At 45.6% G+C, this 72,089-nt stretch overlaps 1 protein-coding gene and 1 pseudogene across 1 annotated transcript; both read right to left on the reverse strand.

Annotated features, from left to right (window-relative positions):
• Positions 1-32,497: 32,497 nt before the first annotated feature.
• Positions 32,498-41,440, reverse strand: LOC147990862 (uncharacterized). The gene is made up of 2 exons (XM_087518656.1): positions 40,980-41,440; positions 32,498-32,734 (listed from the first exon to the last, which is right to left on the reverse strand). The coding sequence occupies exons 1-2, from the start codon at positions 41,391-41,393 to the stop codon at positions 32,498-32,500; spliced, it is 651 nt and encodes a 216-aa protein (XP_087374782.1). The 5' UTR covers positions 41,394-41,440.
• Positions 41,441-42,120: 680 nt separating this feature from the next.
• Positions 42,121-43,341, reverse strand: LOC147990863 (uncharacterized; annotated as a pseudogene).
• Positions 43,342-72,089: the final 28,748 nt, after the last annotated feature.

Below are 72,089 nucleotides of genomic sequence, written 5' to 3' on the forward strand. Positions count from 1 at the left end.
GTGTGGAGTAATAGTAGTAGATGCAGAATCGTTTCGGTCTACTTGTCGCGGATGTGATGCCTATATACATGATCATGCCTAGATATTCTCATAATTATTCGCTTTTCTACCAATTGCTCAGTAATAGTTTGTTCACCCACCGTAGAATTTGCTATCTTGAGAGAAGCCACTAGTGAAACCTATGGCCCCCGGGTCTATTTTCCATCATATTAATCCCCCATCAACTAGCTATTTCTGTCACCGTTTATTTTGTAATCTTTACTTTCCAATCTATATCATAAAAATACCAAAAATATTTATCTTATTGTCTCTATCAGATCTCACTTTTGTAAGTGACCGTGAAGGGATTGACAACCCCTTTATCGCGTTGGTTGTGAGGTTCTTGTTTATTTGTGCAGGTACGAGGGACTTGCGTGTAATCTCCTACTGGATTGATACCTTGGTTCTCAAAAATTGAGGAAAATACTTGCGCTACTTTGCAGCATCACCCTTTCCTCTTCAAGGGAAAACCAACGCATGCTCAAGAGGTAGCAGGGGGAGGGGGTGTTTTACTCGATGCCACTTCCAACTCGACCATTGACTCGTAGCTGGTCTATTTTCTGGCTTTTCTTTTTTGCCATAATTGCCCCAGTTGCAAGTCCACCCATCGACTCGCAACTGTGAGGGCACGAATGCCCCAATTGCAACTCGACCATCGACTCGCAACTCGAGGGGGTGTTTACTCTATGCCACTTGCAACTCGACCTTGGACTCGCAACTGGTTTGTTTTTTGTCTTCTTTTTTGCCATAATTATGCCCCAATTGCAAGCCCACCATCAACTCGCAACTGCGAGACCCTGAATGCCCTAGTTGCAACTCGACCATCGACTCACAACTCAGGGGTTGTTTTCGACCATCGACTCGCAACTCAGGGGGTGTTTACTCAATGCCACTTTGCAACTCGACCTTGGACTTGCAATTGGTCTGTTTTTGTTGTGTGGTGTTGTTGTTGGTTGTTGGTTGTTGTTGGTTGTCGTCGTTGTTGTTGTTGTTGTTGTTGTTTATTGTTCTTTGGTGTTCACAATTAATTTCCTTGTAAATACAAGCAATTTTTTGGTTTCACCGACGAAATACAAGGACCAGTGGGCCCCGCATGCCCTAGTTGCAACTCGACCATGGACTTGCAATTGGGGTGTCTGCTCAGTGCCACTTACAACTCGACCTTGGACTCACAACTGGTATGATTTTTTGTCTTTTATTTTATTGCCATAATTGCCCCAGTTGCAAGTCCACCATCGATTCGCAACTGTAGGGCCCACACGGCACTTGCAACTCGACCATCGACTCGCAACTTGGGGGGTGTTTCCTCGATGCCACTTGCAACTCGACCTTGGACTCGTAACTGGTCTGTTTTTTGTCTTTATTTTTTACCATAATTGCCCCAATTGCAAGTCCACCATCAACTCGCAACTGCAAGGCCCTGAATGCCCCAGTTGCAACTCGACCATCGACTCGCAACTCAGGGGGGTGTTTACTCAATGCGACTTCGCAACTCGACCTTGGACTTGCAACTGGCCTGTTTTTGTTGTGTGTTGTTGTTGGTTGTTGGTTGTTGTTGTTGTTGTTGTTTTTGTTTGTTCACAATTACTTTCCTTGTAAATACAAGCAACTTTTTGGTTTCACCGATGAAATACAAGGAACTGCGGGCCCCGCATGCCCAGTTGCAACTCGACCATCGACTTGCAACTAGGTGGTGTTTACTCGGTGCCACTTTGCAACTCGACCTTGAACTCGCAACTAGTCTATTTTTTTGTCTTTCTTTTTTGCCATAATTGCCCCAGTTGCAAGTCCACCTTCGACTCGCAACTGTGAGGGACCGAATGCCCCAGTTGCAACTCGACCCCGACCCACAACTCCGGGGGGGGGGGGGGGTGTTTACTCGATGCCACTTGCAACTAGACCATCGACTCGCAACTGGTCTATTTTTTGTCTTCTTTTTTACCATGATTGCCCTAATTGCAAGTCCAGCATCGACTCGCAACTGCGAGGGCCTGAATGCCCCAATTGCAACTCGACCATCGACTCGCAACTCGGGGCGGCGTTTACTCGATGCCACTTGCAACTCGACCTTGGAATCGTAACTGGTGTGTTTTTTTGTCATAATTTCCCCAATTGCAAGTCCACCATCGACTTGCAACTATGAAGGACCAAATTTCCTAGTTGCAACTTGACCCCCGACCCGCAACTCGAGGGGGGGTGGTGTTTACTCGGTGCCACTTGCAACTAGACCATCGACTCACAACTAGTCTGTTTTGTCTTCTTTTTTGCCATGATTGCCCAAATTTCAAGTCCACCATCGACTCACAACTGCGAGGGGCCCGAATGCCCCATTTGCAACTCGGCCATTGACTGCAACTCGGGGTGGTGTTTACTTGATGCCAATTTCAAGTCGACCTTGGACTCGCAACTAGGGTCGACAAAGGGCTGTCGGTGCCGATGAAATCGGTTCCTTTTTTATTTTTTTATTATGTTAGGTTTTTTGTTGTTGTAGTTGCAACCGCTCCAACCCGAGTGCAATCGCAACTCAGCACACCCAAGCGCAACCGGCCGTCGGGGAGAGGGTTGTCGGTGCCAATAAAATCAGTTCCATTTTTTGATAGGGTTTATTGTTGTAATTGCAACCGCCCCATCCCGAGCGCAATCGCAACTCAACAAACCCAAGCACAACTGTAAGCCATATAATGTGACCGCAACCAGGGTTGGCGGTTGGATGTTTTTTTAGCATCACATAGATGGGGTTTCTATCATTTCCCCTCACGGTGGGTACATACACGCATTTTTTTATTTTGGCTAATTTTTTGTGTATTATTTTTGGGAATGCATGACCCAACTCCAGCATTTCCCACATGAAAATACATAATGTTCTTGAAAATAACACTCCAAGGTGCACACTACATTGTTTTTTTCCATATATATATGTATATATATACATATATATATATATATATATATATACTTGATCCCAGTTTCGCACTGTTGAACGCTTATAGCTGTATCTTCGTCGGTCATACATAATGTTTCCAAAAAAATATCACTCCAATGCCTTAGCTTTTCATCTTATATCATTTTGTTTTGGCTTACTCTTTGTTTCCATTTTAAAATTTCTTTATGATATATTTTTTTAGCCTTGAATGAAAAATCAACTATAAAGACCTTGGCTTAGTGAACAAAAATATTAAGCAAAACTATTTTAATTTGTGATCTGGGAACTTTAATTATTCAATGTTTCCTCTTTTGTTAGTGACACACACATGCAAAGGTTCATGTTTGTTGATCGAGCATGAAACTCGTCAGCTTGTGGCCAGCCCATTTGTCGTGACGTTGTGTAGCCCGAGTAAATTGACAGGAAGGACAAGTGAAAGGGAAGACAAGGCCAGCCCAAAAAAAAGAATAAAAAAGACAAGCAGGCCGGATAGGGAAACGAACTGGACCTTGGCATGCAGTGTGAAGTCAGGTGACTTAGACATGGCTGGTTTTCCCTCTAGTTAGGGTTTCCATCCTCTCAAGGCGATCCCGATCGCCGTTGTTTAGATCGTTGATGTCTACTACACAACCTTCTTCTTGTAGACGTTGTTGGGCCTCCAAGTGCAGAGGTTTGTAGGACAGTAGCACATTTCCCTCAAGTGGATGACCTATGGTTTATCAATCCATAGGAGGAGTAGGATGAAGATGGTCTCTCTCAAGCAACCCTGCAACCAAATAACAAAGAGTCTCTTGTGTCCCCAAAACACCCAAAACAATGGTAAATTGTATAGGTGCACTAGTTCGGCGAAGAGATGGTGATACAAGTGCAATATGGATAGTAGATAAAGGTTTTTGTAATCTGAAAATATAAAAACAGCAAGGTAACTAATGATAAAAGTGAGCGTAAACGGTATTGCAATGTGTTGAAACAAGGCGTAGGGTTCATACTTTCACTAGTGCAAGTCCTCTCAACAATAATAACATGATTGGATCACATAACTATCCCTAAACATGCAACAAAGAGTCAGTCCAGAATCACTAATAGCAGAGAACAAACGAAGAGATTATGGTAGGGTACGAAACCACCTCAAAATTATTCTTTCCAATCAATCCGTTGGGCTATTCCTATAAGTGTCACAAACAGCCCTAGAGTTCGTACTAGAATAACACTTTAAGACACAAATCAACCAAAACCCTAATGTCACCTAGATACTCCAATGTCACCTCAAGTATCCGTGGGTATGATTATACGATATGCATCACACAATCTCAGATTCATCTATTCAACCAACACATAGAACCTCAAAGAGTGCCCCAAAGTTTCTACTGGAGAATCACAACGAAAACGTGTGCCAACCCCTATGCATAGGTTCATGGGCGGAACCCGCAAGTTGATCACCAAAACATACATCAATTGAATCACGCGATATCCCATTGTCACCACAGATACGCACGGCAAGACATACATCAAGTGTTCTCAAATCTTTAAAGACTCAATCCGATAAGATAACTTCGAAGGGGAAACTCAGTCCATTACAAGAGAGTAGAGGGGGAGAAGAAACATAAGATCCAACTATAATAGCAAAGCTCGCGATACATCAAGATCGTGCCAAATCAAGAACACGAGAGAGAGAGAGAGAGATCAAACACATAGCTACTGGTACATACCCTTAGCCCCAAGGGAGAACTACTCCCTCCTCGTCATGGAGAGCACCGGGATGATGAAGATGGCCATCGGAGAGGGATTCCCCCTCCGGCAGGGTGCCGAAACAGGTCTAGATTGGCTTTCGATGGCTACGGAGGCTTCTGGAGGCGGAACTCCCGATCTATTTTGTTCCCCGATCGTTTTAGGGTATATAGATATATATATGCGGAAGAAATACGTCAGGGGGGCCACGAGGGGCCCATGAGGGTGGAGGGCGTGCCCAGGGGGTGGGCACGCCCCCTGCCTCGTGGCTCCCTCGTTGCTTTCCTGACATGCACTCCAAGTCTCCCGGTTTGCTTTCCTTCCAAAAATAAGTTCCGAGAAGTTTCAGGTCAATTGGACTCCGTTTGATTTTCCTTTTCTGCGATACTCTAAAACAAGGAAAAAATAGAAACTGGCACTGGGCTCTAGGTTAATAGGTTAGTCCCAAAAATCATATAAAATAGCATATAAATGCATATAAAACATCCAAGGTTGATAATATAATAGCATGGAACAATCAAAAATTATAGATACGTTGGAGACGTATCAATCGTCCCCTTCCCTACCTCTGCCATGTCTCCCGGCCTCCTCTCTTCGAGCGGGGATGCCGCGACGCCCCTGGTCCTGGCGGGACTAGGGAGGAGGGGCTCTAGGGGCCCGGTGAGGGAGTCCTAGATTAGGGGGTGTCGGATGGCCGGACTATATCTTCAGCCAGACTCCTGGACTATGAAGATACAAGATTGAAGACTTCGTCCCGTGTCCAGAAGGGACTTTCCTTGGCGTGGAAGGCAAGCTTGGCGATACGGATATGCAGATCTCCTACCATTCTAACCGACTTTGTGTAACCCTAACCCTCTCCGGTGTCTATATAAACCAGAGGGTTTTAGTCCGTAGGACAACATACAGAACAACAATCACACCATAGGCTAGCTTCTAGGGTTTAGCCTCACCGATCTCGTGGTAGCTCTACTCTTGTACTACCCATATCAGCAATATTAATCAAGCAGGACGTAGGGTTTTACCTCCATCAAGAGGGCCCGAACCTGGATAAAACTTCGTGTCCCTTGCCTCCTGTTACCATCCGGCCTAGACGCACAGTTTGGGACCCCCTGCCCGAGATCCGCCGGTTTTGACACCGACATTGGTGCTTTCATTGAGAGTTCCTCTGTGTCGTTGCCGTTAGGCTTGATGGCTCCTACGATCATCAATAGCGATGCAGTCCAGGGTGGGACCTTCCTCCCCGGATAGATCTTCGTTTTCGGCGGCTTCGCACTGCGGGCCAATTCGCTTGGCCATCTGGAGCAGATCGAAAGCTATGCCCCTGGCCGTCAGGTCAGATTTGGAAGTTTAAACTACACGGCTGACATCCGCGGGGACTTGATCCTCGACGGATTCGAGCCACTGCCGAGCGCGCCGCACTGTCACGACGAGCATGATCTAGCTCTGCCGCTGAACAATGCCCTGGAGGCCGCACCCGCATCGGCTTCAACCCTTAATTCGGAGCCAACTGCGCCGATTGAGGATGGGTGGTTGGACGCCGCCTCAGGGGCTGCGATCCCAACGACAATCGAGCCGAACACCAGCCCTGCACTCCGCGAGACTCGTGACTCCAAGGAGCCGGACTCCTCTCCGGACTCCGAACCCTCCGCGCCCCTACCGATCGAATCCAATTGGGCGCTGATCATGGAGTTTACTGCCGCGGACATCTTTCAGCACTCGCCTTTCGGCGATATTCTGAAAACACTAAAGTCTCTCTCTTTATCAGGAGAGCCCTGGCCGGACTACGGTCAGCAAGGTTGGGATACGAACGATGAAGAAATTCAAAGACCACCCACCACCCACTTTGTAGCCACTGTCGATGATTTAACCGACATGCTCGACTTCGACTCCGAAGACATCGACGGTATGGACACCGATGCAGGAGACGATGCAGAACCAGTGCCTATTGGGCCCTGGAAAGCCACCTCGTCGTATGACATATACATGGTGGACACCCCAAAAGAAGGAGATGGCGATGGAACAACGGAGGATGAACCCTCCAAGAAACAGCCTAAGCGCCGGCGTCAGTGGCGCCGCTCAAAATCCCGCCAAAGAAAACACGGCGATTCTGGCACGGGAGATAATAATACTCCGGAGAGTGCCGAAGAAAACCCCCTCCAGCAAGATTCAGCACAGGAGGATGGAGAAGCCAGCCCTCATGAGAGAGCGGCAGACAGAGAGGTCGAGGACGATAATTATACGCCTCCCTCCGAAGACGAGGCAAGCCTCGACGAAGACGAATTCATCGTGCCAGAGGATCCCGTCGAGCAAGAGCGTTTTCAACGCAGGCTTATGGCCACAGCAAGAAGCCTCAAGAAAAAACAGCAACAACTTAGAGCTGATCAAGATTTGCTAGTCGACAGATGGACTGAAGTCCTTGTGGCTGTAGAGCATAAACTCGAACGCCCCTCCAAGAGCTACCCAAAGCGCAGGTTGCTACCCCGATTAGAGGAGGAAGAACTTAAACCTACATCACCAGCACTTGATACGGCCGACCGGCCACCTCATGGCCACGACAGAGAGGCCTCTCGGCCCTCCACTCAAGCCGCACCCCGTACCAAGGCATGGGAAAATGCGCCTGACCTGCGAGATATGCTGGAGGAAAAGGCAAGGCAAACAAGATCGATCTACGGATCGCGTGGGTGCCCCACGACTCGAGACGTTAACCGTCATGCCGGACACAAATCCGGCAGGGTCGAACACAGTAGACAAAGCTCATTGGAGCTACGTCGTGATATAGCCCAGTACAGAGGCGCCGCACACCCACTATGCTTCACAGACGAAGTAATGGATCATCAAATCCCCGAGGGTTTCAAACCCGTAAACATCGAATCATATGATGGCACAACAGATCCTGCGGTATGGATCGAGGATTATCTCCTTCACATCCACATGGCCCGCGGCGATGATCTTCACGCCATCAAATACCCCCCACTCAAGCTTAAAGGACCAGCTCGGCATTGGCTTAACAGCTTGCCAGCAGGATCAATCGGTTGTTGGGAGGACCTGGAAGCCACATTCCTCGACAATTTCCAGGGCACTTATGTGCGACCACCAGACGCCGATGACCTAAGCCACGTAATTCAGCAGCCAGAGGAATCGGCCAGGCAATTCTGGACACGGTTCCTAAGAAAGAAAAATCAAATAGTCGACTGTCCGGACGCAGAGGACCTAGCAGCCTTCAAACACAACATCCGTGACGAGTGGCTTGCCCGGCACCTTGGACAGGAAAAGCCGAAATCTATGGCAGCACTCACGACACTCATGACCCGCTTTTGCGTGGGAGAAGACAACTGGCTTTCTCATAGCAACAACATGACCAAGAACCCTGGTAATTCGGATACCAGGGACAATAGTGGCAGGTCACGTCGCAACAAGCAGAAGCGCCGCATTAACGGCGACAATGCTGAGGATATGGCAGTTAATGCCGGATTCAGAGGATATAAATCCGGTCAGCGGAAAAAGTCATTCAAAAGAAATCCTAGGGGCCCGTCCAGTTTGGACCGAATACTCTACCGCTTGTGCCAGATACACGGCACCCCCGAAAAGCCGGCCAATCACACCAATAGGGATTGTTGGGTGTTCAAGCAGGCAGGCAAGTTAAATGTCGAAAATACTAACAAGGGGCTGCATAGCGACGACGGCGAAGAGCCCCGGCCGCCGAACAACAATGGACAGAAGGGTTTTCCCCCACAAGTGCGGACGGTGAACATGATATACGCAACCCACATCCCCAAGAGGGAGCGGAAGCGCGCGTTAAGGGACGTATACGCGGTAGAGCCAGTCGCCCCAAAGTTCAACCCATGGTCCTCCTGCCCGATCACCTTTGATCGAAGGGACCATCCCACTAGCACCCGTCATGGCGGATTCGCCGCATTGGTTCTAGACCCAATTATTGAAGGATTTCATCTCACTAGAGTTCTTATGGACGGCGGCAGCAGCCCGAACCTGCTTTACCAGGATACAGTGCGCAACATGGGCATAGATCCCTCGAGGATTAAGCCCACCAAAACGACCTTTAAAGGCGTAATACCAGGTGTAGAGGCCAACTGTACAGGCTCAGTCACACTTGAAGTGGTCTTCGAATCTCCGGATAATTTCCGAAGCGAGGAGTTAATCTTCGACATAGTCCCATTCCGCAGTGGCTATCATGCACTGCTCGGGCGAACCGCATTCGCCAAGTTCAATGCGGTACCGCACTACGCATACCTTAAGCTTAAGATGCCAGGCCCTCGAGGAGTAATTACGGTCAATGGAAACACCGAACGCTCCCTCCGAACGGAGGAGCACACGGCGGCACTTGCAGCGGAAGTACAAAGCAGCCTCTCCAGGCAGTTCCCCAGTCCGGCCATTAAACGTCCGGACACCGTCAAGCGCGCGCGGAGTAACCTACAACAAGAATGCCTGGCACGTTCCGAGCAGGCGTAGCAATGCGGCCCCAACCCCAGCCCTTGCAAAAATGCGACACCAATGCTTCGCGTACATAACTATGCTCTAGAAATACCATGGGTGCAGGGGGAGGGGCACCATCACGGCACGCCCGAAACACGGCTTAAACCGCACAAGGGGCTGCCGATTTTTTAATTTTCTCTTACTTTCAGGACTCCATTCTTCGGAAGGCCTGTTCGACAGTTCAATTGCCGCACAAACGATGCAAGAACCAGGGAAGCAGACAAGCCATGCCGCATTACGGAACTCCCAGGTGGTCTCTATCACGAGCAGTATACCTGTTTCGCATACCATTTCGCAGCCTGCCCCTGGAACGGACATGTTAAATAGTCCAACCTTTTGCTTATCGCATTATTTGTATCATTCTGCTTTGATCGCAACCCTTTTTAATAAACAATGCATAGCTTTTGTCTATTTTTGCATTACCTTCTTTTTACAAATATATGTTCCTTAACGACACGTTGCACCCGTACACTTTGGTACGGCCAAAATACGCCAGGGGCTTTAGTACGCCTCAATATGGTGTGAGAAGTCTGAACACTTTAACAAGTGCGGCACCCCGAACTTATAGCATTATATGCATCGGCTCCGAATCATGTCTTGGGTCAATAGTTGGGTTTGCCCGACTCCTATGTTTTGGTGCCTTACGTTCCGCTATATCGGCTAAGGTAGCACTAGGAGAACTACTGCGATTGTGCCCCAGTTGAGCTGGGTCGAGCACCTCAGTAGAGAAAGCTAAAACTGACTGTCATGATGAAGCGAGAGCCGGTCGCTGTTCGAGAGGTTTTTTCGAGTCCTTAAAGACTTATGCCGCTTAGAGCGAGGAGTCGGCTCTGTCCGACCAAGGCGTGGATAGCGCCCCGAACTCGGTCTTCCGAATACCAGGGGCTTCGCCGAAATTTAAAATTATAGAATTCTATGGCTAAGTGAGAGTGTTCACGCATTATAGTCCGATTGCCTTGTTCGTTGTGCTGAGCGCCTCCCTCGAAGGACCCAAACATGGGAAAAAGAGCGCTCAGGTTTATCCCCGAACACCCCAGCACTAGCGGCACGGGGGCAGAAGCCGACGACTCGCCATCTCTCAGAATTGATAAACAGCCACACAGAAGGTAATATTTTAAATTCCAACAGCATCGCTTAGCGCATATGAACAAGTTTTCAGTGCACATGACAAAACGAGCGAGTTTTACTCAAATATGACATCCTTGGAACATTCATCCGCCACAAGGCAGGCACCCTTCAGAACATCCATATAATAATTCTCGGGCTTGCGATGCTCTTTCCCCGGCGGTGGCCCGTCCTTCACAAACTTCTCAGCATCCAGTTTGCCCCAATGCACCTTAGAATGGGAAAGGGCCCTACGGGCACCTTCAATGCAGGCGGAGCACTTGATGACTTCGAGCCTTGGACAGGCCCCCACCAGCCGCCGCACCAGCCCGAAATAGCTCCCAGGAAGAGCCTCTCCAGGCCACATCCAAACTATGAGGCCCTTCATGGCCTGTTCGGCCGCCTTGTGGAGCTCGACCAGTTGCTTCAGCTGGTCGCTCAGGGGCACGGGATGTCCGGCCTCAGCATACTGAGACCAGAACACCTTCTCTGTCGAGCTGCCCTCCTCGGCTCGATAGAATGCGGCGGCATCGGACACGCTACGGGGAAGAACTGCGAACGCTCCTGGAGAGCTCCGGATTCTGGTAAGTAACAAGTAACTCACGCTTATGTGTTTGCTTTGCATAAGGAATGCCTTACCCGCTGCTATCTTTTTCACCGCATCCAACTCCTAGAGGGTCTTCTAGGATTCGGCCTTGGCAGACTTGGCATTTTCAATAGCCATCGCGAGCTCGGACGCTCGCGTCTTCGAGTCAAGCTCCAAACTCTCATGTTTTTTCATGAGAGCCTGGAGCTCTTGCTGCACCTTGCCAACCTAGGCCTCATACTTCTCCCGCTCGGTGCGCTCCGTGGCCGCCCTCTTCTCGACCTTGACCAGTGCTTGCTTAAGGGTCGCCACCTCCGACGTGGCCCCTACAATAGCCACGATAATCCTGTCATTTTTTGCAATTGCACCTTTTTTATTATATATATTTAAAAAAGGTATTTCTTACCTTCCTTGTCCTCGAGCTGCTTCTTGGCACGCCCGAGCTCTTGCTCGGACTGCTCGAGGTTCTGCTTTAGTGTGTCCACTTCCGCAGACAGTGCGGCGGACGCTAGCAGAGAAGCCTACATACGCATATTGACTCCTTTTTGTTAGACTCCAGCGAGTTTTATTTGATCCTCTATTCGGCTTTTCTTCCTGAACGCCAAACAGAGCATCAGGGGCTACTGTCTATGCGGTAATATTATTTACACATTCTTTACTTACCTCAAAGCCTGTTAAAAGGCTAGTACAAGCTTCAGTCAGTCCGCTCTTGGCGGACTGAACCTTCTGGACCACCGCACTCATAATGGTGCGGTGCTCCTCGTCGATGGAGGCGCCATTGAGCGCCTCCAACAGACTGTCTGGCGCCTCCGGTTGGACGGGGGTCACCGGCACGGAGGGCTTGCTCCTCTTGGAAGGAGGTCGCCCACCGAACTCTGGCACCTTTGAAGGTTCCGGAGCGGTGTCCGGCCTAGAGCCGGACTTGGAGCCCTGGGGGGGTTTTGTCCCCTTTACTCCTGGAGTCCGGGAGGTCGCCTTGCTGCGCCTCCAGGACCACCTCCTCCTGGCTTGGAGCCTATTGGGATAACACTTTGGCGTCGTCCGTAGGGCGGGGGGAGGAAGCCGTCAGAAGCGAATTCACATCCGACGAGTCCAGTGAACCGCTCGACGACACGTCGAGCCGGTCCTTGGGTGGGCTGCATAAACATATTCGACATAAGGGAAAGCTATGCAATAAAGGAATACTATGAATTACTCTGGTATTCGGATACTTACGATTTCGCTAGGGGCTTGGCCCTGAGCGGCCACTCCTCTCCGCTATCGTCGGCGTCGGTGGAGTAGTCCGGAGGAAGGGTTTTCCCCTTCTTGGACCCTTCGGCCTCCTCAGTGAGGGCGGCCTTCCTTTTCTTCTCTCCCCCCGCTGGAGGGGGAGAGGTATCTTCTTCCTCCTCCTCGTCTTCACGGGAGGACTATGCCTTGGAGCCGTCGGATGATGAACCCGACACCTCCTGGCGCGCCAGGCACTTTTTCGAGTCCCTGTGGCCCTCTTCGTGGCCTTCTTCTCCGGCACCACATAGGGTGCTGGAACCAGCAGCTTCGCCAAGCAGGCATCGGCTGGGTCTTCGGGCAAAGGAGCCGGACAGTCGATCTGTCCGGACTTCGCCTGCCAAACCTATCAAAGGTAAGGGAGCTTAGATCCCGCATAGAGTTAAACTATGGAAAACTAATACCCCGTAAAAGGCACAAACAACTTACCGCGCTGGCGTGACGCTGCGCGCTGAATCCGCGATCCTCGGTAGTAGATGCGGGAGCCTCGGCGCCCTTGAAAAGCACCTTCCAGACGTCTTCGTACGTCGTGTCAAAGAGCCTGTTTAGAGTTCGGTGCTGCACCGGGTTGAACTCCCACAGATTGAAGGCCCGTTGTTGACACGGGAGGATCCGGCGGATGAGCATGGCCTGGACTACGTTGACAAGCCTGAGCTGCTTGTCCACCAGGGTTTGGATGCATGTTTGCAGTCCAGTCACCTCTCCTTTGCTGCCCCACGACAGGCCCGTATCTTTCCAGGACATGAGCCGCGTTGGGGGTCCGGACCGGAACGCGGGGGCTGCGACCCACTTAGGGTTGCGCGGCTCGGTGATGTAAAACCACCCCGATTGCCACCCCTTCAGGGTCTCCACAAAGGAGCCCTCGAGCCATAAGACGTTGGGCATCTTGCCCACCATGGCGCCTCTGCACTCCGCCTGGTTGCCGCGCACCACCTTCGGCTTAACATTGAAAGTCTTGAGCCATAGGCCGAAATGGGGGCGGATGCAGAGGAAAGCCTTGCACACGACGATAAACGCTGAGATGTTGAGGATGAAATTCGAGGCCAGATCATGGAAATCCAGGCCGTAGTAGAACATGAGTCCCCGGACGAATGGGTGGATAGGAAAGCCCAGTCCACGGAGGAAGTGGGGAAGGAACACTACCCTCTCATGGGGCCTTGGGGTGGGGAGGAGCTGCCCCTCTTCGGGAAGCCGGTGCCGATGTCATTAGACAAGTATCCAGCCTTCCTCAGTTTTTTGATGTGTCCCTCCGTGACGGAGGAGACCATCCACTTGCCTCCCGCTCCGGACATGGCTGGAGAAGGTTGAGGTGGGGATTGCGGATTTGGGCGTTGGAGCTCGAGTGCGCGAAAATGGATAGGCGAAGGAGGAAGAAGGCGTAGGTGAAAAGGTGGATCCTTATCCCCTTATATGGGTGGACGCAACTACGTGTCCCCACCAGCCTGGTAAAACTCGCTTATCTCCAAGCGCCGTAATCAATGGCACGGTTGGGTTACCCATGCCCGTATTGATGAGAATCCCGGAATAAGGGGACACGATCTTTGCTTTAACGAGACGTGCCAAGGAAACCGCCTCGCATGACGCGCTGAGGTGGGATAGTGAAACGATTCGAATAAAGGCTAGGTCGTGGTGCGTCACACTACGGAATATGTCAGCAGATTAGATTTGTGTAAATATTATTCTCTCTATGGCAATATGTGGAAACTTATTTTGCAGAGCCGGACACATCTTTGTGTTCAAAATCTTCTATGAAGTACTTGGAGGAGGAACCCGCCTTGCAATGCCGAAGACAAACTACGCGCCGGACTCGTCGTCATTGAAGCCTGGTTCAGGGGCTACTGAGGGAGTCCTGGATTAGGGGGTGTCCGGATGGCCGGACTATATCTTCAGCCGGACTCCTGGACTATGAAGATACAAGATTGAAGACTTCGTCCCGTGTCCGGAAGGGACTTTCCTTGGCGTGGAAGGCAAGCTTGGCGATACGGATATGCATATCTCCTACCATTGTAACCGACTTTGTGTAACCCTAACCCTCTCCGGTGTCTATATAAACCGGAGGGTTTTAGTCCGTAGGACAACATACAGAACAACAATCATACCATAGGCTAGCTTCTAGGGTTTAGCCTCTCCGATCTCGTGGTAGCTCTACTCTTGTACTACCCATATCACCAATATTAATCAAGCAGGACGTAGGGTTTTACCTCCATCAAGAGGGCCCGAACCTGGGTAAAACTTCGTGTCCCTTGCCTCCTGTTACCATCCGTCCTAGACGCACAGTTCGGGACCCCCTACCCGAGATCCGCCGGTTTTGACACTGACACCTGGCGTTTCTGATCTGGTTAGGGTTTCGAGGTTTTTTCCATGGCGTCTGACGGAGCTTTAGGGTCGCGCTCAGCGGGATCTCCCGAGACGGATGATGTAACAACACTGATGATGGAGTTAGGGCTTCAAGAGGAGGACCTTGATGATGTGGTCTTCGATGAGAAGGAGGCGCCGCCGGAGGCGGCGCGATGGATGGCGCTGGTCAGGGTGCACTCATCCAAATCATATAGCCAATTTTGGTTCTTTAAGAATATGAGAGCGGCATGGGATCTCGCACAGGAGGTACAATTCAAACCGCTTGAGGATAATCTATACACAACCCAGTTTTCGTGCTTGGGAGATTGGAAGAGAGTAACACATGATGGTCCATGGCACTTTCGGGGAGACGCCGTTATTCTGAAACCATATGATGGCTTGGCTAAACCGTCGACAGTTCAACTGGATACTATCAAGATCTGGGTGCAGATACATGATGTTCCGCCGCTGTATGCTCATCTAGTGCCATCTCTAGCTCAAAAGGTTGGAGAAGTTTTATATGCAAAACCCCAATCACATGACTTTGTGGGGAACTTCCATAGGGTATGGGTCTCGATTGATGTCAATAAGCCCTTGAAGAATGCAGTCTCTATGATTAGGGACAGAAAGCGCCAAATATACCGGGTTAGATACGAGAAGCTTCTCGACTGGTGTGTGGTCCGTGGTAAGCTGGGCCACCTTTTCAAAGAACATGGTAGTGGAATTCACCCTCCAGCAGCCTTAGTGTTGAAATACCTCAGAGCTTCCTTGGCCATGCGCACTGGACAGGGTCCCGGAGGGGGCCGTGGCCGGAGGGAAGGCCGAAGAGGAGGCCGAGGTGCGAGGGGAAACGAGACTTTTGCTAATGAAGATGTGGGAAGCAAAGGGAAGGAAGATTATACCTCTGAAAATGATACATATATGACAGAGGCTGACAATGCAAGGAAGAGGATGCAGATGCAACAAGCGCCGCAACCAAGGCATAGTGTCCCTAGTGCAGGAGGCCAGGGGGCGGCCCTAGCGCTGCCACCACCCCCACTGATCCCTTGAGTCCAAGCAGCAAATAGGTCGTGAAGAGGGCCAAAACACATGAAGTACAGAGGAGCAGGATTTGCAGAAGAATGGCGATCTTGGCAAGGTTGTCTCAGCGTTGGCGGGCTCCTTTGAGGAGTGCCTTCGGGCCCAATGAATATCTTCCGCTGGAACTGTCATGGTGCGGGCAAAGCTGCGACAGTCCTGAACTTCGCGATTTCATGAGGCAATTTACCCCTACCCTGTTGTGCATTGTTGAAACTCAAATTGAAGGTGCCAGGGTAGAAGCATTAGCTGGAACTTTGGGTTTTGATAACTCTTATGCTATCAGTAGTCAAGGTAGGAGTGGTGGAATAGGCTTGTTTTGGAATAATTCAATAAAGGTTGAAATTCTCGGTTACTCTCTCTACCATCTAGATGTGTCTGTGGAGGAACAAGGTGTAGAGAAGTGGAGGATGACTTGTGTTTGTGGGGAGGCACAAACACATATGAGGCACCAAACATGGACAACTTTTAAAAACATTAGCACTTTGAGCGATCTTCCCTGGCTCTGTATGTGGGATGTCAATGAGGTTTTATGTCCAGATGAACATCAAGGAGTTGGCCAGTGTAGCAATGCCCAGATCCAAGCTTTCAGAGAAGTCCTTGATGTTTGCATGTTGCTTGACCTGGGTTATAAAGGAAATTTTTGGACATTCGAGAAGAAGGTAACAGGCGGGAGTCATACGAGATGCAGACTTGACAGAGCCCTTGCTAACGCGTCATGGCTGGCCAATTTTCCGCTGGCTGCGGTCACACACTTAACGGGGGTAACATCAGACCATGCCCCCCCTACTCCTAGAGTTGGATGCAGGAACACAAGTGTGGGCTAAGAAACCCTTCAGGTACGAGCTGATGTGGGTGGCACATGAGACCTTCCATGATACATTAGCGTCGGGATGGGGAGTAGGACCTCCTTGCATTTCAGTGGCAGATCTTCGCCATAAATGGCAGGATCTAGCGACCAAATTGCAGCGGTGGAGTCGGGATAAATTCGGGAGTGTCAGAAAAGAGATAAAAAAACTTAAACAGATGCTAGAGGAACTTAAGAACAACCCAACAAGATCAGGTCCTTCCCATGTCGAGCTAAAAATCAATGGGAAGTTGATAGAGATGTACTACAGGGAGGAGATTATGTGGCGTCAAAGAGCTAGGGTAGAGTGTCTTTCGGCAGGAGAAAAAAACACAAAGTTTTTTCACCTTCGAGCTAGTCTTCGGCGCAAGAAAAATATGATCAAGGCATTGCAGAATTCTCTGGGAGTGGAGATATCCAATCCAGCAGAGCTAAAGGTATGTAACACCCTCGATGCGACTATAGATCCCACGTGTCGAGGCACGACTTAGAGACATAATCGCATTGAAGGCATATGTCGCAAGTTAGGCAATCATCACAACATCCCATGTAATATATAGATAATAAAAGGGGAGATAACATAGTTGGCTTACACTCGCCACGTCAATCAAGTACATAAATAACATTACATCATTCAAACACTCATGGCCCGACTACGGCGCCAAAATAAAAGATAACCCAACATGCGACACGGTCCCGATCACCCCCAACTGGGCACCACTACTGATCATCAGGAAAGGAAACATAGTATCATTGAGAGTCCTCGTCGAACTCCCACTTGAGCTCAAGCGCGTCACCTGGAGCGGAATCATCAGGCCATGCATCTGGTGTAATAGTAATATGTGAGCCACAGGGACTCAGCAATCTCGCACCCTCGCGATCAAGACTATTTAAGTTTATAGGTAAGGCAAGGTAAATATGTGGAGCTACAGCAAGCGACTAGCAAATATGGTGGCTATCCTGTTCGCAAAAGAGAGCGAGAAGAGGAGGCAAAGCGCGGGCGAGAAACTAGAGGGCAACCTGCGCAAGCATTACTCCAACACCGTGTCCACTTCCCGGACTCCGCCGAGAAGAGGCCATCATGGTAACACACTCAGTTGATTCATTTTAATTAAGTTAAGGTTCAAGTTATCTACAATCGGACATTAACAAATTCCCATCTGCCCATAACCGCGGGCACGGATTTTGAAAGTTCAAATCCCTGCAGGGGAGTCCCAACTTAGCCCATGACAAGCTCTCACGGTCAACGAAGGAATAGACCTCCTCCCGAGACGTTCCGATCAAACTCGGTACCTCGGTTCTTCAAGACACTTCGACAGGTTAAAACAAGACCAGCAACACCGTCCGAATGTGCCGACAAATCCCAATAGGAGCTGCACATATCTCGTTCTCAGGGCACACTCAGATTGTCTTAGGTACGGGTGGCCAGCCCAGAGTTTCCCCTGGTGGCCACCAACAGCTGACAGGTGGACCAACACTCAGAGGAGCACTAGCCCGGGGGGGGGGGGGGTTAAAATAAGATGACCCTTGGGCTCCGGAAACCCAAGGGAAAAATAGGCTAGGTGGCAAATGGTAAAACCAAGGTTGGGCATTGCTGGAAAAGCTCTAATCAAGGCGAACTATCAAGGGGTTCCCATTATAACCCAACCGCGTAAGGAACGCAAAATCCGGGAACATAACACCAATATGACGGAAACTAGGGCGGCAAGAGTGGAACAAAACACTAGGCGAGAGGCCGAGCCTTCCACCCTTTACCAAGTATATAGATGCATTAAGATAACAAGATAATATAATGATATCCCAACAAGTAAATAATGTTCCAACAAGGAACGGCCTCCAATCTTCACCTGCAACTAGCAACGCTATAAGAGGGGCTGAGCAAAGCGGTAACATAGCCAATCAACGGTTTGCTAGGACATGGTGGGTTAGAGGTTTGACATGGCATTTTAGGAGGCTTGAAAGCAAGTGGTAGGCATCGTAGCATTGGCATAGCAAAAGAGCGAGCATCTAGCAAAGCAAAGATAGTAGTGATTTCAAGGGTATGATCATCTTGCCTGCAAAGTTGTCAGAGTTGACTGGATCCTCGAAAGCAAACTCAACGGGCTCCTCGTTAGCGAACTCATCTCCCGGTTCTACCCAAACAAGACAAACAAGCAACAAGGACAACAATCAACCAAGTGCAAGGATCAAACAATATGATGTAAGGGTGGTATGCTATGCGAGATGCGATGCGGGATGCATATGCAAGCCTCAACTTGGAAATCCAAGTGTGCCACTGGAAAGATGAGATGAAATCGCTTGAAAACGATATAAAGAACGCCGGAATCGGAGTTACGGTTTGGAAATGGCAAGCGATTCAAATATGGCCACGTTCTGCGATTTACAGCAAGTAGCCATCTAAATGCAACAAGATGAACATGCTACAGCATCCAAACATGGCATAAAAATACATGGCGGGGATGCATTCATGATTCTTAACAAAAATCTAGCACTGAGCTACGGCCAATTCATCCATTAACAGGTCCAAACAAGCATGGCAAAAATGCATATGGCAAACAGATTTCAGACTTAGTGAAATTAACACTTGTCTGGAATTTCAGATCAGGTAGCACTCTTCGGAGCAACAAAACTACATGCTACAGGACCTAAACATGGCAAAGTAAAGCATGGAATGGAGCTACTTAAAGAGCTTAACAAAAGTACCTTAGTGACCTTGAGCCAAAAGGGATCAGAAAATACAATTGCAAGCATGTGAACATGGCAAACACATAACCAGATCACAGACTTAGTGAAAACTGGAGCATGCTGAAACAGATATCAAGTAGACATGTTTACGAGCTCGATGCACTCACCACAGAGCAAGTCATGACCATCTAAGCATACACCCATCAAGAATACACAAAATACAAGTTAGACATGACAAGAACAATAGCATAGCATGCACGGATCAACTACAACATCATCGGCAAAATCGTAGACAATCTGCCCAGATTCACGAAATGACAAAAGTAGAGCTCGATTGACTAAAGCTAGGGTACTCCATAATTGCAAACAAAGACATGGATGGATAGAGCACTACAAGTTTAACAAAACATCCTTACTGATCATCCTCAAAAGAGGCACGGATCACTAGGAAACAACATGAACATATGGCCATATGAGATAAACAGATCAAGGACTTAGTGAAAATGCTAAGTCCCTGAAATCAGCATTACCAAGTGCCTCACTTTGCAAGCTTCTGCTAGTCACCACACACATCACAAAAATACATGGGTTGCACCTCTGGAAAGATGGCAAAACCCTTAACAAAACATATGTAGAGCTCATGGGCATATCATGCACACAAAAATCATGGCAAAAATGACAAATATCTAAATGGAGCAGCAGATCTGACAATTATCCCAAGTAGCACTCTACCAATAGCATTTCGGGCATCAAGATGAACTCAAATGAAAATGATGCAATGGAATGAAATGATGTAATCTCTGAGACGAACATTTTGATATGCTATATGCCCAAAACGGAGCTACGGATGCGGAGATATAGCATGATGAAAAAGGGCATATGGATCTGGGAAATCAGGGACTTGGAAGAAAATTTTTACCTCCAGATCTAGGGTTCGGTGGCACGTGGCCCAAGGCGAGTCCGGCGAGGTCGCCGCGACTCCGGCGAGCCCGATGGAGCGGCGGGGAGGCAGGGGTGGAGTAGATCCGGCCTCCTCCTGCCGGATCCGGCGGTGAGGAGGATGAGGCGGCGCGGGCGCGGTGTCGGCGGAGCGGGGCGGCGCAGTGTCGGCGGCCGGCGGCGAGGCGAACCGCGGCGGCATGGCGGCGCCGGCCGGCGAGGCGAAGGCGGCGAGGCAGCGGCGTCGGGCGGCGGGGCGCAGGAGGCGCGGGGAGGCGGCGACCGGGCCGCGGGGGCCCGCTGCGGGCCGGGCGGGCTGCGGCGGTGGGAGGAGGCGGCGGCCACGTGGCGAGTTCTGAGTGGTTGGGCGCGGCGGCGCGGGCGTGTCCGGCGGGTGTGGACACGTCCGGCGGCGGAGGAGACGAAATTTTTAGGGTTTGGGAGAGGGGATCCGCGAATTTAGAGGATGGGTCTATATATAGGCATAGAGGAAGCTAGGAGAGTCCAAATGAGGTGCGGTTTTCGGCCACCCGATCGTGATCGAATGCTCTAGATGATGGAGAGGGTTTTGGTGGGTTTTGAGCCAAATTGGAGGGGTGTTGGGCTGCAACACACACGCGGCCTTTTCGGTCCCTCGGTTAACCGTTGGAGTATCAAACGAAGTCCAAATGGTACGAAACTTGACAGGCGGTCTACCGGTAGTAAACCAAGGCCGCTTGGCAAGTCTCGGTCCAATCTGGAAATATTTAATCGCCACACACGAAAGAAAGGTAGGAATGACCACCGGAGGAGAACGGAGCGCCGGAATGCAAAACGGACAACGGGGAAAATGCTCGAATGCATGAGATGAACACGTATGCAAATGCAATGCACATGATGACATGATATGAGATGCATGACAACAACAACAACAACACACGGAGACAAAAACCCGAACCCGAGAAAATAAAATAACTTAAGGCCGGAAACGGCAAGAGTTGGAATACATATTGGGAAAGTCATATCCGGGGTGTTACAAGACTCCACCACTACGAAAGGATCTCGTCCCGAGATCTAGGACTGAAAGAATGCCGGGTACTCAGAACGAAGGTGATCCTCGCGTTCCCAGGAAGCTTCACGGTCGGAATGGTGTGACCACTTGACTTTGAGGAATTTGATTGACTTGTTGCGAGTCTTGCGTTTAGTCTCTTCAAGAATAGCAACTGGGTGCTCACGATAAGAGAGATCTTCTTGGAGCTCAATGTCCTCGAAGTTGACGGTGCGGTCAGGAGTCTTGAAGCACTTTCGGAGCTGAGAGACATGGAACACATCATGAACATTTGCAAAGTTTGAAGGAAGCTCGAGTTGATAGGCGAGGTCGCCTCTCTTGCTGACAATCTTGAAAGGTCCCACGTATCTGGGGGCAAGCTTCCCCTTGATACCGAAGCGACGAGTACCTTTCATAGGAGAGACGCGGAGGTAAACATGATCTCCAATCTCGAAAGCCAAATCACGTTGCTTACTATCATAGTAGCTCTTCTGGCGGGATTGGGCTGCTTTGAGGTTATCTCGAATGACTTTGCACATTTCCTCTGCCTCTGTGATTAAGTCATTACCCAAAAGCTGACATTCATCGGTTTCAGACCAGTTGAGAGGGGTACGGCACTTCCTGCCATACAGAATTTCAAATGGGGCCTTGCCTGAACTTGCTTGAAAACTGTTGTTGTAGGAGAATTCAGCATAAGGAAGACAATCCTCCCACTTCATGCCGAAGGAGATCACACAAGCCCTGAGCATATCTTCAAGAATCTGGTTGACACGCTTGACTTGACCGCTAGTTTGAGGATGGAAAGCTGTGCTGAAGCGGATGTTGGTGCCCATGGCCTTCTGAAAAGAATCCCAAAACTTGGAGGTAAAGATGCTGCCACGGTCTGAAGAGATCACTTGTGGAATACCGTGCAAAGAGACAATTCGAGAGGTATAGAGTTCCGCCAATTGAGCTGCAGTGATTGACTCTTTGATAGGCAGAAAGTGAGCCACTTTGGTGAGTTTGTCGATGACAATGAATATAGCATCATTACCACGCTTGGACTTTGGAAACCCAGTCACGAAGTCCATCTCAATGTGGTCAAACTTCCATTCTGGAATGGCAAGAGGTTGGAGGAGACCAGCTGGCCTTTGGTGTTCTGCCTTCACTCTTCTGCAGACATCACACTCATTCACGAATTGAGCAATCTCGCCCTTCATTCGAGTCCACCAATAAGTCTGCTTGAGGTCCTGATACATCTTCGTGCTCCTAGGGTGGATGGAGAGGAGAGAATTGTGAGCCTCGTTCATGATCACTTTACGAAGGTCACCTTTGGGCACAACAATACGGTCCTCGAAGAAGAGAGTGCCCTTGTCATCAAGGCGGTAGCACTTGTACTTGGGTTGACTCTTGGCAATCCCAATCTTTACCTTTTTCACCATAGCATCAAGAAGCTGGGATTGGCGAATCTGGTCTTCCAAGGTAGGAGAGACTTGAAGGTTGGCGAGGAAACCTTGAGGAACAACTTGCAGATTAAGTTTGCGGAAAGCTTCACAAAGCTCGGGTTGATAAGGCTTGAGAATCAGACTGTTGCAATAAGCCTTCCTGCTCAATGCGTCAGCAATCACATTGGCCTTGCCTGGAGTATACTCGATACTCGGATTATACTCTTGAATCATTTCGACCCATCGAGTTTGCCTGAGGTTGAGATTAGGCTGAGTGAAGATGTACTTGAGACTCTTGTGGTCAGTGAAGATGTCCACTTTTCTTCCCAATAAGAGATGTCTCCAAGTCAAAAGAGCATGCACAACTGCCGCCAACTTGAGATCATGAGTGGGGTAGTTCTTCTCATTAGGCTTCAACTGGCGAGAGGTATAAGCAACAACTTTCTTCTCTTGCATCAACACCGCGCCAAGACCTTGGAGAGAGGCATCACAAAAGACCTCGTACGGCTTGGATTCATCAGGCGGAGTCAGAACTGGAGCAGTGATCAATTTATCTTTCAAAGTGTTGAAAGCAATGTCACACTCCGGAGACCAAACGTACTTGACGTGCTTCTGGAGAAGATTTGAGAGAGGCTTCGCGATCTTAGAAAAGTTTTCAACGAATCTTCGGCAATAGCTTGCGAGACCGAGGAAGCTACGGAGTTGCTTCACGTTCTGAGGAGGTTCCCAATTCACAATTGCAGACACCTTCTCAGGATTCACTGCAATGCCCTTGGCAGAGATGATATGACCAAGATAAAGAACCTCATCGAGCCAAAATTCGCACTTGGAGAACTTGGCGTAGAACTTGTGTTCCCTCAGCTTATCGAGTACCAAACGCAAGTGCTTGTCATGATCTTCCTTGTTCTTCGAGAAAACCAGAATGTCGTCGAGATAGACCAAAACAAAGTCATTGGTGTAGGCGTTGAAGATGAAGTTCATCATGCGAGAGAAAGTCGGAGGAGCGTTGACGAGGCCAAAAGACATGACAGTGTATTCATATGAACCATAGCTTGTCCTGAAAGCCGTCTTGGGAATATCTTGCTCACGGATTCGAATCTGATGATAACCCATACGGAGATCAAGCTTGGAGAATACTTGGGCACCTTTAAGTTGTTTGAACAGCTCACTGATGTTGGGAAGTGGATATTTGTTCTTGATGGTCTTCTTGTTCAATGGACGGTAATCGACACAAAGTCGGTCCATTCCATCCTTCTTCTTCACAAAAAGAACACCACAACCCCACGGAGAAGAACTAGGCCGAATGAGACCCATTCTTTCTTGAATATCGAGTTGCTTCTTCAGCTCCTTCAACTCTTCAGGTCTGAGCTTGTAAGGACGCTTGCAAACTGGTTCCGTGCCAGGCTCAAGATCAATTACGAATTCAACCGGCAGGTGCGGAGGCATTCCTAGAAGCTCTTCTGGAAAGACGTCTTGATATTCGCAAACGACTGGAATTTGCGAGATAGCATCCAGTTCACCCTTCTCATTGAGGGAAAACAGACGGATTGTATTATCACGAGCGGCAAAGACAATTACATCCTCAAACGAATGAGTCAATTGAATCTGTCTGGCTGCACAATCAAGATGCGCCCTGTGCTTAGAAAGCCAATCCATTCCGAGAATAAGATCAATATCCGAGTCACCAAGAACCGTAGGAGAAGATAGAAACTTGTAGTCTCCCAAAGTGATAGTAACATCCGGAGCAATGGAGTTAGCATGCATGCGCCTACCGAGAGAGACAACTGCTAATGGACTAGGCAAAATTTGCAAAGCCAAACCATTCTTAGATGAAAACGGTCTTGAGATGAAACAATGCGATGCACCCGTGTCAAAAAGAACTTTTGCAGGAATATCGTTAACTGGAAGGTTACCCATGATGACATCTGACGAGTCCTCTGCCTGAGCTGCATTCATCAAGTTGACCTTGGCGTGCTTGGGGTTATGCTTGACCATAGCTGTACTTGCCGATCTCACAGGAGGAGGAGGAGGAAGACGCCTCTGATTGAGACACTTGTTGGCATAGTGACCCTTCTGTTGGCACTTGTTGCACGTGACCTCTGAAAGCGGACGGTGATACGGAGCACTCGATCTTGGAGCTTGAGACGAAGTCTTGTTCTGAAAGCCAAGGTTGGGTGGGTGGGAAGATCCACTGCCACCTTTGCTCTTCTGCTGATACGGCTGACGGAACGGAGGAGAAGGAAGCCAATACTTCTGCTGCTTGGCCACTTGAGTAGAGGAAGAAGGAGTAGTGTCTCTGACTCGCTTCTTGGAAGCATCACACCTCAGTTGAGCGGCCTCTTGCTTCAGTGCCATGTTGTAGAACTCATCATATCTCAAGGGCTCGAAGAGAACAAGAGCTAGCTGAATTTCTTCTCTGAGACCACCCCTGAACTGGTATATCATGCTCTTCTCATCAGGTACGTCCTTCTTGGCAAAGCGGGCGAGCTTCTGGAACAACTTGTTGTAGTCATAGACAGACAAAGAGCCTTGCTTCAGGTTGCGGAATTCCTCACGCTTGCTTTCAACCACGCTCTGGGAATATGGTGAGCTCTGAAATCTTGACGGAATTCATCCCAAGTGATCACACGTCCACCTCTAGAATCCTTGTACTGCTGGAACCATTCTGCAGCTTGATCTTTGAGTTGGAAGGAAGCGAACTTGACAAAGTCCTCAGGCCTGACGTTACTGCACTCGAAATGCTTGCACAGATCCACGAGCCAATCGTCAGCATCGGTTGCCTCAACACAATTGCTGAAAGTCTTTGGCCCGTTAGCAAGGAACTGGTTGAGTGTAGCAAAGTGATTCTGATTGTTGCCTTGGTTCCCTTGGTTGCCTTGGTTGCGCTCTTGGAGAATTTACATGATCAACTGTGTGTTTGCGTTGGTTGCGCCCATCACAGCTTGCCATGCCTCCGGAGGAGGGGGAGGTGGTGGCGGATCTTGATTCTGATTCTGATTGGTGCTCTTAGCGGGAGCCATCCTGAAGAGGTTGACCACCGTTAGCACATAGACAGATAAATGAAACTGAATCCAACGGAATGAAAATTGCAACATATAGTCTTCACATCCGAACAAAATGTACGAATGCATTCCTCTTGAAATGGTCACATATCCATAAATTGAGAAGCCACGTAGAATTTAGGTAGAGAAATAAATCAACAAGGTATGGATCAAGAATGAATACTCGGTAAGAAATCCCAATCTCAAACCAAATATTCGTGGAAGAAGAACTAGAGCTACAAGAATTCCCACCTATGAAACTCCCGAACCTTTCCGGTTATGCAATCAGGTGTTGGGGATACAGGGGAAGCATAATATCTCACCCAAATCTAGCAAATCCTACATCCAGCTGTATCAATCCTTCAACACATAACCGAGAAAACTTCGGAAACCATCTACCTCAACCTTTGAAAAGCATCCGTTATACAAGTTATGGCGATACTCCCGAACTCCCGCCCCAGTACTGGGTGGCGTCGAGGTTATCTCACCAACGAACTGCATAAAAGAGATTTTCGATGTCGGCGTACTAAACTCAGGTATTCCAGAACTGCAATGATAAAATTATGACGACAACACCTCAGAGCTCAACTCCCCGGGACACTTCCACAAAACCCCTGACCGGAGGCACCAAGACAATGTTCTCGTCATAAAATCATCGGAACGATTCCAAGATACCCGCGTGATCCTAAAAAAAATTTAGTGAAATTTGAGAAGAGAAGAGTCAAAACTCTATGTCAGGATGCCTTACCAGAGCGATGAGGAGACTAGGAAGTAAAAAGAATTCCTAAACTCTTCGATATATAATTCCTAGATGACTCAAAACATTTTTCTAGACACAACTCGGCCGCTAAAAACGATCAAGCAATGGGGCTCCTAAGGTCGGGGAAGGCTCTGATTACCAACTGGTAACACCCTCGATGTGACTATAGCTCCCACGTGTCGAGGCATGACTTAGAGACATAATCACATTGAAGGCATATGTCGCAAGTTAGGCAATCATCACAACATCCCATGTAATATATAGATAATAAAAGGGGAGATAACATAGTTGGCTTACACTCGCCACGTCAATCAAGTACATAAATAACATTACATCATTCAAACACTCATGGCCCGACTACGGCGCCAAAATAAAAGATAACCCAACATGCGACACGGTCCCGATCACCCCCAACTGGGCACCACTACTGATCATCAGGAAAGGAAACATAGTATCGTTGGGAGTCCTCGTCGAACTCCCACTTGAGCTCAAGCGCGTCACCTGGAGCGGAATCATCAGGCCCTGCATCTGGTGTAATAGTAATCTGTGAGCCACAGGGACTCAACAATATCGCACCCTCGCGATCAAGACTATTTAAGCTTATAGGTAAGGCAAGGTAAATATGTGGAGCTGCAGCAAGCGACTAGCAAATATGGTGGCTATCCTATTCGCAAAAGAGAGCGAGAAGAGGAGGCAAAGCGCGAGCGAGAAACTAGAGGGCAACCTGCGCAAGCATTACTCCAACACCGTGTCCACTTCCCGAACTCCGCCGAGAAGAGGCCATCATGGTAACACACTCAGTTGATTCATTTTAATTAAGTTAAGGTTCAAGTTATCTACAACCGGACATTAACAAATTCCCATCTGCCCATAACCGCGGGCATAGCTTTCGAAAGTTCAAATCCTTGCAGGGGAGTCCCAACTTAGCCCATGACAAGCTCTCACGGTCAACGAAGGAATAGACCTCCTCCCGAGACGTTCCGATCAGACTCGGTACCTCGGTTCTTCAAGACACTTCGACAGGTTAAAACAAGACCAACAACACCGCCCGAATGTGCTGACAAATCCCGATAGGAGCTGCACATATCTCGTTCTCAGGGCACACTCAGATTGTCTTAGGTACGGGTAGGCCAGCCCAGAGTTGCCCCTGGTGGCCACCGGCAGCTGACAGGTGGACCAACACTCAGAGGAGCACTGGCCCGGGGGGGTTAAAATAAGATGACCCTTGGGCTCCGGAAACCCAAGGGAAAAAGATGCTAGGTGGCAAATGGTAAAACCAAGGTTGGGCATTGCTGGAAAAGCTTTAATCAAGGTGAACTATCAAGGGGTTCCCATTATAACCCAACCGCGTAAGGAATGCAAAATCCGGGAACATAACACCGATATGACGGAAACTAGGGCGGCAAGAGTGGAACAAAACACTAGGCGAGAGGCCGAGCCTTCCACCCTTTACCAAGTATATAGATGCATTAAGATAACAAGATAATATAATGATATCCCAACAAGTAAATAATGTTCCAACAAGGACCGACCTCCAATCTTCACCTGCAACTAGCAACGATATAAGAGGGGCTGAGCAAAGCGGTAACATAGCCAATCAACGGTTTGCTAGGACATGGTGGGTTAGAGGTTTGACATGGCAATTTAGGAGGCTTGAAAGCAAGTGGTAGGCATCGTAGCATTGGCATAGCAAAAGAGCGAGCATCTAGCAAAGCAAAGATAGTAGTGATTTCAAGGGTATGATCATCTTGCCTGCAAAGTTGTCAGAGTTGACTGGATCCTCGAAAGCAAACTCAACGGGCTCCTCGTTAGCGAACTCGTCTCCCGGTTCTACCCAAACAAGACAAACAAGCAACAAGGACAACAATCAACCAAGTGCAAGGATCAAACAATATGATGTAAGGGTGGTATGCTATGCGGGATGCGATGCGGGATGCATATGCAAGCCTCAACTTGGAAATCCAAGTGTGCCACTGGAAATATGAGATGAAATCGCTTGAAAACGATATAAAGAACGCCGGAATCGGAGTTACGGTTTGGAAATGGCAAGCGATTCAAATATGGCCACGTTCTGCGATTTACAACAAGTAGCCATCTAAATGCAACAAGATGAACATGCTACAGCATCCAAACATGGCACCAAAATACATGGCAGGGATGCATTCATGATGCTTAACAAAAGTCTAGCACTGAGCTACGGCCAATTCATCCATTAACAGGTTCAAACAAGCATGGCAAAAATGCATATGGCAAACAGATTTCAGACTTAGTGAAATTAACACTTGTCTGGAATTTCAGATCAAGTAGCACTCTTCGGAGCAACAAAACTACATGCTACAGGATCTGAACATGGCAAAGTAAAGCATGGCATGGAGCTACTCAAAGAGCTTAACAAAAGTCCCTTAGTGACCTTGAGCCAAAAGGGATCAGAAAATACAATTGCAAGCATGTGAACATGGCAAAAACATAATCAGATCACAGACTTAGTGAAAACTGGAGCATGCTGAAACAGATATCAAGTAGGCATGTTTACGAGCTCGATGCACTCACCACAGAGCAAGCCATGACCATCTAAGCATACACCCATCAATAATACACAAAATAAAATTTAGACATGGCAAGAACAATAGCATAGCATGCACAGATCAACTACAACATCATCGGTAAAATCGCTAACAAGTAGACAATCTGCCCAGATTCACGAAATGACAAAAGTAGAGCTCGATTGGCTAAAGCTAGGGTACTCCATAATTGCAAACAAAGACATGGATGGATAGAGCACTACAAGGTTAACAAAACATCCTTACTGATCATCCTCAAAAGAGGCACGGATCACTAGGAAACAACATGAACATATGGCCATATGATTTAAACAGCTCAAGGACTTAGTGAAAATGCTAAGTCCCTGAAATCAGCATTACCAAGTGCCTCACTTTGCAAGCTTGTGCTAGTCACCACACACATCACAAAAATACATGGGTTGCACCTCTGGAAAGATGGCAAAATCCTTAACAAAACATATGTAGAGCTCATGGGCATATCATGCACACAAAAATCATGGCAAAAATGACAAATATCTAAATGGAGCAGCAGATCTGACAATTATCCCAAGTAGCACTCTACCAACAGCATTTCTGGCATCAAGATGAACTCAAATGAAAATGATGCAATGGAATGAAATGATGTAATCTCTGAGACGAACAATTTGATATGCTATATGCCCAAAACGGAGCTACGGATGCGGAGATATAGCAAGATGAAAAAGGGCATATGGATCTGGGAAAACGGGGACTTAAAAGAAAATTTGGACCTCCAGATCTAGGGTTCGGTGGCACGTGGACCGAGGCGAGTCCGGCGAGGTCGCCGCGGCTCCAGCGAGCCCGATGGAGCGGCGTGGAGGCAGGGGAGGTGTAGATCCGGCCTCCTCCGGCCGGATCCGGCGGTGAGGAGGACGAGGCGGCGCGGGCGCGGTGTCGGCGGAGCGGGGCGGCGCAGTGTCGGCGGCCGGTGGCGAGGCGAACCGCGGCGGCATGGCGGCGCCGGCCGGCGAGGCGAAGGCGGCGAGGCAGCGGCGTCGGGCGGCGGGGCGCAGGAGGCGCGGGGAGGCGGCGACCGGGCCGCGGGGGCCCGCTGCGGGCCGGGCGGGCCGCGACGGTGGGAGGAGGCGGCGGCCACGTGGCGAGTTCTGAGTGGTCGGGCGCGGCGGCGCGGGCGTGTCCGGCGGGTGTGGACACGTCCGGCGGCGGAGGAGATGAAATTTTTAGGGTTTGGGAGAGGGGATCCGCGAATTTAGAGGAGGGGTCTATATATAGGCATAGAGGGAGCTAGGAGAGTCCAAATGAGGTGCGGTTTTCGGCCACGCGATCATGATCGAACGCTCTAGATGATGGAGAGGGTTTTGGTGGGTTTTGGGACAAATTGGAGGGGTGTTGGGCTGCAACACACACGAGGCCTTTTCGGTCCCTCGGTTAACCGTTGGAGTATCAAACGAAGTCCAAATGGTACGAAACTTGACAGGCGGTCTACCGGTCGTAAACCAAGGCCGCTTGGCAAGTCTCGGTCTAATCCGGAAATGTTTAATCCCCACACACGAAAGAAAGGTAGAAATGACCACCGGAGGAGAACGGAGCGCCGGAATGCAAAACGGACAACGGGGAAAATGCTCGAATGCATGAGATGAACACGTATGCAAATGCAATGCACATGATGACATGATATGAGATGCATGACAACGACAACAACACACGGAGACAAAAACCCGAACCCGAGAAAATAAAATAACTTAAGGCCGGAAACGTCAAGAGTTGGAATACATATTGGGAAATTCATATCCGGGGTGTTACAAGGTATTAGCTAATGATTTTTATAAGTCCTTATATCTCTCTGAAGGGGTCAAGAACATGGATGCAGTGCTGCACCATGTGCCGAGGAACGTGACAGCTGAGATGAACTCTAACTTGTGTGCCCCGTACACCAAGGAAGAGGTCAAGATCGCTTTATTTCAGATGTTTCCGACCAAGGCTCCAGGTCTAGACGGGTTTCCTGCTTATTTTTACCAAAGGCACTGGGATATATGTGGGGACGAAGTCAGAAATATAGTGCTCAGAATAGTGAGAGGCAAGGAGAGCCTAGAATCTGTCAACGATACTGATAGTTGAACATTCTTGAGCCTTTGATTTTTGTAATTTCAGTCATGAGTTTAGGAGCTCAAACTTTGAAGCTCACAACTTAGCGAAGCATGCTTTATCTCTCGGAGGTGGCCGCCATGTTTGGTTAGGACATCCCAGGAATTTATCATCTGTCCCTGAGACATAACTATGTCTTAGTCAGCTGAGTTCTAGGTGACTGAGATTAATAAAAGCTTCGTGAGGTTGCCTCAAAAAAAGGTGACCGAGACATAACTATGTCTCAGTCAGCTGAGTTCTAGGCGATCCCATGTTTGAATCTTTGTCCGTTCACCATCTTCGGGTTATTGTCCTCGACATTGTTGATTTTGATGGCACTGAAACAATAAACTTCCTCGATAATGTAAGGACCTTCCCACTTAGAGAGAAGTTTTCCTGCAAAAAATCTTAAACTATTGGCGCGGCTCTAGACTAGCTCTCTCTCTCTCTCTCTCAGTCGGCCGGAGCCCGGAGGTAAAAGAAGGAATAGTGCACACTCGAGTTTTTCCGACAACGAACGCCCGGCTGCACATACAAGCTTTTTTCCTTACCAGAGCACACACTTCACATGGGATACATGGCCAAGTTATAGTCTAGCTAGCTCACACAACACAATCAGCGAACTACGCGCACACACACTCACCTGGCGACCCTGCCGCTCGTGCATGGGGCCATGCAATTCCTCCATGAGACCCAACATCCACGCCTCGCGCGAACCAATCTGTGGTTGGATGGTTAGAGGAACTTTGGTATTCCCAGCCCATCAGGGTTCAAATTTTGGTGCTCACATTTATTCCTGGATTTATATCAGGATTTCTGGCGAAGCGCATTCAGTGGGAGGAGACGTTCTCGTCAACGACGAGGCGCCTACAGTGACTTCGTAAATCTCAAGATGATATGCCGGCTTAGTCTTTCGGAGGTGCTCATAGGGGTAGGGTGTGTGTGTGTGCATTCATAGGGGTGAGTGTATGTGCGTGTATATGAGCGCTTGTGTCTGTACTGATGTTCAAAAAAAACATCCATGCCTCACGCTGTGCTGCATGCAAGCGCTGAACTGCACGGCCTCGCGCACGAGCACAAACGCGCTAGAGGCGGGCAGCCCAACGGCTCGAGCACACGCTATTGCCTAACAACCTAACTTTTGCCATTAGCGTGCACACACACATACTACGCAACACACGCACACACGCCATGATTCCACTGTGTCCCGCATGTCTCGCGCGCACCCGACGCGTGCGACAAGCCCGACCGCATCAGTGCGTCCCGTGCGCACCCGACGTGCCCGACTGCACCAAGCCGTGGCTTATTCCAACACACACACCCTAAGCCACGGCCTAGAGGAGTCCGTCATCGTCGACGTTGGCGTCGGTCACGAGAGCCTGCTCTGCCGCTGGTCCTTTCCGCAGCTGTGGGCACTCGCGCCGGAAGTGCCCGTGCTCCCCGCATTTGTAGCAACATCCATGGCGCTTCCCTCCATTGCCCGACGCTCTGCTTGACGCGCCGTCATTGTCGTGGTCGCTGAAGCCTCGTCCACCTTGCTGTCGCTCCCGAGCCACCCACTATGCCGCCATCATCATTAGTTGCCCGTCCGCGCGCTCGCCGCCGGCCTGCATGCGCCGCCGCGTCCGCTCCTCGAACGGCTTCAGCCGTTCGAGCGCCTCCTCGAACGCCATATTCTCCATGTTGCAGAATTGCTCGATTCCGGCCACCGCGGCGTACATGCGGTCCGGCACGGTGTCGAGCAGCTTCTTTATCATGGCCGCATGGTCAAGCGTCGAGACGAGCAATCTTTCTACCTCTTTTAGCACTGCGTTGGTTTTCCCCGAAGAGGAAGGGATGATGCAGCAAAGTAGCGTAAGTATTTCCCTCAGTTTTTGAAAACCAAGGTATCAATCCAGTAGGAGGCTACGCGCGAGTCCCTCGCACCTGAACAAAACAAATAAATCCTCGCAACCAACGCAAATAGGGGTTGTCAATCCCTATAGGGCCACTTACGAGAGTGAGATCTGATAGATATGATAAGATAATATTTTTGGTATTTTTATGATAAAGATTCAAAGTAAAATAAAGGCAAAGTAAATAGCAAAGTAAATAACTAAGTAGTAGGAGATTGATATGATAAATATAGACCTGGGGGACATAGGTTTCACTAGTGGCTTCTCTCGAGAGCATAAGTATTCTACGGTGGGTGAACAAATTACTGTTGAGCAATTGACAGAATTGAGCATAGTTATGAGAATATCTAGGTATGATCATGTATATAGGCATCAAATCCGAGACAAGTAGACTGACTCATGCCTGCATCTACTACTATTACTCCACTCATCGACCGCTATCCAGCATGCATCTAGAGTATTAAGTTCAAAACAGAGTAACGCCTTAAGCAAGATGACATGATGTAGAGGGATAGACTCATGCAATATGAAGAAAACCCCATCTTGTTATCCTCGATGGCAACAATACAATACGTGCCTTGCTGCCCTTACTGACACCGGAAAAGGACACCGCAAGATTGAACCCAAAGCTAAGCAGTTCTCCCATTGCAAGAAAGATCAATCTAGTAGGCCAAACCAAACTGATAATTCGAAGAGACTTGCAAAGATAACCAATCATACATAAAAGAACTCAGAGAAGATTCAAATATTATTCATAGATAAACTTGATCATAAACCCACAATTCATCGGTCTCAACAAACACACCGCAAAAAGGAGATTACATCGAATAGATCTCCACAAGAGAGGGGGTGAACATTGTATTGAGATCCAAAAAGAGAGAAGAAGCCATCTAGCTACTAACTATGGACCCGTAGGTCTGAAGTAAACTACTCACACTTCATCGGAGAGGCTATGGTGTTGATGTAGAAGCCCTCCGTGATCGATGCCCCCTCCGGCGGAGCTCCGGAACAGGCCCCAAGATGGGATCTCGTGGATACAGAAAGTTACAGCGGTGGAATTAGGGTTTTGTCTCCGTATCTGATCGTTTGGGGGTACGTGGATATATATAGGAGGAAGAAGTACGTCGGTGGAGCAACAGGGGGCCCACGAGGGTGGGGGCGTGCCTGGTAGGGTAGGGCGCAACCCCCTACCTCGTGGCCTCCTGTTACGTGCCTTGACATAGGGTCCAAGTCTCCTAAGTTGTATTCGATGAGAAAATCACGTTCCCGAAGGTTTCATTCCGTTTGGACTCCGTTTGATATTCCTTTTCTTCGAAACCCTAAAACAGGCAAAAAAACAGCAATTCTGGGCTGGGCCACCAGTTAATAGGTTAGTCCCAAAAATAATATAAAAGTGGATAATAAAGCCCAATAATGTCCAAAACAGTAGATAATATAGCATGGAGCAATCAAAAATTATAGATACTTTGGAGACGTATCAAGCATCCCCAAACTTAATTCCTGCTCGTCCTCGAGTAGGTAAATGATAAAAACAGAATTTTTGATGAGAAGTGCTACTTGGCATAATTTTAATGTAATTCTTCTTAATTGTGGTATGAATATTCAGATCCGAAAGACTCAAGACAAAAGTTCATATTGACATGAAAATAATAATACTTCAAGCATACTAACAAAGCAATTATTTCTTCTCAAAATAACATGGCTAAAGAAAGTTATCCCTACAAAATCATATAGTCTGGCTATGCTCTATCTTCACCACACAAAATATTTAAATCATGCACAACCCCGATGACAAGCCAAGCAATTGTTTCATACTTTTGACATTCTCAAAAAAATTTCAATCTTCACGCAATACATGAGCGTGAGCCATGGATATAGCACTATAGGTGGAATAGTGTGGTGGTTGTGGAGAAGACAAAAAGGAGAAGATAGTCTCACATCAACTAGGCGTATCAACGGGCTATGGAGATGCCCATCAATAGATATCAATGTGAGTGAGTAGGGATTGCCATGCAACGGATGCACTAGAGCTATGAGTATATGAAAGCTCAAAAAGAAACTAAGTGGGTGTGCATCCAACTTGCTTGCTCATGAAGGCCTAGGGCAATTTGAGGAAGCCCATCATTGCAATATACAAGCCAAGTTCTATAATGAAAAATTCCCACTAGTATATGAAAGTGATAACATGAGAGACTCTCTACTATGAAGATCATGGTGCTACTTTGAAGCACAAGTGTGGTAAAAGGATAGTAACATTGTCCCTTCTCTCTTTTTCTCTCATTTTTTTATTTGGGCCTTTTCTCTTTTTTTATGGCCTCTTTTCTTTTTTTTATTTGGGCTTCTTTGGCCTCTTTTATTTATTTTTCATCCGGAGTCTCATCCCGACTTGTGGGGGAATCATAGTCTCCATCATCATTTCCTCACTTGGGACAATGCTCTAATAATGATGATCATCACACTTTTATTTTTCTTACAACTCAACAATTACAACTCGATACTTAGAACAAAATATGACTCTATATGAATGCCTCCGGCGGTGTATCGGGATATGCCATGATGCATGAGTGACAAGTATGAAAGAATTATGAACGGTGGCTTTGCCACAGATACTATGTCAACTACATGATCATGCTAAGCAATATGACAATGATGGAGTGTGTCATAAACGGAACGGTGAAAATTTGCATGGCAATATATCTCGGAATGGCTATGGAAATGCCATAATAGGTAGGTATGGTGGCTGTTTTGAGGAAGGCATATGGTGGGTGTATGATACCGGCGAAAGGTGCGCGGTATTAGAGAGGCTAGCAAAGGTGGAAGGGTGAGAGTACGTATAATACATGGACTCAACATTAGTCATAAAGAACTCATATACTTATTGCAAAAATCTACAAGTTATTAAAGCAAAGTATTACGCGCATGCTCCTAGGGGGATAGATTGGTAGGAAAAGACCATCGCTCATCCCCGACCGCCACTCATAAGGAAGGCAATCAAAAAATAAATCACGCTCCGACTTCATCACATAACGGTTCACCATATGTGCATGCTATGGGCATCACAAGCTTCAACACAAGTATTTCTAAAATTCACAACTACTCAACTAGCATGACTTTAATATCACCATCTCCATATCTCAAAACAATTATCAAGTATCAAACTTATGATAGTATTCAACACACTCATAAGCGAGTTTTATTATTAATCTTGCATACCAAGCATATTAGGATTTTAAGCAAATTACCATGCTATTAAGACTCTCAAAATAATCTAAGTGAAGCATGAGAGATCAATAGTTTCTATAAAACAAATCCACCACCGTGCTCTAAAAGATATAAGTGAAGCACTAGAGAAAAATTATATAACTCAAAAGATATAAGCGAAGCACATAGAGTATTCTAACAAATTCCAAATCATATATGGCTCTCTCAAAAGGTGTGTACAGCAAGGATGATTGTGGTAAACTAACAAGAAAAGACTCAAATCATACAAGACGCTCCAAGCAAAACACATATCATGTGGTAAATAAAAATATAGCTCCAAGTAAAGTTATCGATAGAAGTAGACGAAAGAGGGGATGCCTTCCAGGGCATCCCAAAGCTTTGGCTTTTAGGTGTCCTTAGATTATCTTGGGGGTTTCATGGGCATCCCCAAGCTTAGGCTCTTGCCACTCCTTGTTCCATAATCCATTAAATTTTTACCCAAAACTTGAAAACTTCACAACACAAAACTTAAAGTAGAAAATCTCGTGAGCTCCGTTAGCGAAAGAGAATAAATGATCACTTCAAGGTACTGTAATTAACTCATTCTTTATTTATATGGGTGTTATACCTACTGTATTCCAACTTCTCTATGGTTTATAAACTACTTTACTAGCCATAGATTCATCAAAATAAGCAAACAACACACGAAAAACAGAATCTGTCAAAAACAGAACAGTCTGTAGTTATCTGTAGCTAGCGCAAGATCTGGAACCCCAAAAATTCTAAAATAAATTGATGGAAGTGTATAATTTATCTATTAATCACCTGCAAAAATAATTAACTAAATAGCACTCTCCAAATAAAAATGACAGCAGTTCTCGTGAGCGCTAAAGTTTCTGTTTTTTACAGCAAGTTCAACAAGACTTCCCCCAAGTCTTCCCAACGGTTCTACTTGGCACAAATACTAATTAAACAAAAAAAACACAACCAAAACAGAGTCTAGATAATTTATTTATTACTAAACAGGAGCAAACAGCAAGGAATAAAAATAAAATTGGGTTGCCTCCCAACAAGCGCTATCGTTTAACGCCCCTAGCTAGGCATAACAAGCAAGAATAGATCTAGGTATTGCCATCTTTGGTAGGAAAGTGTTCAGTGCCTTTCCTTAATGGAAATTGGAATCTAATATTTCCTTCCTTCATATCAATAATTGCAACAATCGTTCTAAGGAAAAGTCTACCAAGAATAATAGGACATGAAGGATTGCAATCTATGTCAAGAACGATAAAATCTACGGGCACATAATTCCTATTTGCAACAATAAGAACATCATTAATTATTCCCATAGGTTTCTTAATAGTGGAATCCGCAAGGTGCAAGTTTAGAGAGAAATCATAAAAATCACGGAAACCTAACAAATCACACAAAGTCTTTGGAATTGTGGAAACACTAGCACCCAAATCACATAAAGCATAGCACTCATGATCTTTAATTTTAATTTTAATAGTTGGTTCTCACTCATCATAAAGTTTTCTAGGGATAGAAACTTCTAATTCAAAATTTTCTTCATAAGATTGCATCAAGGCATCAACGATATGTTTAGTAAACGCTTTATTTTGACTATAAGTGTGAGGAGAATTTAGCACGGATTGCAACAAGGAAAATCAATCAAAAGCAATTTTCATAGTTAAATTCCTTTAAATCCATAATAGTGGGTTTAGCAACATCTAGGGTTTTAATTTCTTCAATCTCACTTTTATCAAATTTAGCATCAAGATCAAAAGATTCAGAATTCTTGGAACGCCTTCTAGGTAAAGGTGGATCATATTCAGTCCCATCATTATCAAGATTCATATTGCAAAACAAAGATTTAATAGGGCACACATTAATAACTTTTAGATCTTCATCATTATTTTCATAGGAACTAGAATAACACGCTTTTATAAAGGCATCTTTCTTAGCTCGCATCCTAGCGGTTCTTTCTTTGCACTCATCAATGGAAATTCTCATGGCTTTGAGAGACTCATTGATATCATGCTTAGGTGGAATAGATCTAAGTTTCAAAGAATCAACATCAAGAGAAATTCTATCAACGTTCCTAGCCAAATCATCAATCTTAAGCAATTTTTCTTCAATCATAGCATTAAAATTCTTTTGCGAAGTAATAAATTATTTAATATTAGAATCAAAATCAGAGGGAATCTTGTTATAATTTCCATAAGAATTGTTGTAGGAATTACCATAATTATTAGAGGGATTACTAGGATAAGGCCTAGGATTGAAATTTCCTCTATACGCGTTGTTACCAAAATTGTTCCTACTAACAAAATTCACATCCATAGATTCATTATTATTCTCAATCAAAGTAGACAAGGGCATATCATTAGGATCAGAAGAAACACTCTTATTAGCAAATAATTTCATAAGTTCATCCATCTTTCCACTCAAAACATTAATTTCTTCTATCGCATGCACCTTTTTATTAGTAGATCTTTCAGTATGACATTGAGAATAATTAACCATAATATTATCTAGGAGTTTAGTAGCTTCTCCTAAAGTGATTTCCATAAAAGTGCCTCATGCGGCCGAATCTAAAAGATTTCTAGAAGCAAAATTCAATCCGGCATAAAAATTTTGTATAATCATCCACAAATTTAAACCATGAGTAGGGCAATTACGTATCATTAATTTCATTCTCTTCCAAGCTTGTGCAACATGTTCATGATCAAGTTGCTTGAAATTCATAATATCGTTTCTAAGAGAGATGATCTTAGTGGGAGGAAAATACTTAGAGATAAAAGCATCTTTGCACTTATTCCATGAATCAATACTATTTTTAGGCAAAGACGAAAACCAAGCTTTAGCACGATCTCTAAGCGAAAAAGGAAATAGCTTCAATTTAACAATATCATTATCCACATCTTTCTTATTTTGCATGTCACACAAATCAACGAAGCTATTTAGATGGGTGGCGGCATCTTCACTAGGAAGGCCGGAGAACGGATCTTTCATAACAAGATTTAGCAAAGCAGCATTAATTTCACAAGATTCAGCATCGGTGAGAGGAGCAATCGGAGTGCTAATAAAATCATTGTTGTTGGTATTGGTGAAGTCACACAATTTAGTATTATCTTGAGCCATCGTGACAAGCAAGCTAACCAACACACAAGCAAACAAAAAGCAAGCGGGCAAAAAGAGGCAAATAGAGAGGGAGGATAGAGAGAGAGGGCGAATAAAACGGTAAGGGTGAAGTGGGGGAGAGAAAAATGAGAGGAAAATGGCAAATAATGTAATGCGGGAGATAAGGGTATGTGATGGGTACTTGGTATGTTGACTTTTGCGTAGACTTCCCCGACAACGGCGCCAGAAATCCTTCTTGCTACCTCTTTTAGCACTGCGTTGGTTTTCCCCGAATAGGAAGGGAGGATGCAGCAAAGTAGCGTAAGTATTTCCCTCAGTTTTTGAGAAACAAGGTATCAATCCAGTAGGAGGCTACGCGCGAGTCCCTCGCACCTGAACAAAACAAATAAATCCTCGCAACCAACGCAAATAGGGGTTGTCAATCCCTATAGGGCCACTTACGAGAGTGAGATCTGATAGATATGATAAGATAATATTTTTGGTATTTTTATGATAAAGATTCAAAGTAAAATAAAGGCAAAGTAAATAACTAAGTAGTAGGAGATTGATATGATAAAGATAGACCCGGGGGCCATAGGTTTCACTAGTGGTTTCTCTCGAGAGCATAAGTATTCTACGGTGGGTGAACAAATTACTGTTGAGCAATTGACAGAATTGAGCATAGTTATGAGAATATCTAGGTATGATCATGTATATAGGCATCACATCCGAGACAAGTAGACCGACTCATGCCTGCATCTACTACTATTACTCCACTCATCGACCGCTATCCAGCATGCATAAGTTAAAAACAGAGTAACGCCTTAAGCAAGATGACATGATGTAGAGGGATAGACTCATGCAATATGAAGAAAACCCCATCTTGTTATCCTCGATGGCAACAATACAATACGTGCCTTGCTGCCCTTACTGACACCGGGAAAGGACACCGCAATATTGAACCCAAAGTTAAGCACTTCTCCCATTGCAAGAAAGATCAATCTAGTAGGCCAAACCAAACTGATAATTCGAAGAGACTTGCAAAGATAACCAATCATACATAAAAGAACTCAGAGAAGATTCAAATATTATTCATAGATAAACTTGATCATAAACCCACAATTCATCGGTCTCAACAAACACACCGCAAAAAGGAGATTACATCGAATAGATCTCCACAAGAGAGGGGGAGAACATTGTATTGAGATCCAAAAAGAGAGAAGAAGCCATCTAGCTACTAACTATGGACCCGTAGGTCTGAAGTAAACTACTCACACTTCATCGGAGAGGCTATGGTGTTGATGTAGAAGCCCTCCGTGATCGATGCCCCCTCCGGCGGAGCTCCGGAACAGGCCCCAAGATGGGATCTCGTGGATACAGAAAGTTACAGCGGTGGAATTAGGGTTTTGTCTCCGTATCTGATCGTTTGGGGGTACGTGGATATATATAGGAGGAAGAAGTACGTCGGTGGAGCAACAGGGGGCCCACGAGGGTGGGGGCGTGCCTGGTAGGGTAGGGCGCAACCCCCTACCTCGTGGCCTCCTGTTACGTGCCTTGACATAGGGTCCAAGTCTCCTAAGTTGTATTCGATGAGAAAATCACGTTCCCGAAGGTTTCATTCCGTTTGGACTCCGTTTGATATTCCTTTTCTTCGAAACCCTAAAACAGGCAAAAAAACAACAATTCTGGGCTGGGCCTCCAGTTAATAGGTTAGTCCCAAAAATAATATAAAAGTGGATAATAAAGCCCAATAATGTCCAAAACAGTAGATAATATAGCATGGAGCAATCAAAAATTATAGATACGTTGGAGACGTATCAAGCACCGCGTACCTCGCCGCCATGCCGCTGACCTTCCCGGCGTGGTCGTCCAGCTTGTCACCGTCGTCCATCCGCAGGCGATTGAACTCGCCACGCAGCGTCCCGAGCCTCACCGCCCGCACCCGATCGACACCGACGAAGCGAACCTTGAGGGAGTCCCATACCTCCTTCGCGGTTGGCTTCGTCACCACCTGCATCAGCAAGTCCTCCGGCAGCACGCCCAGCATCACCGCCCGCACCGTCTTGCTCTTCCCAGCATCTACCGCCGCGCCCTCAGCTGGAGCCACCGCACTCCACAGCCCCTGGGCATCAAGGATAGCCTCTGCCTTGATCGCCCAGGCGGTGTAGTTCATCGTCGTCAGCGGCGGCAATTGCAACGGCATCGCCCCGCCACCACCTCCATGAGGGACGAGCGACATGGCCGCTGGCAGGATCGCACCGAAGCTCTGTATACCAATTGTTGGTGCAACCCTAGACTAGCTCTCTCTTTCTCTTAGTCGGCCGGAGCCCGGAGGTAAAAGAAGGAACAATGCACACTGGAGTTTTTCCGGCAACGAACGTCCGGCTGCACATACAACATTTTTTCCTTTCCAGATCACACACTTTACACGGGATACATGGCCAAGTTATAGTCTAGCTAGCTCACACAATGCACTCAGCGAACTACGCGTGCACACACTCACCCGGTGACCTGGCTGCTCGTGCATGGGGCCATGCAATTCCTCCACGAGACCCAACCTCCACGCCTCGCGCTGTGCTGCATGCACGCGCTGAACTGCACGCCCTCGCACACGAGACGCACAAACGCGCAGGACGCGGGCAGCCCAACAACTTGAGCGCGCACACACGCTACTGCCTCAACGGCGTAGCCAGGAATGGCCGACGCCCCAGGCCAAAATGAAGGGCCAATTTTTTTCTTAAAAAGTACCACAATTCTAAGGCATGCCAAAAGTAACACTCATTTGCAACTGATAAGAATCTGGAGATAATATTTAATAGTGCTTCATCTGATAATGTAACACATAACAAAAAAACAGTATAAAGGATAAATAATACAAAAGAGGGTACCAAATCAAAAGGCTGTTTGATTTTAGCTTCCCGCGATTACATCTTCAATAGTAACAGATGATTCACCTTCAACTATATTCAAGTCGGTGCATAAAAAGCAAGTAAAAAATTGCTACTGGATACAAAATATGAAACATTAACTCTAGGACGAGGTAAAATGCCTTTGCGTGCGTGATAACCCTAAAATCGCTCAATGATCTTTGACACTTCAATACTAACAAATACATCCCGCTCAATGTAACATACCATTCTGTGATTCAACCAATCATCACCCATCCTGTTCCTCAAGTCAGTCTTGATAATGCTCATTGCCGAGAAGGCCCTTTCCATTGTTGCAGTTGCAACAGGTAATATTAATACTAACTCAACAAGGCAGTAAACCAACAGAAATGTTGTGTGCATATTACTCAAAACCATCTTCATGGCAAGATGACCAAGGTCATTACAATTCATCAAATGTGGATCAACTCTTGCTTCATGAATGAACGAGTCCAATTGATTTCTAAGGACAAAACTAACTTCATATGCAAAGAAGTCAGCATCATACATACTAGCAAGGTCAACAAGCTTGTCTTCATCATAATTGGCAAAAGAATTCTTCGGATCAAGAAAAGCAATGCATCTTAACAATTAAGTAGATCTTTCAGTAAAGCAGTTGTTTAATTCCACAATAATTTGATCATGCACCACATTGAATATTTCATTTCTGAAATGATGGTGGTAAGTTACCAATTGGCCACCCCAAGTTCTTGAACGACCATTAACAGTTCTTGTATCTTCCATATTTGGCACTACAATATTGTACTTGAGACAGAAGTTAGTTACCTCCTGGAAGAGCTCATCCTAATCATTCTGCCTTATCTCTTGCATTTTTTCCATTGTGGTTTTAATCAATCCCACGGCACGAAGAATATGCAGTTTTTTCTGTTGCAAGCACTGCTATAGATCATTAGTCTTGCCCAATAATCTAATCATAAGATGCAATATGAGAAAAAATTCAAATGTTTCCATGTGCTTTATCAACCCACTAGCAGAGGTTCTTTGTGCAACATTATCAACATCATTGTACAAATTTTCTAATACCTTCAGAACTGGTTTCCGCATATAAATAAGTCGACACAAGGTCCTATGATGTGACCCCCACCATGTATCACCGGGTCTTGCAAGGTTAGTTAATTGGTTTTTTCCTTTCCCCCCAGGAAGTTCCCCGGCTTCCACTTGGTGCACAAATTCATCATGTTGCTCTTTGGATAACTGGTCATGTCTTTTACATGAAGCATTAACAATGTTGACAACCATGCTAGTGTATCAAAAAAATCTCTTACTGATGAACAACACTTTGCAAGAGCAACAACAACTAATTGCAATTGATGGGCAAAGCAGTGTATATAATGAGCATACGGATTTTCCTCCAAGATCAATATTTGCAAACCACGAAATTCCCCTCTCATATTTGAAGCCCCATCATAACCTTGCCCTCTCAAATTAGACATAGACAAGCCCTGAGTAGCAAATATACCATCCAAAACTACCTTGAGTGAAGTTGCCCGCGTGTCAGGAACATGCTTGATTGCAATAAACCTCTCAATCACCTCCCCTCGGCTGCTAAGATGCCTACATAAGACACAATTGCATGATTCGTATATAATAACTTTGAGAAAATATATGCACAACAAGACACACATACAATACACACGACGACACTGACCTCAAACACATAGCCATTTGCTCCTTGATAGATGCATCTCTGGACTCATCAACAAGTAAGGAAAATTTACTATCTCCAATTTCATCAACAATGGTTTTGGTGGTCTCTTCTGCACAAGCATTGCACAGGTCCAATTGTATCTCAGGTGAAGTTAGCTTATAGTTCACTCCTGCATCCCCAATCAATTTTCGTGCATCTTGGTCCTTCTCCATGAGCCAGCCCAACAACTCCTTAACGTTACCCTTATTCTTTGAGCTAGTAGACTCATCATGTCCACGAGAAGCAAGACCTTGTAGCAGCAAAAATTTGATAACACCCAATATAATCAAGAGACGAGCTTTATATTCTTCTTCGTCCTTGTCGTGGTTTTGTCACGGCAGATGTCCTAGAGAAAGGACTTAGTCGTGGAGCCATCGCGACGGGTTAGCTTGAAGGGGTTAAAGCGGACACAGGGACGCAAGAGAGTTTATACTAGTTCGGCCCCTTCGATGAAGGTAAAGCCTACGTCTAGTTGTGATGGAATTGATGGGGTTTCGATGACCAGGGAGCAAACAAGCTTCGCCTATGTATCGATTGTTGTCTGTTGTCCTTGAACCGCCGCCGAGTCGTCCCCTTATATACACGGGTGACGCCCGTCGGTTCATAGAGTCCCAATACCGGCTCATAGATGTGTCCGGTTTGGTCTCTACTTATTCCTAACTTACAATACAAGTTAAATACCAACCCGGTTTGTGGCTACAGGCCTTGAACCGACTATGGGCCTTGAGCCCTCATCTGCCTTCTTGGGCTTTAACATACTTAACTACTGACGAAGTTAACCCGGCCCAGATAGGCCGGTTTACGCCCAGTAGTGATATCCCCAACATTAGGCCCCAGATTGATTTGAACATGTTCATGTCAATCCTTTAGCAAAAATCTTCATCTTCAATATCTACTTGTAGTTTGTTGAACCGCCATGATGTCATCTTCTCTGGTCGTTGTAAACCGGCGTGACGTCACCTGTTATAAAGGACCTTAATAGGTCTGCGACAATTAAGGCGACATCTTCGTTTCCAAACCCACGGTCCCTTGATTTTCGCGCCTGACTCCTGTCCCTTGCCTTATAAATAGGACCGAAGGGTCATTTCTTTTTCCCCTCCGTGCCCTTGTGCTTCGTCTTCCTCGCGTCGCCCAGCTTCGGAGCTCCGCCGCCACCGTCAACCTCTGCATCAACCTTGGCCGCTGCATCAACCTGGGCGCACCAGAGCACCGCGGCAACCTTCCGCGTCTTTCTCATCTCCAGTAAGTCTTCTGTTCTTTTCAACATAGATCTGCTCTAGGGTTTCATGTTCTTCTAGTGTTCATCGCCTGTTTCGTGTTGATACGATAACTCCTAGATGCATCTATGAATCCTTACTCTGTGTAGCGGTAGTTTTTAGCATTCGCCTTCAGTTTCATGCCTCAAGACCATAGATCTATATGTATCTCTGCCCATTGATTCAGTATTTTTCTTTTTTGAACCTTGAATATTTTCCTTATTTTCTGAGCTTGCTTCAGATCCGTCATGTAGAGAAGTCTTATGAAATCTGTTTCTGTAAACTTACTCATCTGCTTCAATGTTTAGACCAGGCGGTTTAACTTTGTAGAAAAAATTGCCAAACCGGTATATATCATTAGTCCCCTTGTTGAACCGCCAAATGTTGTTGCTTCATAAAACTCCGGTTTAGATAGATCTGTCTCTGGTTTAACATTGCACATACCAATGTACCTTAATCAATGCATTTTTGAACCGGGATCACCTACCTTGTAGATTTCATCATGGCCAAGCAAGTATATGAGTGCAACTGGGTTCCTTCTCGCGTCGCAGAGGCTCAACTGGACGATTTAGTCCTGATCGGCGCCTTAGGCAGCAAAGATACCATCCATTGGAGGGCTCCTGGCAAAGAATGCCCTCCCACACCTCAAGAAGGAGAGGTCGTCGTTTTCGTAGATCACTTAGCCCGGGGATTTAAGCCGCCCGGTTCTAAATTTTACCGGGACGTTTTAGCCGATTTTCAACTCCACCCACAAGACACTGGTCCCAACTCTGTTACAAACATGTGTCACTTCCAAGTGCTCTGTGAGGCGTTCTTTCAAGAGGAGCCCACAGTGGAGTTGTTCAGAGACTGTTTCCATCTAAACCGCCGTACTGAGTTTTTTGATGGTTCCAATACGGAATTGGGCGGTGTGGCAATTCAGAAAAGGAAAGAGGTCACATACCCTCATGCCAAACTGCATAGCCACCCCAAAGAGTGGAATCAAACATGGTTCTATTACAAACACACCTTCCCTGCTGGTGAAAATCCTTTGCCTGGCTTTCGTCCGGAGCGGCTTAGCAATACACACCCCTTTCCGCAAAGGTTGACTGCCAAGGAGAGAAGCAAATACGCTCCTCAACTGTCCAAGCTCAGAGCCTTTATGGCCAACGGTTTAACAAGGGTTGATCTCGCTCGCTGTTGGATATCATGGAGCATACTGCCCCTTAGTCAGCGCTCCGGTTTGATGTGCGAGTATACTGGCAGTGTTGACGACCCACTGCGACATGCTAACATCCAGCTCACCGACGAAGAAATCACAGAGGCTGTGAACAAGATGCTGAATGAACCGGAACACATCTGTGCTAAAACCGGCCTGCTTCCCTTCTGTGCCACCAACAAACCGCCAGCTGTAAGAGTTTGATTTTTCTTTTTGATGAACCTGTTATTCATATACCTGGTCATTGTTTAATATCAGTATCTGTGTAACCAAGGCAATGATCCGTTTTGGAGCAAGAAACTGCCGCAGGAGAAACCAAAAAAACCAAACAAACCGGAAAGATCAACCCGGCAAAAGACTAAAGCTGTGAAGAAGACTGCCCACAGGAAAAGAACCACTGCATCCTCTAATCCGGCCCCTGATGATGATGTGGATAATCCGGACCTTGAGGTAGGGCTTGACTCACTTGGCTTATTTTTCATGCATCTTATTGATGGTGATATTTGTCGGGATGATGCCGAAGCCAGCCATGCTGATGCTGCAGAGGTAATTATTCTCTCTTCCGATTCAGAACCTTTGCCTTCACTAAAAATCCGTCAGGCAAACCGGAAAGTTAAATTTTCTCATCCTCTTGCTTACTTGGATCCCAAATTTCTTATGAAGACCCAACAGCACGAAGCTCGCCGCACAACCCGGCACAGCGGCCAGGTAGTTACCTCCACCGGTTCACCGAACAGTCCGGTTCAGAAACGCCGTTCAGAGGTCTCTAATTTGCTTGTCAGTGCTTGTCCTAAAGCGGGCTGTTTTCGTCAACCTCTTAATCCATCTGACTCCGATTATCAGGTTACTTCCCACTCATCCTCTGGCGAGTCATCGGCTACTCAGCTGCCACCGCTCAAAACGGTGCTTAGGTAAGCCATACTTATCTTAATATGTCTGGTACATCACCTTGGAACATATGATGTATTTGACTTTGTTATTCCTTTCAGGGCCAAGCCTAGGCCGAGCAAAAAAGCTCGCCTAGATAAAGCGGCCGAGGAGGATGCCGTCCCTGAACCGAGCAAAACACCAGATCTTGAAGCAGCTATTCCTGAAGACATACCCAATGATCCACCGCAGCGAGATGACGATCTTATTGCTGAAGAGAGGCCTATTGATACCTCAAGTCCTGTCAACCAGCCCACAAGCCCCATCCAGATTGAGAAATCCACCAATCCAACAAAGCCTACTGATAAGCCAACGGCCCCAGTTCAAACCGGTGATGCCAAGGATGATGAGATTGTCATTACTGGCATTGGTCGCACAGAACCAGGCAATCCTGTCGCTTTGTCTAAACATACTGCCAAGGAAGAATTTGCTGCCTTTGGCAAAGGCAAGTGGAATGTTGATCTGGCGACTTACGCTGCTCTGAACGCCCAAGACATCCATTCTGGCTATCTGAACCGGCTGCATACCAGTCATGACTATGAAGCCGGTCTGGTTAACATGATGAAAGATAAATATGAGGTAACTTCCATATGCTCTTTCCTGCTTGTATGCTTCAATTCTTGCTGACTCTCCTAGCCCCCAAGGGCCGGTTTATAATCTTCTTTCAAACCGGGACTTACGAATATAAATCTTAATGCCTCGAAATTCGCTGATGTAGCCCCCAAGGGCCGGTTCAATTTAGTGTAGTTAAACCGGGCCTTAAGTAATTAATATCTCCGCATCAGAACTTTTTTGAACAAATAGCCATTAGCCCCCAAGTGCCAAGTTGAATACTTGTATTGAGCTTGGGACTTTGTAATCAATTGAAATATGATGATAAAATAGGCATTAGCCCCCAAGCACCAAGTGCATAACTTGTTATGTGGTTGGTGCTTCAATTCTTGCACTGCTTGCTGAATCATATAACTGTCTGTATGCAGGCTGAGCTGAAGACAAAAGAGACCCAAATCGCCGATCTCCAAGAAAATCTGAAGTCCCAACAGACTGAAACCTCAAAAGCAAAAGAGGAGTTGATCAGCGCCTTAAGCGTCATGGAACAGCTTAAGAAGGATTTCAAGAAGGAGCGGGCGGATTGGGCTACTGAAAAATCTGCTTTAACCAAACGAGCAGAAGACGCCGAGGCTGCACTAAAACCGGTGGTGGATGAACTGACCAGCATAAAGCGGCACGTGCATGCCATGACCGCTGCTATCTTTGGTAAGCCGGTTTGATTTTTGAATTGATTCTGCCGTCTTACAGAGCTACCAGTTTGTTAACCCTTGGTGATATTTCAGGGACACGCATTGGTCACTTGGGGTCAGATGTGCGAAAGAAATTGAAATCCACCTACACGTTGATCGAACAACTATACACTGGTGCACAATGAATCATCTGTACTGCATCCCACAACAAGCCGACGCCCACTTTGATTCAGGACACTCTGATGAAACTGTCGGTGCTTCCTGCCCGGGTTGAAGAGCTGAAGAAATCTGCTGCTCGACCGGTGCGATCAATGCCTTAATCCGGGCAAAAGCTTGGGTACCGGATTTTGACCCTATTGAAGCGGCTCAGGGCTATCCCAGCTTGAAGGAAGACGGGTCAGAGTTTAATGAAGCGGATCTGCGAGCAATAAACCAGGAGGTGCGTCCGCTAGCTTGTCAATTGGCTGAAGAAGCAGACTTATCTCATTATCAAGTCCAATATGACAATCAAAACAAGCGAGTAGCTGCACCAATTCATGAAGCGAAAAATCTTATCCCTCCAATCCGTAAGCATACTTACGCTCCCGATATTGACCCGTCGTTGCTGATCCATGATGAAGCTGTCTTTCAAGCATTAATGGGAATCGACTGGACAACTGTTGATTTCCAGCCACTGGGTAGAGAAACTGAAGCTGAAGCGGCGCGGGATGACCCACAACCATCAGGCCGGGCTGGTGACCAATCTTGAACCAGAAGCCGGTTTAAAACTGCTTCTCCCTTGCGAAAAACAATGATCTTATTGGGGCACCGTGTTGCCTTGTAATAGGCTAGCTGATACTTTTGATGCTGATATGCCTTCGTGCATAATTACTGCAACTTGCTCTTCCTTTGGGTGATGAACTTTCCAAAGTACTTTCTGCAATAAAAATCTTAAAGTGCCACCTCGGTTGTACCGTCAGGCGAAATATGATGTCTGCATACATGAAATCAAAACATCCGAAATTTTTAAGTATATGACCAAATTTTGAGATACATAATACCTGCCATCGTTGGATGTGAAGTTGGCTTGGCCAATCTTGAAGTGGAGTTTTATAAACCCACACTGTTGGAGGAGATAGCAGCTCCTGTATATATATGATGCCGATTTACCATGTAAACCGTGCCGGGTTATAATAAACACCGTGTTACTCCGTAATAGGATGTTAACAAAAATCAAACCAAGCAAATAGTGTCCGGATTAAAATGGACCGTGTTCCGTCAATTGAGAGTTTGAACCGGCTTAAAACTTTGTCGGTTTAAAAAACACAATAAAAAGAAAGAAATATCTTTCAAAGAAAAATGTGAAGCAAAGGCAATGACAAAACCGTTTGCAAAAAGAGGCTTATTTGAGCTGATCAGATGGCGTTACCATGGTCGGACACGACCAAGCTCCCGATAGGTGTAGCTATGGTTCAAGTCAGCCAGGTCCCCAAATGAAATCGTGGCATTTATGTCGATCAAGTGGCATGGCAATGGTTCGGGTTCGACCAAGCCCCCAAGTGATTCTGTGGCCTTAGGCCGATCAAGAGGCATGACTGGTTCAGACATGACCAAGTCCCCAAGTGATCTGGTGGCTCTCGCCTATCAAGAGGTATTGCATTGGTTCGAACACGACCAAGCCCCCAAGTGATATAACATGATGCTTTTGAAAAGCTAACTCAAGGGGTAAACCGGAGGCCGCTTTAGAACAACTCCGTGTAACCACACATGATGTAAAAGAACAGATACCCCGCTTTAGTTGAGGTTCCGGTTTATTATATTTAATCATAATATATACATCATCGTAATATGTACATAAGTGAAGCCAATGGCTCAGGTATAGTAGGGCCGAAGATGAGTTATGTTCCATGGCATGTTGGTCTCTTCCTCTGATGTACGTGAGTCTTTATGCTCTCGAATATCGATCAGATAGTATGACCCGTTGTGCAGATTCTTGCTGACCACAAAAGGTCCCTTCCAAGATGGGGATAGCTTATGCATATCAGTCTGGTCTTAGATGAGCCGAAGCACCAAATCTCCCTCTTGAAAGGTTCTGGTTTTAACTCGGCGACTGTGATAAAGACGAAGATCCTGTTGGTAAATCGCTGAGCGAGCAGCTGCTATGTCACGCTCTTGATCCAACCGGTCCAAAGCATCTTGCCGTGTTGTCTCGTTGTCCGCTTCAACATAAGCCGTCACACGAGGTGAATCATGACGGATATCATTGGGGAGAACCGCCTCCGCTCCATAGACCATGAAGAATGGTGTGTATCCTGTTGATACGTTGGGTGTGGTATTGATGCTCCATAACATAGATGGTAATTCTTCTACCCAACAACCCGGTGTTCTCTGCAAAGGAACCATAAGCCGGGGCTTGATGCCTCTCAAAATCTCTTGATTAGCCCTTTCTGCCTGGCCATTGGACTGTGGGTGTGCCACTGATGAAACGTCAAGCCGGATATGCTCCCGTTCGCAGAACTCCTTCATGGCACCCTTGGACAAATTGGTACCATTATCTGTGATGATACTGTGTGGAAAGCCAAACCGGAAAATCACTTTTTTGATAAACTGAACCGTCGTGGCCGCATCACACTTTCTAACCGGTTCTGCCTCCACCCACTTTGTGAACCTGTCAACCGCCACCAGGAGGTGGGTCTTCTTATCTTTGGACCTTTTGAAAGGCCCAACCATATCCAGCTCCCAAGTCGCAAACGGCCAAGTAATTGGAATCATTCTCAATTCTTGAGCCGGCACATGAGCACGTCTTGAAAACTTTTGGCAACCGTCACATCGTCTGACCAGATCCTCCGCATCAGCATGAGCAGTTAACCAATAGAAGCCATGGCGAAACGCTTTAGCTACCAAAGATTTTGAACCGGTGTGATGACCACAATCTCCTTCGTGGATCTCACGCAAAATTTCACAGCCTTCTTCAGGAGACACACAGCGTTGAAACGCCCCTGATATACTGCAATGATGCAACTCGCCATTGACAATAGTCATGGACTTGGACCGCCGGACTATCTGTCGGGCCAGAATCTCATCCTCTGATAACTCGCCCCGATTCATATACGCCACGTAAGGAAGCGTCCAATCCGGAATGACATGAAGAGCTGCCACCAATTGAGCCTCCGGATCAGGAATAGTCAAATCCGCTTCACCAGGGAGCTTGACCGATGGGTTGTGCAGCACATCCAGAAAAACATTGGGCGGGACCGGTTTGCGCTGAGAGCCTAGCCGGCTTAAAGCGTCCGCCGCTTCATTCTTCCGTCGGTCCACGTGGTCCACCTGATAGCCTTTAAAATGACCTGCAACAATATCCACCTCACAACGATATGCTGCCATGAGTGGGTCCTTGGAGTCCCAAGTGCCAGACACTTGTTGAGCCACGAGGTCCGAGTCACCGAAGCACTTAACTCGACTTAGGTTCATCTCCTTAGCCATCCGGAGACCATGGAGCAAGGCTTCATACTCAGCTACATTGTTAGTACAAGGAAACATTAAGCGGAGAACATAACAAAACTTATCACCTCGTGGGGAAGTTAATACGACTCCAGCCCCCGAGCCTTCCAATTGCCTGGATCCGTCAAAATGGATGGTCCAATATGTGTGATCCGGCTTTTCCTCAGGTGCTTGCATTTCCGTCCAATCATTGATGAAATCAACCAGTGCTTGAGACTTCACCGCTGTCCGAGGCACATACTTCAATCCGTGCGGCCCAAGCTCTATAGCCCACTTGGCAATCCAGCCAGTCGCTTCCGGGTTCTGGATGATATCCCCCAAAGGAGCAGAACTGACCACCGTAATTGGGTGCCCTTGGAAGTATTGCTTAAGCTTCCGGCTTGCCATAAAAACTCCGTACACCAGCTTCTGCCAATGCGGATATCTTTGCTTGGACTCAATGAGTACCTCGCTGATATAATAGACCGGACGTTGAACCGGATGCTCCTTACCTGCCTCCTTTCGCTCCACCACAATAGCCACGCTGACCGCACGAGCATTAGCAGCAACATATAGCAGTAACGGCTCCTTGTTAATGGGAGCGACGAGCACAGGCGGATTGGCCAATTGCCGCTTTAAGTCCTCAAATGCTTCATCAGCAGCAGAATTCCAGACGAACTGATCCGTCTTCTTCAATATCTGATACAAAGGGATTGCCTTCTTACCAAGGCGGCTGATAAACCGGCTTAACGTGGCAATCCGGCCTGCCAGGCGTTGAACATCATTGATACATTTCGGTTTAGCCAGGGAGGTGATGGCTGTGATCTTCTCCGGATTAGGCTCAATTCCCCTGTTGGACATCAGAAAACCCAATAACTTGCCCGCCGGTACACCAAAGACACACTTGTCCGGATTAAGCATCATCTTGTACGTCCTTAGGTTATCAAAGGTTTTCTTCAAATCGTCAACCAGAGTCTCCTTCTCCCTAGACTTAACCATGATATCATCCATGTAAGCATGTACATTACGGCCAATCTGCTTGTGAAGACAATTTTGTACACACCGTTGATAAGTTGCCTGGGCACTTTTGAGCCCAAAGGGCATAGACACATAGCAGAAGGCTCCAAAGGGAGTTATGAATGCCGTCTTCTCCTGGTCCTTAACTGCCATTTTGATCTGATGATAGCCAAAATATGCATCCAAAAAACTTAAACGCTCACAACCCGCCGTAGCATCAATTATTTGATTAATACGGGGGAGGGAAAAAGGATCTGCTGGACAAGCCTTATTAAGATCTGTGTAATCCACACACATGCGCCAGGTGCCATTTTTCTTAAGGATTAGCACCGGATTGGCAAGCCACTCAGGGTGAAAACCTTCAACAATAAAACCAGCTGCTAAGAGCCTGGCTACCTCTTCTCCAATCGCCTTGCGTCTTTCTTCATTAAACCGGCGGAGGAACTGTTTCACCGGTTTGTATTTAGGATCCACATTAAAGGGTGTGCTTAGCGAGTTGCCTCGGTACACCTGGCATGTCAGAGGGCTTCCATGCAAAAATGTCCCGATTCTCACGGATGAACTTGATGAGCGCGCTTTCCTATTTTGGATCCAAGTTGGCACTGATGCTGAACTGCTTGGACGAATCGCCAGGTACGAAGTCAACAAGCTTAGTTTCTGCTGCCAATTTGAACTTCAGGGCCGGATCATGCTCCGTAGTTGGCTTTTTTAATGAAGTCATGTCCGCCGGATCAACACTGTCCTTATAATACTTCAGCTCCTCGGTGGCACAAACCGACTCTGCGTAAGCCGCATCTCCTTCCTCGCACTCCAAAGAGATTTTACGGCTTCCGTGAACCGTTATTGTCCCCTTATAACCCGGCATCTTGAGCTGCAAATACACATAACAGGGTCATGCCATAAACTTGGCGTAGGCCGGTCGCCCAAACAGGGCGTGATATGGACTTTGGATTTTCACCACTTCAAACATCAATGTCTCCGACCTGAAATCGTGATCATCTCCAAAGGCCACTTCCAGAGCTATCTTACCAACAGGATATGCTGACTTGCCAGGTACTACACCGTGGAACACCGTATTAGACGGTTTGAGATTTTTATCTGTTAGTCCCATACGACGGAAGGTCTCATAGTATAAGATATTAATGTTGCTCCCTCCATCCATGAGCACTTTGGTGAACTTATAACCTCCCACCTGAGGTGCCACCACCAGAGCCAACTGACCCGGATTATCAACCTGGGGAGGGTGATCCTCTCTGCTCCATATGATTGGCTGTTCAGACCAGCGTAGATAACGGGGCACGGCCGGTTCAACAGGGTTGACTGCCCGCCTCTGAACCTTCCGGTCTCGCTTGTCCAAGCTAGTGGTGAAGACATGGTACTGCCCACTATTCAACTGCTTTAGGTTGCTCTAGTAACCTGACTGTTGCTGCTGCTGGTTATAACCACCCTGATTGTTCTGATTATTTTGATTGTTATGTCCGCCCAGATTACCATTAAATCCTGAACCGGAATTTCCTCCATCGTAACCCGGCCCGGATCCTGAGCCACCGCCGGAGCCGTGATCATACCGGAAAGCATTAGAATTCTTGAACTCCTGCATAATAAAGCAACCCTTCCAAAAGTGGTTTGCTGGCACCTCCTTCGTCCCATGTCTTGGACAGGGCTGGCTCAGTAGATAATTTAGGCAATCCGGGTTAGGGTTGGGTGCCCCACTGCAATTTTTTGGTTTACCCTTGCGTCGCTGGCCATTGTCCTGCGCGTTGGTATTAGCCACAAAGTCCATGTTACCATCCACTTTACGCTTGCCTCCACCACCATTGCCTGCCCAGTGATGCTGCTTACCTTTGGAGTTGCTGTTCCTTTTTCCCTTCCCTGCCTTGTCATCATCAGATTCGGGATCCTTGGTACTATCAGAATCAACATACTTTACCAAAGCAGCCATGAGGGTCCCCATGTCAGTGCAATGACGCTTCATCCGTCCCAACTTCAGCTTTAGGGGCCCAAACCGGCAGTTGCCTTCTAGGGTTAAGATTGCGGTGTCAGCGTTGATGCGGTCTGATGAATGCAACACTTGTGAGACCCGACACACCCAATGAGTCGTAGATTCTCCTTCCTCCTGGACAGAGGCAGCTAAGTCTACTATCGACATGGGCTGCTTACATGTATCCTTAAAATTATTGATAAACCGGGCTCGTAATTGGGCCCATGAACTGATAGAATTGGCCGGTAAGCTTTTTAACCAAGTGCGGGCCATTCCTTCAAGCATTATGATGAAGTATTTCGCACATGCCGCATCATCCACATCCAGCATCTCCATGGCCATCTCATAGCTCTCCACCCATGTCTCTGGGGGTTGATCCGCCGTGTAATTTGGTACCTTGCGCGGGCCCTTGAAATCCTTGGGTAGGCGCACATTGCGTAAAGCGGGGACAAGGCAAGGCACCCCCAAAGAGCTAGAAGTAACACCGGGTTCGACCGAAATAGTTGGACGAACCGGTGTAAGCTGCCGAGCCTGATATTGTGCGGCTAACTCGGCCTCCCTGCGTGCTCGGGCCCGATCCACCACTTCCTGAGCGTTATCAGCACCACCCGCCGGGTTGTTGCCGCGGGGTGCTCCACGTCGTTCATTACTTGACACTGTCGGTTCCTCCATACGCCTGCTATAGCTTCGGCTTGGGCGAGGGGTCGAGTGGATCCGGTCGCGGCTGTACGAGTATGCTTCCTGTTGGTCCAAAGCTGTCCTAAGAAGCTCCTTGACCCGTCGCGTCTCTATCGCCTGCGGTGAGTCACCTTCAATTGGAATGGCCTCCAGCCGTGCAGTAGCGGCGACGAGATTGTCCATTGGATTGGAGTAGTGACCCGGAGGTGTTGAAACAGCCTGAGGTATAACGGTGTTTTGACAAGGCGGATCCATCCGATGAGGCTGAACCGGTGCACCGGTCCCAGGAGCTTCTGCCCGGTTTCCTTCCAGCGAATTACTGGTTCCTGCTCCCGGGGTGTTGAAAAGGTCTCTGGCCTCGAAAACCGGAGGCAAACGGGATCGGTATTTCCTCCTCATGACTTCATGCGACGCGTTCTGGTCCAACATGAGCCTGTAGGCTTGTGCGTCTAGAGCGGCCCGCTCTGTGGCCATCCTGGTATCCTCAGCTGCCAGGTCCGCCTTGGCCTGGGTGATCTGTTCCCTTACCTTTGCAATCTCCGCGTTGTGGACGTCCTGATCCGCCGGATTAGCTTCCGCCATAAGCACAGCCAATGCATCAAATAGCTCTGATAGAACTTGAGCCGGCGGGCGCACAGGGCCTCCTGCCCCGGCAGCCGTCGCCGCTGCTGAACCGAAGGTTGTTGCCACAGCGGTCGAAGAATGAAGCGCTGCTTGTGTGCCGGACATGAATATTTCAATTCGGTTGGGCAGATCAGAGGGGTCCGGAATACTGTCGCCGTCGGAACAGCCCCCAATCCGGCCATCTTGTAGCTGATATAGAGATTCGGTTTCTCCGGTTGATGACTCATTGCCGGAGTAAATGACGGTCTCGCCGCCAGATCCCGATCCATCCTCATGACCTCCTCCATGGATGACTCCCACGAAGGCACGCTTCATGGCCGGTTTAACCCGGGCAGATCGCGCACGCTGAGCCGTTTCGACGAGGTCGGTGCAGATATCCGGCTCAGGGTCCGGTTCTCCGATCTTGCCGATGAAAACATGTATGCTACCAAAGGGGACCCGGTACCCGTACTCAACTGAGCCGGCCTCAGGGCCCCAGCCTGCATCGCCAATGTAAAGCTTGCCGCGACGACTCTTAGTCATCCGGCCTACGGCGTAGCCCTCGAGCCCTTCAAAGCGGCCCTCCAAGAACTTGAAACCATCGTGCGATAGCTCCACGGTGGGCGCCAACTATCGTGGTTTTGTCACGGCAGATGCCCTAGAGAAAGGACTTAGTCGTGGAGCCATCGCGACGGGTTAGATTGAAGGGGTTAAAGCGGACACAGGGACGCAAGAGAGTTTATACTAGTTCGGCCCCTTCGATGAAGGTAAAGCCTACGTCTAGTTGTGATGGAATTGATGGGTTTTCGATGACCAGGGAGCAAACAAGCTTCGCCTATGTCTCGATTGTTGTCTGTTGTCCTTGAACCGCCGCCGGTCGTCCCCTTATATACGCGGGTGACGCCCGTCGGTTCACAGAGTCCCAATACCGGCTCATAGATGTGTCCGGTTTGGTCTCTACTTATTCCTAACTTACAATACAAGTTAAATACCAACGCCAGTTTACGGCTACAGGCCTTGAACCGATTATGGGCCTTGAGCCCTCAACTGCCTTTTTGGGCTTTAACATACTTAACTACTGACGAAGTTAACCCGGCCCAGATAGGTCGGTTTACGCCCAGTAGTGATATCCCCAACAGTCCTTCTGAGTACCTCGATCAAACACATGTGGCAGATTTGCCTCTGATTTTTGGAAGCCTAATGGTGTTGTCTAGCCTTATTATGAGCACTATCATGTTTACCAACATGTTCATAAAGAATTTTAGGTCCATCCTTCCAATTCTTAAATCCGTTCTTAGTGAATGCTTGAACACCATAGTTGTCAGCTCTTGGTTACTTAAGTAGAAAGCAGCAAAAGGCTACATTTTTATCAACGCTACATTCCAACCAGCCACGATGATTTTTGTACCAAGAATCATGAAAGCTTCTAAACCCTTTTCCTACCCATTTCCGTTCATATTTATGATTAGTTGGTCGGCAAGGGCCCATACTAATGTACTCCCTTCTAGCAAGATCTCTAATGTTGGGATCCAAATTTCCAATAGGTATTCTCTTACCAGGGTCTGGCTCAATATCACCGGGCTTTAGTTGAGCTGCGACACGAGGAACATCATCATTTGCTCGAGTTGAAGGGCATGTTTCTGTTACTATGGAATCAATGCTTTGTGGCTGAAAAAACATGTCATTGTCCTGGCTCTTTTGTTCATCTTGTCTTCGGTATTCCTGTTAATTGGAACAAATATTAGGAATCAGTGCTTTATGGTAATTTGAAGCATCAAGTTCAGAGAGAAAAAACATCTAATTTGAAGCTTTAAGTCCAGATACCCTGCTGCCTCCTTTCTCAAACTTAAAGTAATTAGGATTTGAGTGCCCGCACTGGGCAGAGGGGAAATACCTGGCTAGCTAGCCGGACGGTGGCGGCCTGGCAGGAGGCCGGAGGCAGGGCGAGGTCGCCGGACGAGCGGTCGGTGCAGCGTCGCTGGACCTAGACAACTGGATGACAGGTCGCGCTAGGTCGCGGGACGAGTGGCGGGGTGCAGCCGCGCAGACGAGGTCGCCGAACAAGCAGATGGATGGGTCGCCGCCTTGCCGGACTAGCAGATGGACGGGGACACGAAGTGGCTGAGCGGCGGCTGGCATGTGGCCTTTGCTCGGCTTCTCTCCTGCTCGAATGGCAGCTGGATCCTGCTCGATGTGTAGGGTTCCTCGTGGACTCCTGTGGTTCGATCTGACCGGGCAAGTGATGGGCTGGGCCGCGCCTACGCCCCGGGCCACTTCTGAAAATTTCTAAAATATAGGCCTAATTTTTTTCGCACGCCCTGGGCCATGGCCTTGGTAGCCTGGGGCCCAACTACGCCTTTGTACTACCTAACAACCTAACTTTTGCCATCAGTGTGCACACACACACACACACTACGCAACACACGCACACACACCACAATTCCGCTGCGTCCCGCATGTCCCGCGCGCACCCAACGCGTCTGATATGTCACCAATGTATCTATAATTTTTTATTGCTCCATGATGTTATATTATAAATCTTGGATGTTTTATAATCATTTTATAGTTATTTTATATCATTTTTTGGTACTAACCTATTGACATAGTGCCAAGAGGTAGCTGCTGTTTTTTCTATGTTTTTTACATCAAAGAAAATCAATATCAAATGGAGTCCAAATGCCACAAAACTTTATGAAGAATTTTTATGGGCCAAAAGGAACGCAACGGGCCCTAGCTGGGCCTTGGAGGTGCCCCGAGGGAGGCACAGCCCACCTGGGTACGCCAGGAGGCCCAGGCATGCCCTGGTGGGTTGTGCCCACCTCGGGTGCCCCAGGACCGCCTATTTGCTCTATAAATACCCCAATATTCCCCAAACCCTAGGGGAGTCGACGAAATATTCATCCAGCCGCCGCAGAGTCCAGAACCACCAGATCCAATCTAGACACCATCTCGGATGGGGTTCACCACCTCCATTGTTGCCTCTCCGATGATGCGTGAGTAGTTCTTTGTAGACCTTCGGGTCCGTAGTTAGTAGCTAGATGGCTTCATCTCTCTCTCTTGATTCTCAATACAATGGTCTCTTGGAGATCCATATGATGTAACTCTGTTGCGGTGTGTGCTACCTCTTGAGCACTGCGTTGGTTTTCCCCGAAGAGGAAGAGATGATGCAACAAAGTAGCATAAGTATTTCCCTCAGTTTTTTAGAACCAGGGTATAAATCCAGTAGGAGGCTACACGCGAGTCCCTCGTACCTGCACAAAACAAATAAATCCTCGCAACCAACGCGTTAAGGGGTTGTCAATCCCTACACGGTCACTTACGAGAGTGAGATCTGATAGATATGATAAGATAATATCATAAAAGTATTTTTATGATAAAGATGCAAAGTAAAAGCAAGAGGAAATAACTAAGTATTGGTAGATTAATATGATAAAGATAGACCCGGGGGCCATAGGTTTCACTAGTGGCTTCTCTCGAGAGCATAAGTATCCTACGGTGGGTGAACAAATTACTGTTGAGAAATTGACAGAATTGAGCATAGTTATGAGAATATCTAGGTATGATCATGTATATAGGCATCACGTCCGAGACAAGTAGACCGACTCCTGCCTGCATCTACTACTATTACTCCACTCATTGACCGCTATCCAGCATGCATCTAGAGTATTAAGTTAATGAAAATAGAGTAACGCCTTAAGCAAGATGACATGATGTAGAGGGATAAACTCATGCAATATGATGAAAACCCCATCTTGTTATCCTCGATGGCAACAATACAATACGTGCCTTGCTGCCCCTACTGTCACTGGGAAAGGACACCGCAAGATTGAACCCAAAGCTAAGCACTTCTCCTATTGCAAGAAAGATCAATCTAGTAGGCCAAACCAAACTGATAATTCGAAGAGACTTGAAAGATAACCAATCATACATAAAAGAATTCAGAGAAGATCCAAATATTGTTCATAGATAGACTTGATCATAAACCCACAATTCATCGGTCTCAACAAACACACCGCAAAAAGAAGATTACATCGAATAGATCTCCACAAGAGAGGGGGAGAACATTGTATTGAGATCCAAAAAGAGAAAAGAAGCCATCTAGCTACTAACTATGGACCCGTAGGTCTGAGGTAAACTACTCACACTTCATCGGAGGGGCTATGGTGTTGATGTAGAAACCCTCCGTGATCGATGGCCCCTCCGGCGGTGCTCCGGAACAGGCCCCAAGATGGGATCTCGTGGATACAGAAAGTTGCGGCGGTGGAATTAGGGTTTTGGCTCCGTATCTGATCGTTTGGGGGTATGTGGGTATATATAGGAGGAAGGAGTATGTCGGTGGAGCAACAGGAGGCCCACAAGGGTGGAGGGTGCGCCTAGGGGGTAGGCGCGCCCCCCTACCTCGTGGCCTCCTCTTTTGTGTCTTGACGTAGGGTCCAAGTCTCCTGGGTCTTGTTCGTTGAGAAAATCACGTTCCCGAAGGTTTCATTCCGTTTGGACTCCGTTCGATATTCCTTTTCTTCGAAACCCTAAAATAGGCAAAAAGCAGCAATTCTGGGCCGGGCCTCCGGTTAATAGTTTAGTCCCAAAAATAATATAAAAGTGGATAATAAAGCCCAGTAATGTCCAAAACAGTTGATAATATAGCATGGAGCAATCAAAAATTATAGATACGTTGGAGACGTATCAAGCATCCCCAAGCTTAATTCTTGCTCGTCCTCGAGTAGGTAAATGATAAAAACAGAATTTTTGATGCGGAGTGCTACTTGGCATAATTTTGATGTAATTCTTCTTAATTGTGGTATGAATATTCAGATCCGAAAGATTCAAGACAAAAGTTCATATTGATTTAAAAATAATAATACTTCAAGCATACTAACTAAGCAATTATGTCTTCTCAAAATAACATGGCCAAAGAAAGTTCATCCCTACAAAATCATATAGTTTAGTCATGTTCCATTTTCGTCACACAAGAATGCTCTCATCATGCACAACCCCGATGACAAGCCAATCAATTGTTTCATACTTTAGTAATCTCAAACCTATAAACTTTCACGCAATATATGAGCGCGAGCAATGGACATAGCACTATGGGTGGAATAGAATATAATGAGGGGGGTTATGTGGAGAAGACAAAAAAGGAGAAAGTCTCACATCAACGAGGCTGATCAATGGGCTACGGAAATTCCCATCAATTGATGTTAATGCAAGGAGTAGGGATTGCCATGCAACGGATGCACTAGAGCTATAAATGTATGAAAGCTCAACAAAAGAAACTAAGTTGGTGTGCATCCAACTTGCTTGCTCACGAAGACCTAGGGCACTTGAGGAGGCCCATTGTTGGAATATGCAAGCCAAGTTCTATAGTGAAGAATTCCCACTAGTATATGAAAGTGACAAAACAAGGGACTCTCTATCATGAAGATCATGGTGCTACTTTGAAGCACAAGTGTGGCAAATGATAGTAACATTGTCCTTTCTCTCTTTTTCTCTCATTTTTTATTTGGCCTTTCTCTTTCTTTTTTTCTTTTTTTATAATTCCTCACTTGGGACAATGCTCTAGAAAATGATGATCATCACACTTCTATTTATTTACAACTCGATACTAGAACAAAAAATGACTCTATATGAATGCCTCCGGCGGTATACCGGGATATGCAATGGACCAAGAGTGACATGTATGAAAGAATTATGAACAGTGGCTTTGCCACAAATACTATGCCAACTACATGATCACGCTAAGCAATATGACAATGATGAATGTGTCATGATAAACGGAATGGTGGAAAGTTGCATGGCAATATATCTCGGAATGGCTATGGAAATGCCATAATAGGTAGGTATGGTGGCTATTTTGAGGAAAATATAAGGAGGTTTATGTGTGAAAGTGCGTATCATATCACGGGGTTGGATGCACCGGCGAAGTTTGCGCCAACTCTCAATGTGAGAAAGGGCAATGCACGGTACCGAAGAGGCTAGCAAGGATGGAAGGGTGAGAGTGCGTATAATCCATGGACTCAACATTAGTCATAAAGAACTCACATAATTATTGCAAAAATCTACAAGTCATCAACAACCTCGGTACTACATGCATGCTCCTAGGGGGGTAGATTGGTAGGAAAAGACCATCTCTCGTCCCCGACCGCCACTCATAAGGAAGACAATCAAATAACACCTCATGTTTCAAATTTGTTACATAACGTTTACCATACGTGCATGCTACGGGACTTGCAAACTTCAACGAAAGTATTTCTCCATTTCACAACTAATCAACTAGCATGACTTTGATATTATTACCTCCATATCTCAAAACAATCATCAAGCATCCAACTTCTCTTAGTATTCAAAACACTCATAAGAAAATTTTACTAATCTTGAATACCTAGCATATTAGGATTTTAAGCAAATTACCATGCTATTAAGACTCTCAAAATAATCTAAGTGAAGCATGAGAGATCAATAGTTTTTATAAAACAAATCCACAACCGTGCTCTAAAAGATATAAGTGAAGTACTAGAGCAAAACTATATAACTCAAAAGATATAAGCGAAGCACATAGAGTATTCTAACAAATTCCAAGTCATGTATGGCTCTCTCAAAATGTGTGTACAGCAAGTATGATTGTGGTAAACTAAAAATCAAAGACTCAAAAAATACAAGACGCTCCAAGCAAAACACATATCATGTGGTGAATAAAAATATAGCTCCAAGTAAAGTTACCGATAGAAGTAGACGAAAGTGGGGATGCCTTCCGGGGCATCCCCAAGATTTGTCTTTTAGGTATCCTTAGATTACCTTGGGTGTGCCATGGGCATCCCCAAGCTTAGGATCTTGCCACTCCTTGTTCCATAATCCATCAAATCTTTACCCAAAACTTGAAAACTTCACAACACAAAACTCAAAGTAGAAAATCTCGTGAGCTCCGTTAGCAAAAGAAAACAAAAGATCACTGCAAGGTGATGTAATGAACTCATTATTTATTTATATTGGTGTTAAACCTACTGTATTCCAAATTCTCTATGGTTTATAAACTATTTTACTAGCCATAGATACATCAAAATAAGCAAACAACACACGAAAAACAGAATCTGTCAAAAACAGAACAGTCTATAGTAATATGTAGCTAGCGCAAGATCTGGAACCCAAAAATTCTAAAATAAATTGCTGGACGTTAGGAATTTATCTATTAATCATCTGCAAAAAGAATTAACTAAATAGCACTTCCCTAATAAAAATGACAGCAGTTCTCTTGAGTGCTAAAGTTTCTGTTTTTTACAGCAAGTTTAACAAGACTTCCCCCAAGTCTTCCCAACGGTTCTACTTGGCACAAACACTAATTAAACACAAAAAACACAACCAAAACAGAGGCTAGATAAATTATTTATTGAATAACAACAAGGATAAATATTGGGTTGTCTCCCAACAAGCGCTTTTCTTTAAGGCCTTATAGCTCGGCATAATATTTCAATGATGCTCACATGAAAGACAATAATTGAAGCACAGAGAGAGCATCATAAAACACGTGGCAAACACATCTAAGTCTAACATACTTCCTATGCATAGGCATCTTATAGGCAAACAAATTATCAAGGCAAGCAAAAACTAGCATATGCGAGGAAGCGGAAAGAAACAATGGCAATCTCAACATAACGAGAGGTAATTTAGTAACATGAAAATTTCTACCACCATATTTTCCTCTGTCGTAATAATTATATGTAGGATCATAAGCAAATTCAACAAAATATCTATGACATAAAATATTTTCAACAAGATCCGCATGCATGCAAAGTTGACACTCTTCCAAAATAGTGGGATTAACATTAACTAAAATCATGACCTTTCCAGACCCACATTTATCAAAAATTTCATAAGATTGAACATTCTCCAAATATGTGGGATCTAAAGTTGACACTCTTACAAACCCACTTTCAATAATATTGCAAACACTATTATCAATCTCATATTCATCATGGGGCTTAAATAAATTTTCAATATCATAAGAAGAATCACCCCAATCATGATCATTGCAACAAGTAGAGGACATAGCAAAACTAGCATCCCCAAGCTTAGGGTTTTGCATATTATTAGCACAATTGAAATCAAGAGAGTTTATAGTAAAATCATTGCAATCATGCTTTTTATTCAAAGATCTATCATGAATCGCTTCATAAAGTAATTCATCACACTTTTCAGATTCACGAATTTCAAGCAAAACCTCATAAAGATAATCTAGTGCACAAAACTCACTAGAAATTGGTTCATCATAATTGGATCTCTTAAAAAGATTAGCAATCGGATGAGGATCCATAGATCTTAGGTTCTCTGTTTAGCAATAAATAAATAACTATTCCAACCAAACAAGCAAACAAGCCAAGTAAGACATTAAAGCAAACGGAAAAAGGGCGAAAGGAAAAGAGAGGGCGAATAAAAAGGCAAGGGTGAAGTGGGGGAGAGGAAAATGAGAGGCAAATGGAAAATAATGTAATGCGGGAGATAAGGGTATGTGATGGGTACTTGGTATGTTGACTTTTGCGTAGACCTCCCCGGCAACGACGCCAGAAATCCTTCTTGCTACCTCTTCAGCACTGCGTTGGTTTTCCCCGAAGAGGAAGGAATGATGCAGCAAAGTAGCATAAGTATTTCCCTCAGTTTTTGAGAACCAAGGTATCAATCCATTAGGAGGCTATGCGCGAGTCCCTCGTACCTGCACAAAACAAATAAATCCTCGCAACCAACGCGTTAAGGGGTTGTTAATCCCTACACAGCCACTTACGAGACTGAGATCTGATAGATATGATAAGATAATATTTTTGGTATTTTATGATAAAGATGCAAAGTAAAATAAAAGCAAAAGGAAATAACTAAGTATTGGTAGATTAATATGATAAAGATAGACCCGGGAACCATAGGTTTCACTAGTGGCTTCTCTCAAGAGCATAAGTATTCTACGGTGGGTGAAAAAATTACTGTTGAGCAATTGACAGAATTGAGCATAGTTATGAGAATATCTAGGTATGATCATGTAAACAGGCATCACGTCCGAGACAAGTATACCGACTCCTGCCTGCATCTACTACTATTACTCCACTCACCAACCGCTATCCAGCATGCATCTACAATATTAAGTTAATGAAAAAAGAGTAACACCTTAAGCAAGATGACATGATGTAGAGGGATAAACTCATGCAATATGATGAAAACCCCATCTTGTTATCCTTGATGGCAACAATATAATACGTGCCTTGCTGACCCTACTGTCACTGGGAAAGGACACCGCAAGATTGAACCCAAAGCTAAGCACTTCTCCCATTGCAAGAAAGATCAATCTAGTAGGCCAAACCAAACTGATAATTCGAAGAGACTTGCAAAGATAACCAATCATACATAAAAGAATTCAGAGAAGATTCAAATATTGTTCATAGATAGACTTGATCATAAACCCACAATTCATCGGTCTCAACAAACACACCACGAAAAGAACATTACATCGAATAGATCTCCACAAGAGAGGGCGAGAACTTTGTATTGAGATCCAAAAAGAGAGAAGAAGCCATCTAGCTACGAACTATGGACCCGTAGGTCTGAGGTAAACTACTCACACTTCATCGGAGGGGCTATGGTGTTGATGTAGAAGCCCTCCATGATCGATGCCCCCTCCGGTGGAGCTTCGGAACAGGCCCCAAGATGGGATCTCGTGGATACAGAAAGTTGCGGCAGTGGAATTAGGGTTTTGGCTCCGCTTTTGATCGTTTGGGGGTACGTAGGTATATATAGGAGGAAGGAGTACGTCGGTGGAGCAACAGGGGGCCCACGAGGGTGGAGGGCGCGCCTGGGGGGGGGTAGGCGCCCCCCTACCTCGTGGCCTCCTCTTTTGTGTCTTGACGTAGGGTCCAAGTCTCCTGGGTCTTGTTCGTTGAGAAAATCACGTTCCCGAAGGTTTCATTCCGTTTGGACTCCGTTCGATATTCCTTTTCTTCGAAACCCTAAAATAGGCAAAAAGCAGCAATTCTGGGCCGGGCCTCCGGTTAATAGTTTAGTCCCAAAAATAATATAAAAGTGGATAATAAACCCAATAATGTCCAAAACAGTTGATAATATAGCATGGAGCAATCAAAAATTATAGATACGTTGGAGACGTATCAGTGTGTTTGTTGGGATCGATGAACTTTGAGTTTATGATCAGGTCTATCTTTTTGTATCCATGAAAGTATTTGAGTTTATTTGATCTCTTTTATGCATGATTGCTTATAGCCTCGTATTTCTTCTCCGATATTTGGGTTTTGTTTGGCCAACTTGATCTATTTATCTTGCAATGGGAGGAGGTGCTTTGTAGTGGGTTCGATCTTACGGTGCTTGATCGCAGTGACAGAAGGGGAACCGACATGTATGTATCGTTGCTAATAAGGATAAAATGATGGGGTCTCTACATAGATAGATCTTGTCTACATCATGTCATCGTTCTTATTGCATTACTCCGTTTCTCCATGAACTTAATACACTAGATGCAAGCTGGATAGTGGTCGATGTGTGGAGTAATAGTAGTAGATGCAGGCAGGAGTCGGTCTACTAATCTTGGACGTGATGCCTATTTAATGATCATTGCCTAGATATCGTCATGAGTATTTGAAGTTCTATCAATTTCCCAACAGTAATCTATTCACCCAGCGTTTGCTGTTTTTCTAGAGAGAAGCCACTAGTGAAATCTACGGCCCCCGGGTCTCTTTCTTATATTTTTTGCCTTTGTGATCTACTTTTATTTGCTTTTATTTTCAGATCTATTAATCCAAAAAAACCCAAATACTTTGCTGCACTTTATTTTATTTGCGATCTATTTATTCAATCTATTACAACTTTCTCCCGTCACGCACCAATTTCTGGCACCGTTACCCGAAAGGGATTGACAACCCCTTTAACACGTCGAGTTGCGAGGATTTTATATCTGTGTCCGGGGGCTTTTTACGTTGTGTTGCTTGGTTCTCCTACTACTTCGATAACCTTGGTTTCATATCAGAGGGAAATACCTACCGCTGTTGTGCTGCATCATCCCTTCCTCTTTGGGGAAATACCGACATAGCTTCAAGCGACATCCAAAGGATTTTCTGGCACCGTTGTCGGGGAGGATCTTCGACATATACCAGTTTCCTAATCACAAATCTCATCTCCTTGCAATTTACATTATTTTCCATTTGCCTCTCCTTTTCTCTCCCCACTTCACAAAAAAATGTCGTTTTATTCACCTCTCTTTTCTGTTCGCCGTTTTCTTGCCGGATCTATTATTGAGTGCAATCTTGCTGTGTGGTCATCATGACTCAAGAGAACACCAAATTATGTGACTTCTCAAATACCAACAACAATGATTTTATTGGAACTCCACTTGCTCCTCCCGCCACTAGTGTGGAGACTTGTGATATTAATACTACTTTGCTGAATCTTGTTATGAAGGACCAATTTTCCAGTACTCCTAATGAGGATGCCGCATCCCATTTTAATACCTTCATGTAATTATGAGATATGCAAAAGAAAAAAGATGTGGACAATGATGTGGTCAAGATGATATTATTTCCGTTTTCTTTGCGTGATTCTGCAAAAGTTTGGTTATCTTCTTTGCTTATAGTATTGATTCTTGGAATAAGTGCAAAGATGCTTTTATCACTAAGTATTTTCCGCCAGCAAAAATTATTTCCCTTAGAACCTAGATTATGAATTTCAAGCAACTTGAACATGAGCATGTTGCACAATCTTGCGAAAGGATGAAAATGATGCTAAGGAATTGCCCAACTCATGGGTTAAATCTTTGGATGATCATACAAAAAATTTATACGGGGTTGAATTTTGTTTCTCGTAACCTTTTAGATTCCGTCGCGGGTGGTATTTTTATGGAAATTACTTTGGGTGAAGCCACCAAATTGCTTGATAATATTATGGCAAATTATTCGCAATGGCATATCAAAAGGGCCCCTACTAGTAAAAAAGTTAATTCGGTTGAAGAAATTTCTTCTTTGAGTGATGCTTTTATGGAATTGGTTGCTAGTAGAAGTGATCCTATTGATCTTAATGATATGCCTTTGTCTACTTTGATTGAGCAAAATAGTGATGCCATAGATGTGAATTTTATCTCTCGAAATAATTTCAACAACAATGCTTATAGAAGTAATTTTAATCCTAGACCTTTTCCTTGTAATTCCTCTAATAATTATGGTAATTCCTATGGAAATCAATCTTATAATAATAGGAACACCTCTGATCTTCAGAACAATATTAAAGAATTTATCAATACACCAAAAGTTTTCAACACTTCCATAGAAGAAAAGTTGAGTAAGATTGATGATTTGTCTAGAAGTGTTGATAGAATTGCTCATGATGTGGAAAATCTCAAGATGAAAATTTTTGTACCTAAAGTAGATGAATCAATTAAGGCCCTTTATGTTTCTATGGATGAAAGTAAGAAAAGAACCGCTATGCTTAGAGCTAAAAGAGAATTTTTAGAAAAAAGTGTTTTCTAGTGATTTCTTTCGCAAAAGTGATGAAGATCTTAAAATGATTGGTGTTTATTCTATTAGTTCTTTGTTTAGTAAAGTTAATATTTATGAAAAAGGTACTGGAGAAGAGTCAACTTTAGGTAGAAGGCGTCCCAATATTTTGGAGGGTGAAAATCTTGTTGAGAAAATTGATAAAAGTGGGTTTGAAGAGGTCAAAACTATAGCTAGTGATGTGCCCACTCTTTTGGATTACAAAGACTTTAATTATGATAGTTTCTCTTTGATTTATTGTATTTCTTTGTTGCAATCCATGATAAATTCACCCTACGCCTATGAACAAAATAAAGCTTTTACTAAACATATTGTTGATGCTATGATGAAAGCTTTTGAAGAAAAATTGAAATTAGAAGTTTCAATTCCTAGAAAATTGTGTGATGAATGGGAACCTACTATCAAAGTAAACATTAAAAATTATGAGTGTTTTGCTTTGTGTGACTTGGGTGCTAGTGTTTCTACTATTCCAAAATCTTTATGGGATGTGCTTGGTCTTACCGATCTTGAATCGTGTTCTTTGAATTTGCACTTGGCGGATTCTACTATTAAAAAGCATGTGGGAAGAATTAATGATGTTATTATTCTTGCAAATATAAATTATGTGCCCATAGATTTTATTGTTCTTTATATTGATTGCAATCCATCTTGTCCAATTATTCTTGGTAGACCATTTTTACGCACTATCGGTGTCGTGATTGATATGAAAGAAGGCAATATTAAGTTCCAATTTCCTTTGAGGAAGGGTATGGAACACTTTCCTAGAACAAGAATTAGGCCACCATATGAATCAATCACGAGGGCATCTTATGGATCTCGAACCAAAGATGACAAAACTTAGATCCTTGCTTTATGCCTAGCTAAGGGCGTAAAACTATAGCGCTTGTTGGGAGGCAACCCAATGAATAAAATTTATTTTTGCTTTTTGCTTCCTGTTTTTGAGTGTTAGCACAATTATGCTACTGTTATGATTGTGTTTTTTATGTTTTAATTAGTGTTTGTGCCAAGTAAAGCCTTTAGGATTTTCTTGGGTGATAGTTGTTTGATCTTGCTGAAAAAACAGAAACTTTTGTGCTCATGAAAATAATTTTCACTATTTACCGGAGAGCGATAAAATACCCCTTCTACTTGTAGTGGATCAATATACAAATTCCTCAGGTCGTCCTAATTTTTCAGAATTTTTGGAGTTACATAAGTATTCGAAATAGTCAGATTGCTACAGACTGTTCTGTTTTGACAGCTTCTGTTTTCTTTGTGTTGTGTGCTTATTTTGATGGCTCTATGGTTTTCTTTGATGAGTTTTTGCCATAGAAAAGTAGGAATACACTAGATATAATGGAAGAAAAAAATATGAATTGGTTTGATACAGTCGACATTTGCTGGCTTATTTGGCAAAGAAAAATAGAGTACGTTATAAGAAATTAATGGTTAGTTGAATATTCCGGAGCATTAATTTAATCGTTCAAATTTTTTCCTTGTTTTATTATTTTTTTAGTAGTGTTAGATTTTTCATTTTGATGAGCCTCGCTTTTAGGAATTCATGGAATAATCCATTTTCATGGAATAATGAATTAAGGAAGAAAGGATATATAGTAGTGATTTATTATTCTTATACTAACGGATCTCATGAAGGTTTTGTTGAGTTTTATGTGATTGAAGTTTTCAAGTTTTGGGTTATCTTATGATGGATGAAGGAATAAGGAGTAGAAGAGCCTAAGCTTGGGGATGCCCTGGCATCCCAAACTATTATCCAAAAATGAGCAACCAACTAAGCTTGGGGATGCCCCCGAGTGGCATCCCCTCTTTCTTCTAACGACCATCGGTATTTTACTCGAAGCTATATTTTTATTCGTCACATACTATGTGTTTTGCTTGGAGCGTCTTGTATGATATGAGTCTTTTATTGTTTTATTTTATGTTTTAAGTCTTGATCCCTTGTTGGACACACCTATTTGAGAGAGCCAAAATTATGTCACGACTTGTTAGAATTGCTCTCTATGCTTCACTTAATTTTTTTATGAGCTATGGACTTGCTCTAGTGCTTCACTTATATCTTTTTGAGCACGGTGTGCTTAGTATTTTTGAAGAAATGATCTCTTGCTTCACTTAGATTTATTTGAGAGTTAGTAAAATTTTCAAGAAATTCTCTCTTGCTTCACTTAAATTAATTTGAGAGAGAGAAATATTGTGCTCATGATCTTTACTTATATTTGTTTGAGCTTGTCAGAAGCAACATATGAAAATTAGTTCCAAAGTGATGGATATCCAAGAAGGATATAATAAAAACTTTCATGAAGATCATTGGACAAAATAAACTTGATTCTTAGTAATAGTTTTGAGATATGATGATGTGATATGTGAGTCATCTTGATGAGTAATTATGCTTTAGTAAGAATATTGGTGTTAAGGTTTGTGATTCCCTATGCAAGCACGAATGTCAATAATTACGCAATGAAATTATATCCTACTTATGGTGCATTATTCGGTGTTAGTTATGCTTAATGCTCGCTTATGAGATTATTCATTTCTTGGTTGGTCGCTTCTCAATCTTTTGCTAGCCTTCATTTTGCACTAAGTATGATCTCTACTCGTGCATCCAAAAACCTTTAAACTAGTTTTGCCACATGAATCCACTATATCTACCTATATGGGGTATTATTTTGCCGTTCTAAGCAAATTTGCATGTGCCATCTTTAATTTTCAAAAGTAAACTTCTCTTTTGTGTGTTTGTTTCGCTCGCGGAGCGGTGAGGGGTGGCTAATATTTTCCATGCTAGATGTGTTATTCTCAAGATGAGTGTTTATTCACTTGTCATTGCACGAGAGTAAGGCAAAGGTATTAGGGATGCCCAGTCCTAAAATGAAAAAAAATGAATTTACTTTATGTTGTCAAATAAAAAATTCCTTGGAAAGTGTTGGTATGGAGGGCACCCGTGGATACGGTTAGCCATGGAAAATGAAAGTATGGTGGAAAAAGGAATAAACTTTATTTTCTATTTGGGAACCGCCTATGATATATCTAAGCATGGAAAGTATTGGGAACTCTAAGTCTTTTTCGTTGGTGGGATGGATACACCTCCCAAAATGTTTTTATCTCTAAGTTTTTCGCTTTGAGCTCTGGCACCTCTAGAAATCCCTACTTCCCTCTGTGAAGGGCCTTTCTTTTACTTTATGCAATTTTTATTTTGAATTTGAGTCTCCATCTTCTCTTATAAAAGCACCAACTAGGAGGCAATATGATCGTACTTGAGTATTGGGTGTAGCTAATATGCGAGTGTGTTTCATGAATGGATCAATGGTTGAGCATGATGGGCTAGGGATAGCTTATTTTAGCGTTGATATTTTGAAAGGCATGGTTGCTTGTTGATATGCTTGAGTATTTAAATTATCATGTCAAAAATACACTATTGCTTT

This window comes from Triticum urartu, chromosome 1A, assembly GCF_056163025.1.
Source record: "Triticum urartu cultivar PI428250 chromosome 1A, HENAU_Tu73, whole genome shotgun sequence".
Classification (NCBI taxonomy): domain Eukaryota; kingdom Viridiplantae; phylum Streptophyta; class Magnoliopsida; order Poales; family Poaceae; genus Triticum; species Triticum urartu.

Coding starts and splice junctions, on each gene's coding strand:
- LOC147990862 (XM_087518656.1), bottom strand. CDS start 41,393: ATGTCGCTCGTCCCTCATGGAGGTGGTGGCGGGGCGATGCCGTTGCAA. Junction 32,735..40,979: donor GCATGGCGGCGAGGTACGCG/GTGCTTGATACG, acceptor GTGCTAAAAGAG/GTAGAAAGATTGCTCGTCTC.